Source organism: Urtica dioica, chromosome 11 (assembly GCF_054948205.1).
Source record: "Urtica dioica subsp. dioica isolate 48M chromosome 11, U.dioica_male_clone48M_v1_H2, whole genome shotgun sequence".
NCBI classification, from domain to species: Eukaryota; Viridiplantae; Streptophyta; class Magnoliopsida; order Rosales; family Urticaceae; genus Urtica; species Urtica dioica.
The window spans coordinates 16670886-16740257 of NC_142766.1; the positions used below are offsets into that span (position 1 = coordinate 16670886).

The 69372-nt window shown below is 35.1% G+C and overlaps 10 protein-coding genes across 15 annotated transcripts in view; 3 read left to right on the plus strand and 7 right to left on the minus strand.

Moving 5' to 3' along the window:
- The window catches only part of LOC149381744 (E3 ubiquitin-protein ligase APD2-like), a 2604-nt gene extending 2050 nt beyond the window's left edge, over positions 1 to 554 (minus strand). The window contains exon 1 of the mRNA XM_089600701.1: positions 197 to 554. Coding sequence (XP_089456827.1) covers positions 197 to 446 — 250 coding nt within the window. The 5' untranslated portion in view covers positions 447 to 554. The remainder of the gene's footprint in view (positions 1 to 196) is intronic.
- A 6943-nt stretch (positions 555 to 7497) lies between these two features.
- LOC149381745 (peptidyl-prolyl cis-trans isomerase CYP19-4) lies at positions 7498 to 9056 on the plus strand. Its single transcript, XM_089600700.1, has 7 exons — positions 7498 to 7660; positions 7736 to 7814; positions 7905 to 7952; positions 8096 to 8119; positions 8267 to 8449; positions 8562 to 8637; positions 8733 to 9056. Exons 1-7 carry the CDS (start codon positions 7595 to 7597, stop codon positions 8869 to 8871), a joined length of 615 nt encoding a protein of 204 aa, XP_089456826.1. The 5' UTR covers positions 7498 to 7594; the 3' UTR covers positions 8872 to 9056.
- Positions 9057 to 11625: 2569 nt separating this feature from the next.
- On the minus strand, positions 11626 to 16209 carry LOC149381746 (smr (Small MutS Related) domain-containing protein). Of its 2 annotated transcripts, XM_089600795.1 has the most exons (12): positions 16103 to 16209; positions 15365 to 15950; positions 15155 to 15180; positions 14721 to 14843; positions 14397 to 14482; positions 13955 to 14190; positions 13479 to 13555; positions 13314 to 13370; positions 12678 to 12745; positions 12496 to 12602; positions 12347 to 12417; positions 11626 to 12071 (listed from the first exon to the last, which is right to left on the minus strand). In XM_089600795.1, the coding sequence occupies exons 2-12, from the start codon at positions 15948 to 15950 to the stop codon at positions 11949 to 11951; spliced, it is 1560 nt and encodes a 519-aa protein (XP_089456921.1). In that variant the 5' UTR covers positions 16103 to 16209; the 3' UTR covers positions 11626 to 11948. The 2 variants fall into 2 exon arrangements, with proteins under 2 accessions (XP_089456921.1, XP_089456920.1); XM_089600794.1 differs by having other exon boundaries at positions 15365 to 16209.
- Positions 16210 to 31461: 15252 nt separating this feature from the next.
- MIK (pfkB-like carbohydrate kinase family protein) lies at positions 31462 to 33163 on the minus strand. Its single transcript, XM_089630416.1, has 2 exons — positions 32094 to 33163; positions 31462 to 31871 (listed from the first exon to the last, which is right to left on the minus strand). The coding sequence occupies exons 1-2, from the start codon at positions 32958 to 32960 to the stop codon at positions 31593 to 31595; spliced, it is 1146 nt and encodes a 381-aa protein (XP_089486542.1). The 5' UTR covers positions 32961 to 33163; the 3' UTR covers positions 31462 to 31592.
- Positions 33164 to 33572: 409 nt separating this feature from the next.
- Positions 33573 to 40202, minus strand: LOC149381748 (HSP20-like chaperones superfamily protein). Of its 3 annotated transcripts, none has more exons than XM_089630420.1 (6): positions 40074 to 40202; positions 36892 to 37013; positions 36647 to 36795; positions 36498 to 36546; positions 36268 to 36410; positions 33573 to 33953 (listed from the first exon to the last, which is right to left on the minus strand). In XM_089630420.1, exons 2-6 carry the CDS (start codon positions 36938 to 36940, stop codon positions 33867 to 33869), a joined length of 477 nt encoding a protein of 158 aa, XP_089486546.1. In that variant the 5' UTR covers positions 36941 to 37013; positions 40074 to 40202; the 3' UTR covers positions 33573 to 33866. The 3 variants fall into 3 exon arrangements, with proteins under 3 accessions (XP_089486546.1, XP_089486545.1, XP_089486543.1); XM_089630419.1 differs by having other exon boundaries at positions 36892 to 37035; positions 40074 to 40183; XM_089630417.1 differs by lacking the exon at positions 40074 to 40202 and having other exon boundaries at positions 36892 to 37071.
- Positions 40203 to 41848: 1646 nt separating this feature from the next.
- On the minus strand, positions 41849 to 44498 carry LOC149381749 (proteasome assembly chaperone). The gene is made up of 8 exons (XM_089600883.1): positions 44349 to 44498; positions 44219 to 44275; positions 43457 to 43616; positions 43248 to 43316; positions 43090 to 43165; positions 42948 to 43012; positions 42695 to 42813; positions 41849 to 42173 (listed from the first exon to the last, which is right to left on the minus strand). Exons 3-7 carry the CDS (start codon positions 43601 to 43603, stop codon positions 42736 to 42738), a joined length of 435 nt encoding a protein of 144 aa, XP_089457009.1. The 5' UTR covers positions 43604 to 43616; positions 44219 to 44275; positions 44349 to 44498; the 3' UTR covers positions 41849 to 42173; positions 42695 to 42735.
- Positions 44499 to 51914: 7416 nt separating this feature from the next.
- On the minus strand, positions 51915 to 52696 carry LOC149381750 (uncharacterized). Its single transcript, XM_089601421.1, has 3 exons — positions 52622 to 52696; positions 52095 to 52539; positions 51915 to 52012 (listed from the first exon to the last, which is right to left on the minus strand). Exons 1-3 carry the CDS (start codon positions 52694 to 52696, stop codon positions 51915 to 51917), a joined length of 618 nt encoding a protein of 205 aa, XP_089457547.1.
- A 4-nt stretch (positions 52697 to 52700) lies between these two features.
- LOC149381751 (uncharacterized) lies at positions 52701 to 54280 on the minus strand. The gene is made up of 2 exons (XM_089601422.1): positions 52773 to 54280; positions 52701 to 52731 (listed from the first exon to the last, which is right to left on the minus strand). The coding sequence occupies exons 1-2, from the start codon at positions 54278 to 54280 to the stop codon at positions 52701 to 52703; spliced, it is 1539 nt and encodes a 512-aa protein (XP_089457548.1).
- Positions 54281 to 55727: 1447 nt separating this feature from the next.
- On the plus strand, positions 55728 to 59583 carry LOC149381752 (vacuolar cation/proton exchanger 3-like). 3 transcript variants are annotated; one of them, XM_089600708.1, is made up of 11 exons: positions 55728 to 56120; positions 56357 to 56424; positions 56733 to 56761; positions 56898 to 57094; positions 57173 to 57385; positions 58174 to 58293; positions 58421 to 58537; positions 58646 to 58699; positions 58799 to 58915; positions 59012 to 59102; positions 59219 to 59583. In XM_089600708.1, exons 1-11 carry the CDS (start codon positions 55815 to 55817, stop codon positions 59278 to 59280), a joined length of 1374 nt encoding a protein of 457 aa, XP_089456834.1. In that variant the 5' UTR covers positions 55728 to 55814; the 3' UTR covers positions 59281 to 59583. The 3 variants fall into 3 exon arrangements, with proteins under 3 accessions (XP_089456834.1, XP_089456835.1, XP_089456836.1); XM_089600709.1 differs by having other exon boundaries at positions 59234 to 59583; XM_089600710.1 differs by having other exon boundaries at positions 59243 to 59583.
- Positions 59584 to 68097: 8514 nt separating this feature from the next.
- The window catches only part of LOC149381753 (NAD(P)-binding Rossmann-fold superfamily protein), a 2159-nt gene continuing 884 nt past the window's right edge, over positions 68098 to 69372 (plus strand). The window contains exon 1 of the mRNA XM_089601663.1: positions 68098 to 68557. Within this exon, the coding sequence (XP_089457789.1) occupies positions 68115 to 68557 (443 nt within the window). The 5' untranslated portion in view covers positions 68098 to 68114. The remainder of the gene's footprint in view (positions 68558 to 69372) is intronic.

Sequence of the window (69372 nt, forward strand, 5' to 3'; positions counted from 1 at the left end):
CCTACACGTAGAAATTTGGCAGAATTTTATTTTATTAACCAATTTTCCAAGGAATATAGAATCTTGCTATTCTAATCACGCCATTTTTTCCATTCTTCCAAGCAACACAAAGAAAAATATGAGCGATTCCATTTCCTTGTCCTAAACTGGGTCATGTGGTGAAAGATGATAATGTGAGGAGCAACAAACGACTGACCTAAGAAGCAAAACGTGAGAAGCAAAACAAGGCACGAAAAAACTTCGTCCCTTGAATGGGCCCGAAACACTGTCCCGCTGAATCGGTAGGACAAGATTGATCTCATTCTCCGGTGAGGTGATCGCCGGAGACTCTCTGGCCGGTCCGACGTTTCTCTCCCTTGGTGATAAGAAGTCGAGGCTTCTTCGGCCCCAGCCCGAGGCGTTTCTGTTTGGACCGGATTCGAATCTGGGTTTGTCTCTCCTTCCATGGAGTGGAAAAAAGATGTTTGATGTCTGATGTCTGATGTGAGGTATGAAGAACTTTGTTAACGTTAAACACCAAGAAAAATGGTGATAAAACCAAACTAGTGTTTTGATATCTCTCTACTCTCCAATGAGGACTGGTAGTTATGACTAAGCAATGGCTTTGGTGTCTGACACTGAACTGACAGTTAGTTAGAGACCCGACCCGACCAGACCACCCCCAATGGGTCCCACTACATGCCCCTATATATATATATATATATATATATATATATATTTTGGTGTGAGTGGCATTTCCAAATACTGGAATCTGAATTCAGTTCACACTTCACACATAATAAGATCAATCCAATCCAAATCAGTCTAATTTTTTTTTTCTTTGCTATAGAAAATGAAATCGTCCCAATTTTTAAAAATTTGCACTTTTGTCTTGGGCTAAAGCAAGGCAATGGCCGGTTTGGCATTCCTTCTAAAAAGGTGTTTTTAATGTTGTTTTTTTTGTTAATAGGATATATTTATTAAAAGGATTAAATAGCATAATTTAAATGTTTGGTAACGTTTTTGTTATTAGTTTACAAGGAAAATAGAAAGATACATTTTTGTCCCGACGCACGACCTCACGATTCCTCACCAAAAGTAATAAACACAAAAAAAAAACTCTTTAAAATTGTCCACTTGTCACAGGATGTATGGCTCGTCCAAATTCGGGCTGGTGTCAAATAGCAATGCTCTAACTTTCAGCAGTCAACGGACAAAATAACTACTGACTGACGAGTATCAATACTCATTTCAAAAACTAAATACAAAATAATAATCTATAAAATAAATCTTAAAAGTGTAATTATCTCTATAGGAAGCTCAAGCGAGTCCTCTAATTTGGTGGCAAGGGCATCAATATATACATTTCTTCTACTAGGTCTAGAAGATTTTAATTTGCACATCAGGCTATCTTGTTCTTGTGTTTCCTTTGAAATATTTTTCATAGAGATAATTAAAAAATTATGACCATTTAAACCTTTTTTTCTTTTCAAAATCCATTAATTGTTTCTAGTTTCAAAACGACCAAATTTGTCAATAAATATAATTGTTTATTGACATGTTTCTTAATGAACACAGTTAATAGTTAATAAATAATCAAAATTTTGAAATTAAAAACAATTCATGAATTTTGGTAGAAAAATTTAAATGATCGTACTTTTGAAATTATCCTTTTTAAGCAATCTCTTCGAAACACAAGTCAAATTGGAGAAATGGTAGTTAGGTGGACCCACATAGTACATACTCTAATGGGTTCACTTGTGTATTAGTGTTATCAACGCGCAACTTTTGTAACTTTTGTAAAATTGTGTATAGTATAATTTAATCTAAAACGTGACAAACTAAGAATATATATATTTGAGAAAATGGAAAGAAAATTAGATGATCAAATAAATTATGTAATCTTAACCAATAGTGCTAGTTGTAGTAAATTATGTAATTTTGGTCAATAATGTCTATGTATTAAATCATGTAATCTTGGTCAAAAGTATCACCTGCGATTGCATTGATATAATATATCATGTAATCTTGGTCAATAATGTCACTTCTAAAAAAAAAAAAATTAACTCGAAACTGGAGTAATTAGAATTTCATAATATAACTAGATGAAATTGCTCAAAAAAATTGGTTAAAAAAACTTTGCTCTAAAATTAATCATTCTACTCTTATTGCTAACGTTTAACAAAATTTAATACATCAAAAAAGTTTTAAAAATTAGAAAAAATATAAATTTGATCTTGTAACTAACTAGTCACATACAAATTTAAATTTGATAAATAACCAACGTTCTGTTAATTTTGTAAAATAGCCATTTACATAAATTAATGGTATACAAATATTCAAAATATAACATAAATTAACTTCGCTGTTGCGATTTTTACACGCTCAAGTGCAAGTGTCGCTCAAGTAATATAGTGAATTAAGTACGAGTGTCGATCCCACGAGGAAAAAGCTTAATTAACAAACAAATCAACTAGCATGAATTGAACTTAAAGAGGAGATGGAAAGATGTCACAAATTGTTGACGAGTTCTAAAACAATGAAATAACAAAACACTTAAAATAACGGTTATAAGATGAAAGAGAGGCTAAGGACCAAGGCTTCACGGGTTCTTTCAACGGTTTGAATACACGAGTTTTACGCACAATCAATAATCAACTTTCTAACTCTTTGCTAATCATACTCACAAACGATATTGCTAAATCTCTCTCAAGCATCTAACAACCTATGTCAAAATTAGGAAAATCTTCCATCGATCTCAATTCCTAACAAAAACATGCATTGATATTAAGAGCATTCACACGATTCTATGACAACCTAGCTATCTTTAGCCTAAGAGTACATCATAGTAATTCAAACCAAAACACTAACAACCTAATCTTTCTCAAGCATCAAGTTGAAGTATAAAATCATGAACATGGTAGCTAATCTCGATCAAGCATTAAAACGAATTTGAATTAAGCAAAGTAATCGAGAATGAAAATTGAACTTCAATATATTAAATCATATCCATAACTGAATCCTAAACCCGCTACGCCATAGTCCTTAATGAAATTAGTTCATGAGGTAGCGAGAAAACAAAAAGATAATAGAAGAAGACGAAGAAAACATAATTAACAACTTAATTGTAAATTAAAATACGGGAGTTCAAGAGTAAAGAAGAAGAAGAAAACTGTAATTGACGCAAATTGATGAAGAACGGCCCTCCTCCTTTTTTCTATCTCTCCCAAACACTAAATAAAAGTAATAAAACAAAGACATTTTTTTTAAAACAAGAGGTTAAGAGGTGTATTTATAGGCCTAGGTCGAAATCCTTGGGTTTCTCCTAATTTTCAGAACAGATGGGGTAATTAAAAGTGATCCAACAGCTCAGATCGACTCAAAATCTACGTTTCCTCTTTTTATCTTGGCGCACCTCACGGCGTGTGGTGAAAGGGTCGCGGCACGAGGTAGACATCTTCGGGACTTCGCGTTCCGCGCATCATGCTCGAGGATTTTTGGCGTCCAAATTTCTTTACCTCACGACGCGCAGTATGAAGGTCGCGGCACGAGGTATACATTTCCACAGCTTTGCGGAACGCGCATGACGCTCGGAGCTCAACTGGTGATGGATCTCCAGACCTCGCGGCGCTTGGTATAGACCTCACGGTGCGAGGTTGCTCTGTTCCTTGATTCCTTCTTCGTTTTTGACTCGTTTTCGATCCTGATTGGCTCGTTTTGTACAGATTTGTCCAGAGTATGATAAGAATCCAATCTTGACCTGAAAGCCCTCAAAACGCACAAAAAAACTCAAAACTACTCAAGAACAAGCTCGGATTTAGTCGGGATGATATGAGTTTTCTACGTACGACACGCACTTTTCATTCGCATCGTCAGATTTAGTGACTATATTTGAAACATTGGCTAAATAACAATATTAACATTTCAAGTGCTCCAATTCATTATATTTTCTATTATTTAGGAAGAGGCTAGGACCTGGGTCTAGTATAAGTTGAATCTACAAACTTAAACATGGTTAGGGGCATTTGTGATTGGGTTCAAAATTGAATATGATATGTGATGGTTAGGAATGGCAATGGGTAATGTATGAACGTATACACCTATATCGGTACCCGTACCCATTAAAAAAACAAAAAAAAATTAACAAAATAGCCGACTCAAACGTTGGATTTGCTAAATAGCCAAGGTTTTGTAAATATTAAGTAAATAGCCACTCGGTTCTCGGACGACTTCCCGAAATTTGTTTTGAATTATGAAATTATTTGAAATTTGAATTATTTATGATACCCGAAAATTTAAATTTGAATCTCCCGAATTTAAGTGTGAACATGATTTTGGTGTTAATTATTTCCTTATATGTAGCAACTGAATTGACGTGGATGTGCATTGTTATTTTGTTTACTTATATATTTGATTTTTATTGTTTACTTACTGTTTCGATTATTTATTTACTTTTTAGTTTTATCTTCCTTAATAGTCGTTATTTTTTCCAAGCGCTCATATATTATTCAAACGTCTAAAAATATCACCGATCCACAAGATGTCTGGGTTTTCTTTGAATGAATCAAGTGGTGTTTTTTTTTTTTTGAAAAATTAGGCTGTTTTCGCATAGGTTTACAAAAAATTACTATTGTATTTATGTATATTTACGGTCGCTGTTATGTTGCAATTAAGCTTTTTGAACGTTAATGGCTGGAAAACTATAATCCATTGTAAGGTGATATAAATACAGAATGTAATCAAAATGATTTACAAACTATTATTCTCGATGATCTTGATTTGAAAAACTTCCCCATGAATTTTGATGTTAATGTCAACAATGTTTTTATGCAAAAGGATGTTCTTGTGTCGGTTATGAGCATGATTGCACTTCGCGGTAACTTTGAATTCAGGGTTCAGAGATCTAGCAAAACTCGATATAACAAAAATGTATTTCCATAACAAAACTAGATATAACAAAACTCGATATACATGTAAACATATTTCCATATTTTTACACCACAAAAATGTATATCGTCTACTAGATATAACAATTCATGACTTGACATATTTTGCAGTAAATACATGGAAATACACGAATTATGAAATAATAATACACAACTCTTTATCTTAGAGGAAGATGACTAACACAAAATCTATGTTATTCAATAATCGATCCCAAAAACCCAGTTTTCTCTTTTAATTTTGTGTAAATCTTTGATGAAAAATAGTAAATACTCGTTAAAATACCAAGAACCTCTACACATGCATACCAGGTATATTTTATGTAGCTGAAATCGCTCGTCGAGGAAGATGAACAGATTTTCGTCGGGGAAGAGAGCAGAGGTTTCCTTTTTTTTTTTAGAGCTTCTTTTTTCTAACCAAGAGATAATGAAGGTGAGTGGTTATGAATGTATTTTAATTACCTCAATTCTCAAAAATCCCGATTTCCCTTGATTTTTTTTTAATATTAATCAGGAATGACGATTGGGCGGGAAAATTTTTGGGCAATTTAGTAAACTTGGACGGATAATTAAATACTGCTGACTATTTACTTAATATTTACAAAACCTTGCCTATTTAGCAATTTCTAAGGTTTGAGTTGGAAATTTTGCTAAATTACCCTTAAAAAATACTTGTTAACTCGTTTTCTCAAACATATCAAATAACGGGTAATACCCCCGGGTAGCGGGTGTGAAATTTCAATATCTGTTACCCGTTAAAACCGATTCACAAATAAAAAAGTAAAAGATAAATAAATTAATTAATCACTCAATAAGTGTAAATATAAATTATAAGCTACAATTTAGAGTCAAACTATAATTTAAAGCGGGAACACTAAAACAAATTAAAATTCATATTTACAAACACAAACAATTTAAAGGGTTTAAATGTATCTACTTTTGAAACATATTAAAAAAAAATTATAACGGGTCGGGTAAATGTTTCATATACCCATTTAAACGTTAACGGATATTAACCGTTAATCCGTTTCGAAGGTATTATTCGACTCATCTTAGTGACAATCATCAATATAAATTAGACAATTAATTTGAAAATTGATACTATATAACAATGGTGTTTTTCATACTACACATTTGTTAGAAAAAAATTTCGACATCTTCCATGTGCGCAAAATAAGATTCGTAATCACCTGCCCGCAGAGTATACGTCTTGTTCAATTTTAGATTATAGTTTTGATTTCTGTTTATTTGTTAGTAAGATAAATATTATTATGACTTCGTAGGCATAATAAAACAAACATTTAGTAAAACAATTTTTTTTTCTTCTAATGTTGCTGATAGCATAAGAAGATATAATTTTAATATAAAAAGTATGAAATGAAGGGCGTTATAGATTTGTAGCCAAAACTAAATTATAAAATTGGAATGTAGCCAACTTTTGCAAACATTTAGGAAAATAGCCAATAACAATTATATGTGACTTAAATAATCTTATATTAAGCATGTTATAATTAACAAAAAAAATTGTAAATAATTTAAAAAATTCAACAATTAATGGCAATTAATGTACCAATGGTGAATTCTGGCGGAATTCTACAGTAGTAGACATGATTTTTCATCAAACACAATGAGTCTATTTTTGAAGCTCTCGATTAGGAATCACTCAATTTCGAGTTTATATGAGGAAGGTATGAATTTTTGATGAGAAAAAAAAAGTATGAGAGAGAAAGAGTGATGAATCGCTGCAACAAAAAAAAAAAAAAAAACGGCTGGATGGACAAAATGAAAAATTTAAATGTCTTATTCAAGTGCCACCTCACTTGTTTGACTATTTTTTAATAAGTTTTCAAATGTTGGTTATTTCTCAAACGTGATGTTTGGAATTACCTAGTAAGTTACAAATTTCAATGAAAAATACATAAAATATTATAATTTATTGTTTATAATTACATCCTCCAGTTAAAACAGCATAATACACTAAGGTTCGTAAAAAAAAATCAAAATATATGCATATAAATTGCAGAAAATGTACTTTTATTTTTGGTAGCGTAAAATTATTTAATAAAAAAAATATAACGGACTAGACCACTTGAAACGTTAACATTGTTATTTAGCCAACGTTTTAAATATGTTTCAAATATAGCCACCGAATCTAACGTTGCAAAGATATATTTGTCAATTTATATTATATTTTGGATATTTGTATATAATTAATTTTTATTAATAATTACTTTTTAAAATTAAAAGGACATTGACTATTTATCAAAATTAATTACAAAACCCTAAAATAAAAAGCATTAAATTAAACTTATAACAAAATAATTATTTACGAATAAAAAATCAATTTTGCAAAACCATGTTTGCGGAAAAACGTTATTTTTGTTTTTGTGATTAATTAAAAAAAAACACTAACACTGAGAGAAGCTAGACAAGAAAAGGCTCACAATTAGCCCACTTGCAGAGGGCCCATAAGCAATGAGAATACCATAAACATTCCATGTGTCGCATCCTTATTGGCTTTAGAAACGTAGCACCTACACGTTTTTTTTTTTTTTTTTACATTTACATTTAAATAAAAATCGCATAATAAAGAGAACGAAAATCTCCCAATCTAAAGGTACGAAGTGAGTGTGATAACTGAGAAGAAGACTGCCAAAAACGACGAAGGAGAGATGGCTAGAACGACGTCGTTTATTCTGTGTGCCCTGTTCCTCTTCGGCACCGTAGCTCTGATCCAGGTAAACCTTCTTTGCTTTGTTTGCGATCTCACAGATTACCAATTTCATTCCCATTGAAATGGATTTCTGTTCCAGGCAAAGAAGTCGAACGAAGATCTGAAGGAAATTACGCACCAAGTCTACTTCGACATCGAGATCGATGGAAAGGAAGCTGGTAAAAACATTTAAATGATTGATTTTTGGATCAACAGATTAATGAAAGATTGATCTTGATTCTCTGCTTATTTTTTTTCTTTCTTTATAGGCCGCGTCACTATGGGGCTCTTCGGAAAGGCGGTTCCTAAGACCGTAGGTAAGATTTTTCATGTGTCATACGCGTTTACAGTGTATCTATATAAATGCTATACAAGTAAAACATTAGAGTGTTTTCGCATACAATTCAGCTCTTTCTGTGACAGATTTTGTCATCTGAATTTCCCGTTTACTCTTTTGCAGAAAATTTCCGAGCTCTTTGCACAGGTAATCAATTTATACGATTACGATCACATGAAATTTGATGGTTTATGCTCAATTTATATGATCTCTTAAATACTCATATTAAAGAGATTAGTTTTCATTTGTATAGTTGTGTTTTCTTGTTTGGCAACCATTATATATCTGTATCAGGCGAGAAGGGCGTTGGGAAGAGCGGAAAGCCTCTCCATTACAAAGGAAGCTCGTTCCACAGGATTATCCCGAGCTTCATGATTCAGGGAGGCGACTTCACGCAGGGCAACGGAATGGGCGGGGAATCGATTTACGGAGATAAGTTCGCCGACGAGAACTTCAAGTTGAAGCACACCGGCCCAGGTCTCCCATCGAAAAAAAAATCGCATTTGTTTCTTTTAACGATCATATTCGAACGAGATTGTGTTATTTACTATTTCTTTTTGTTTTTTTTTGTTTTTTTTCCCCTAAACAGGGCTTATGTCTATGGCTAACGCTGGACCGGACACCAACGGCTCGCAATTCTTCATCACCACTGTCACAACTAGCTGGTAATTATTAATCGAGTGGTTGGTTTGTTGTTTTTAACGTGGTGATTGAATTGAATGTGCGTTGGTTTTGGGATTGGAATTGGATGTATATACAGGTTGGACGGAAGGCACGTCGTGTTTGGGAAGGTGATATCTGGAATGGATGTGATTTACAAGGTCGAAGCTGAAGGAAGGCAGAGCGGGACACCCAAGAGCAAAGTTGTGATCGTCGACAGTGGCGAGCTTCCTCTCTAGATTATTCTCTATCAGAATATCCTGTTTTTTTCGGTGTTTTTTTTCCCTTTCGAATGTTGTCATCGAACTAGATTGCTTTAGATGTTATATCGTTTATATGGTTTTATAAGTTTCTGTTTAGTTATGCAGACTATTATTGAAGATGAGACGTTCAACTAATATCAATACAACCTTTCTTGCTCATATTTTGGAAGGTGTATTTTTCCTATAATCGACAACTAAAACATGAGTGGCTATGCATTACAAGTTCTCTATTTTATACAACGGTTTGGTATATAGTCGATGTAAAAACCTTAGGACGGAGCTAGATATATGATTTAGGGGGAGTTAATACAAGGGGCTAATACAAGATAAGAAAAAAAAATTATAAATTATAGATTTATTTAGCAAAATAGCCAAATCAAACCTTTAACATTGTTAAATAGCCAAGGTTTTGTAAATACTAAGTAAATAGCCAGATATCATTTAAGACACATCTGCATTTACTAAAATGCCAACGCTTCCCCGCCCATAAGCACACGGTTGACTTAAAAAAAAAAAAAAGAGGTATAATAACTGCAAACGAGAATCCAGGAATAATAACTGCAATTAATTATCCATTATCTCTCCACCAATATTCAATTTGCCATTATTAAGAAAAAAACTCCCACACGACACAGCACAACCCCGAATCCAATCGGAATTGAATTGACCTTTCTATCGCTATCATCACCCCCGACGATCACCGCACAGAGCTCAGCTTCTCTTCTCTCCGAATCCCAGATCGGTCGGCGATGGCGATGGAGATGGGCGATCCGGAGGGGATCGACGGAGTCCGGATGACGTGGAACGCGTGGCTGCGGACGTGATCCCACACGCGGCTTGCGTGTCTACGATCCGATCCCACCCCGAAATCCCGACCCTTCCGTACACCCCGAAATACCGACCCTTCCCACACACGAGTGGACCTCGCCGCCAAGATCTGGATCTGCCCAGGTATGCATGTGTTGTAATACAAAATCATGTGTCATTCAGTGATTATTATGTTTATTGTAAATCCTTTTGAATGTTTAAATGTTGTTGGAACGAGTTTGATGTATAAATCTTGATGTGTTATATCTATATCTTGATGCGCAGTAAAATGAAATCATGTATCAATGTGTTAGTTTTCCCGATATACCATTGTGAATGCGTTTAGAAAATTGGGTGTTTGGATGTTAGAAGAAAAAATTGGAGTCGACATATTTTGCAGTAAATCTGAGTAAATATTGGATAGTCTAAGTTATTTGGACCTTTTCTTTATTTACACATATTTACTGCTGAGTTTGGATGTTAGAAGAAAATAATAGTAGTCGACATATTTTGCAGTAAATATTGGATAGTCTAAGTTTTTTGGATCAAATATTTATTTACACATATTTACTGTTGAGTTTGGATGTTAGAAGAAAATAATAGTAGTCGACATTTTTTGCAGTAAATCTGAGTAAATATTACACATATTTACATCTCAAGAAGAACGGCGAACCAGTTGCAGTGAAGCTTGACATCAGTGAGAGACCAAAACGCGTTATAAAGAAACCAGCAATGCTAATGATGTGTATTTTGAGATTTATGTTTGCTAACTCTTTTGGTACTTTGGATTCTTCGTTAATCCAAAGAAACATATATATGAGTAAATTTTGTCATTACTAAGACCTATATTTTTTGATGTTATTGGTTAAACTGAAACATGACTTATGTAAATCTGGGTAAATAACATATCGACGCAAATGTAAATGAACACTCAACCAACATTATTTACATTAGTTTACTGATCCCTACAGAAATCAAGAATGCAATATAAATCTGGACGAAGAATATAAGAAATAATATATAAAAAGAAACAAAAAAATTACAACTGCCACGTCCATTTAGTTCATAAAATAAAGGGATCATTAATAGACTAAATCATGTTCACACTTATATCAGGAAATACAATTCCAAAAATTTCGGGAATAAATTTCATCCGAAAATTCAAATTAGTAATTCAAAATTCAAATGCTCATGGGCAATTTCGGAAATAAAAAAACCTCTTATTGGGCCACGTCATCCGAATGACTATTTACTTAGTATTTACAAAACCTTGGCTATTTAGCAATTTTAAAGGTTTGAGTTGGCTATTTTGCTAAATTACCCTAAATTATAATACAAAAATTAAAATATAAAAACAAATTGAAACTTGAGAGGGCTTAGCCCAATTTAAATTTGTTCATGCTGATACCCGTACCGAAACCGAAGTTCATATTTTATTGGTATATCGACTATCAATTGATATATTGAATATTGACTGATAAGTTAGAAAAAAATTAATACTGCTACTGATTTCTACCGATCCTAATTTACCGATATACTAAATATGTACGGGTGTATTGACATTTTTTCGTATATAATAATATATAAAAAACATGAAATTTATATATTATTTTCGTATATAATCACCGACAAATAAACATTATGTCATCAAACAAATAAAAAAAAAATTTAAAATTTTCAAAATGAGTATACCAATTGTATAAAGTCAAATTTTCTCTTAAAGATCCGTACATCATCGGGTTTTTTTTTTTAATTATCGGTATACTATCTGTATTTCATAAAATGGTTCGGTACATAGTTGATTTTTTTATTTCCGAGATGTTGAATTTCTAGATACACCAACAGTATACCAGCGATTTACCTCGGTATTTTAAACCACCATAGTAATAATTTCTGTATTTGTAGCACATTAGAAACGACATAGAAGCACGGAAAGAGCAAAGTAATGACATAAATAACCGCAATGTCTTAGCGACATGTACAAGAACACAGTAATATGATTTGAAGACTCCCCTAATCGTCAGGTGCCCCTAATTGTCAGGTGTCTTAAGGGAATTACATACAGCGATCACGTACCTAAGTGGGGCGTTGCAGTATGATGTTTACAACACTACCTAAGCTGTTACACTGACCACTCTATGAAATAGCATTTCACAACACTACATAACCGGGGTGTTGAGTATATGACGGTTTTACTTTAAATTTACAAGTAAATAGAGAAGCAACCATATCCTAGTTGAGATAAATTACTCGGCGTCACTCTCACAATCAAGAAAGCTAAACTCTCTCTGGCCGCAGAGCTTGACGAGCACGGTTCCGCGGTTCTCTTCAGTCCAACTAATTCCTTCGTTGTCAAGAAGTTTGACAACCTGCTCAGAGAAAAACAACCAGACATTAGCCTAACTGTTATTCAGGAAGGGCAGTGCTATCCGTAAATCAGCTTATTGGGTATTATTTTAATTTCAATATCCTTTTAAAACATTGGTTTAAAAAGGTATTCTTTGTCATAAAATATTTTTCTCCAAGGAAAAATCTGAAACAAAATTAAATATTTATTTTTACAATGTCCGAGGATCATTCCAGGCTAATGCACTGACCAGTTTCCCCAGAACAACAAAAGCAAAGATATTAAATTTATTCATACCGATTGTTTGACCATTGACCTGCCCATTCCGTGTGTCCCACATCCTGTGATAACCCTGAGGATCTGAACCGCTGGAGAAAAGCAGAACGAGGAACAGATTATGAGGACGAATAGTGTGATGAGAGGAGAGGAAAGGAGAGGATTCTTACTTTGCACATAAGAAACGAGAAGGAGATGCATTTTCAACATCCGCATTGCTTGTTTGACATGTTGCCCGTGCAAATCAATGGTTATGACATTATGTATATCCTTGTTTCTACATATCACCAGTCACTTGGTTCATTTCCTAGAAAGATGGGATTCAAAGACTTGTAAATTTTAATGAACAAACCTAGCGACAAATATATCTTTGCTGGCCCTTTCATCAGCCTCCCGAGCCAATTTAGTTTTCACTTGCCCCTGGAAAAATGGGAGATCAGAGGTCAGGCTCCATCAAATAAGTCTCCAGGAGATGAGATATAAATCAAGAATTGAAAGAAGAAGAAGAAAAAAAGATTAATCAAGAATTTCAAATTGTAACCCATTCAGAAGGCTTAAAAGAATCTTATCAAACCAGCGGTCTCACACCAATACATGCATGTAAAAAATTTAAATTTACGCTGTTGAGCAAATGCAACAAAGATCTTTATGGCAAACTGAGAAGGCTTCTACTACAAGTGTTTTACACTTTTATTTTCCCTATCCTTCTCTCTGTACAACTATCAGAACTTTATTCATCATGTTTCTTAAAAGTATTATGCATAGTTAACATGCAGAACAAACTTTAAGTATGCCCTACTTGTCACCCATGTACTGTTTTGCGCAAACTGCCCAGTTTTACATTGACAACCCTACCAGCCCTATACAAGGAAGAGGGTTAAAAATTTAAACTTCATTTTCAGCTATGTACCCAATCGTTTCAATGTATCTAAAAAATAAAGCAAAAGAAAGGAAGGAATCCATTATTCTTTCAAAAGAACATAGGCACCTGGTCAGAAAGATATGCTGCATAATGCCTGGCTCCCTTTGAATATGCTGATGACGCCTAGAAAGGTACAAAAGCTCATGTCAATGACTTACCAAAACCTCCTGTTTTGAAATACTGAACGAAACTGTCTTAAGTGATAATAGTTAAAAGTGAAAACCATCTTACTTTCTCAAAACAGGATTTAGCTGACTCCCATTGTGCATTTGCCGGTTTCCTGAACACTTCATATTCATTGCCTTCCACTACAAGTGACAGAAAAAAAAAAACGCTAACTATAAGTCAACTCAAAAGCAAAGATTCTGGAATAAAACAAGAGGTGAGCATAGCACACGTGCTTGTAAAATTTAACTGGCCAAAAAAAAAATACATAAAATGCTTACAAAAACCTAAAAGACCAAAAGTCAAACTGGCGGGACCCTTCTAATCCAGAATATATTATAGCATAAACATATAGCACTTACTTTTCTGTTTCTCTCGTCTTATACAAATTGGAGTAATGAATCCCATACAGTTAACAGAACTACAGAAACTTACAAGTCTAGAAAAAGAACTATAACAGAAAAAGAAGATGCCAACTACAAACAGAGAAATTTTTATTTTAAAAGAAAATTGAAAATGATTTTTTTTTATTTTTTATTTACCATAGGTAACTTGTTGTGCTTCTGGATGATTAGCCGGACAAACATCAAGCTCGGGTCCCAGTGATTGCAATTTCCTTGCAACATTTCTCCAATCCATTGTACTTGGTTTGTATTTAGAACTCTTGGAGATATTAAACAACGACTCCAACACCTTTTGAGAGAGATGTGAATCATCACTCATTTGTTCACTGGGAGAGTGAGCTTCAGTACTCGCAAGAACCTCAGCATATTTTTTCCTGAAGCAAGAGATTTAACAAAGGATGTTGGATACCGGCCTCCATTCTATTATCCAAATGCAAGAAAGTTCACGCCACAGTGGTTTTGTAAAAATTACTAAATTTCCCTTATAAAATCCAAATAATAATCAGGATCCCAAGGGCAATCAACCATTTAAATTCCATCGCCCAACAGTAAAATAAAAAATTAAAAAACAAGACGCTACCTGCAACCACAGCCCACAGACCATATACTATCATGTAGTTCACACTCAGATGAATGTGAAGAGCACTCAGAGACGCTATCTGTCAGCTGTAAACAAATTCTAACTATCACTAGACGTAGAAGGATTAAAAATCAGATGACAAAGTATGCAACAACCTGAGGATCTCAGTGTTACTAACTGAGAAATAACATGATCATGTTGGAGAGAGCTAAAAACAATTCAATGAAAAGCAAGCAGAGAGAGTCAATCATAGTAAAGGACATTTCACACTTGAACCAATATGGTGTGACTCGAATATCAAGTATGAAACATTATATAACTTACAGTCTCAGAACGTTCAATATGACATTGGATATCGTCTCTATATCTGAATTTAAGACTATTATTTTCAGCGTCCTCGGATTGCCCATTCAAAGACGCCGTTAAATCGAGCAACACATCCAAGGCCTGGAAAACAGTATACGTTTGATCAATAAAATATGTTCAATTCCCATAGGGAAATTTGGGAAAGTGTGTGTTGAAGGGAGGAACATTTGTTTTCTAAAGGGTAGATGGTAAAAATTTGGAGTGTGCATTTTGACAAAAATTCCCTTTGACACAGTTTTCAAATTTAGTTTATTTACTCTCTCTCAACAAATTTTCCAGTACAAAGTAATATAGGAGAGTGGACATCAGATCTAAATCAACAGTACAAATGTAGAAAACGCTAAGCGATCAAGAGAACAAGGTTTATAAGAACTATCAGTACTAATACTAACCTTATCGACATCATAGCCACATTGACCTGAAAATGGGTGAAAAAAAAAACAAAACAAATTTGATCATATAAAAACCACTGACTCGTGATTAGTTTCACATCTAGCGTAACATCTTGTCGAATAACTGATATCAGCTCAATGGTACTATTCGGAAAGAGTGAGAAAAGGAGAGACTAAACACAGTGAACCAATGAAACAGGTATTACTTACAGTATACGTCTCTAACGACGGCCAAGCTGAGCTCGGACTCGTCTCCAAGCATAGAGCAGAGAAACTGCTCAGCTCTTTCTCTGTCCTTTACGCCATTGTCAAAACCTTTGAGCTTCGACTTCCTCGGGCTCGGCACAGCGTAGTGCCTGCCAATGACAGTCGAGACCATGCCCGTGGCGGCAACCACGCGCTTTTGCTTGCTCCTCCGGAAGTCCGCCTCGCAATTAACCAGACTCTCGGCGAACCCGTCCGACGATCCCGATCCCGATCCTGAGCTTGAGCTCGAGCTAGAGGCGTCGCCGGAGATCGAACTCGTCGACGGCGCGTCGGAGCTCTCCAACATCTCCACAGCTAAGATCTCCGCCGCCCTGTGGACATCGCCGCCGGCCTCGTCGTAGGCCATCGCAGCCTCGTCGAGCGACGCGGAGCAGAAAGCCTCCGCGAGCGCGTGGATCGCACTCTTCTTCTTCATCTCCGTCTCTCCGGCGTCTTCGCTTCTCCGTTCGTCGATGGTCTTGCTGGCCGGAGCCTGAGATGGCGGTTGCGAGCTCCGCTTCTTCTTTGCGTTCTTCTTCGTGTGCTTCATCTTCGGAAAATAGGATTGTCAGCAAAATTAGGGTTTGGTGAATTGGGGGAAGACAGAGGGATTGGATTATTTTATTTACTTATTGGTGATTGATTGTGATTTTTTTTTTTTTCTTTCTAAGAGAAAAGATTCGTTTGTGTTTGGCGTTTTACCTTTTCCAGGCCAGGGAGTAGTGTTTTTAATCAACAAAATAAATTTGTGGCGATGTCTTTCTTCGCTGTGGTGGGTTAGTTGAAACTTGAAAACACGTAACTTGAGATTTTTAGGATATGTGTTTTCTTTCGCTTTTTATAGCCTATTGCGATGCCATAGGAATCAATGTGGGCCCATCTGAATTCTTTGTAGCCACTTGGATAATGTTTGTATTTCTTTCCTTTTTCTATATTCTTTTTTCATTAGAAATGCGAATGATCATCCAATGTCGACTATGAATCTGATTCACACGTTAATTTGGGTTCATAGGTAGATTTGGACTAGTGTAAAAAAAAAATTGAATAGGAAATTCTCATTAACATTCAAGATTGACAACGGCCATACAAAGATTCCGAGCATCAATCAAATACACATAGACTTGAAATGAAAATGAGAAACAGAAGACAGACAAAGCAAAGCAAATGAGACAAATATCTATTTTATTGGGTATGACAATACCTACTGAAAACTCCCTCGAGTCTCTTCAGTAAAGATTTTCTGCAAATTTCTAAACCGAAACAATGCAAAGCCATGTAATAACCATAGACTCGATTCCTAAAACAACTTTGACCTCTCGAGGAGCTCAAAACCTGGCCAAAGACCTTTTATCTAATTTTTTTTTCTCTGTCAGAATATCCAATCAAGATGACAAACCCATCTTGTAACTCAAAAACAACCACAACATGGACTTTATAACCTGAAAATAAACATTACAAAGGGCTCCAACCTATAAGGAACTAACCCACTAACTAACTATACCAAACCAGAAACTAAACTGCTAATCAACCTGAAATCACAACCAAGACTTGAAAAAGAAAAAAAAATGAAATCACAACCTTCCTTCCGCCACGCTTGACCTCGTCGAAGTAGCCTCTCCCATCCACCTTTTGGGCCTCATCACGACTGCTTCGAACACTTCCCGGCCAGGGAATAAAACAGGGCCGACCACCACTCACTTTATCTTCGACAAGATCCCCAACTCAGCTGAAAGCCAAAGCCCCTGAGAGCGGGAACGAAACTTATGATCCGAGAAGTAGGACGAGGACTGTCGTCCGAACGAGGCCAAATGAAGACGACGAAGTCAAATTTGAACACATACACCATCCAAAAATGACATCATAGAAAGACCGAGCTCTCAAAACCAAGACTTCCAAACTGATTTCATTTCAGATCTACGCTCAACGGAGCTCCGGAGAGAAGCGGTAGTCTTCGTGAACGAAGATGAGGCAAAAGTCAGGTTGGAGAATGAGATCCTTGCTCGGGCGTCGCGCTCAAACTATGAGACGAGATCGATGGAAAGAACTTCATTCTCGATCAACCTAGAAAAAGAAAACTAGAAAAGGAATAGCCACACCCTCCCCGTCATAACCTCATCTCCGAAGAGAGAAGCAGGCGTTGAAGGTGCAAGGGAGGAGCGGCGAACTTGAGAAAAACGAAAAAGGGGTTTGAAACTACTATCAAAGACGTGTCTTGTTGGAGATTGATCAGAACTATCTGAAGACTACTATCAAATCTAATTGAATCACATATCAAAAATCTTGATAAAATGCTATGAAAAATCCACTTGGACCCGACGATTTATCCATTGCACACTCGGCAATTACATTATAATTATCTTCCTTACATAACTCACCGATTAGGGCCATATTACTCCCATCGGAATCGAACGCCGCTCGACACCCTTCCATTTGCCTACACTCCCTAGATTGAATGAGTATGATGACTTAAAGAATCATTAATCTCAACAACAATCCCCATTTTTTTTCTACAAGCATCCAAATAGCATTAAACACCCATCATAGCTGTTTTTGGTAAGTGTTGCTTCTACCTACCATTGTTCATAGTTTTAGTATTGCTCAACCTACTCTACTGTTTTTTAGGTCATTCTCCTTCATTTCTGTGACAGCCACCTACCGTGGGGTGGTATCCACTTTTTCCCTTTTTGTGAAGATATAAGGATGTGAAAAGGTTTGGAGTTCATGTCTCCTACCTTCGCCCATTTGACCTCTAGGTTAGATTCTCAACTTAGTTTCTCCCTCCACCAAAGTTTTATTCATTTGAAGTTTACTTTATGTTCTTTTCATCTCGCAAAATCAAAGACCAACTTTGTCCTCCGCCTAATTCATGAGGTCTTTCTGTATTTTCTTGTAGCTACCTTTTACTACATTCAGCTATATACTTCTCAGCTTGAGCTTCCTGATGAATCAGAATCCAACTCAGTCTTCTAATAAAAACTCTCCCAAACACGAACAAACTCCTATGATCTGCTTTTTCCAACCAAGAATTGTCAAATCTAAAGGGTGTGAGACCCCAAATTGAAGGAACAATATTCAACGATATAGAGGTATGATCCGATACCCACCGAAGAGGCCCTTCGTGTTTATTGAAAGCAAACGAACTTCGTCAGTCGAATTGAGAATTCTCCCGACCTGTAACTTTTACCTCTTATCATATCGACTTGGACAGTTAACCCCGAAAAACCACGATGACAACCCTTCATGAGCTATTCAATGAAAACAGTCTCAAATCATATCAATAAACTACCAGACACTTCTGAAGCTGGTAAAATGTCCGAGAATTGACAGATCCAGAGATTGAATCGAGGGGGGCACAAAATTATATTTGTAAAAAATAGACATATATAATTAAGAGTTTTCTAAGTAACTAGGTCACATATAATATTAGGTTTGAGTTTAGCCTATGTTTGGAGTTTTTTAGGGAAATAGCCAACCGTATTAGGTGGCAAAATATTTTTTACTTTTTTGTCCTTCAATAATTAAAGCAATTTTTTAAAATCACGTTATTTTTTTTTCCTTTTTTTGTGCATGTTAAATTCCTATTTTGTAGAAGGTAATTACCAGATATTAGAATCCACGTTCTCTCTCTATCTTCCACGTTCTCTCTCTCTATCTCTCTCTCTCTCAACAAAATTAGATCTGGGTTTTTTTTAACCACGTTCTCTCTCTCAAAATCAGATCTGGGGTTTTTTTTAACCTTCAACATGCCTAGATGACGAGGAAGACGCCGAGGTCGCGGGCCAAGGGGGCAGTCCAGCCGAAGAAGTTGTCGCCGATGACCCAGATCGGTCGGAGGCGCCGGAGGAGGTCGGCGAAGGCTCGTCGGAGCCAGATCAACGCCCACAAAAGGCGGTTGACGAGAGCGTATGGGAGGGAAAGCTTGGAGACGGGGTCGCGACGAGCCTCACGGTGGTGGTTGGCGGGAGAGATGATCGTAGCTTTTGGTTAGAGGTGGCCCGACTCTCACTGTTAATTTTTTTTTTACAGTGAAGACTTTCGAATGTCAGTTTTTGGAAAAATATAGAGGTACAGATTATTTATTTACAGTTATTTCCATTTATTTCCATTCAAATTACTTAAATAAGGAGAATGAGATAATTTCCAGTAATTTACGTTTATTATCTGTGTTGACAGGTTCTTACTGTTGGGAATATTGCCCACTTGAAGATAATGATTACTAAATTCGATAATAAGATTACTTTATTAGCATTATATGATTAGTGGGTTGAGTTCTAAACAATTAGAATCAATAACAACTATCTTCCATAGCCTCCGTATCTAACTGAGTCACGTGTTGGGCACCTGAGTTCGGGCGGTGTGCTAAAACATGGTCGATGACTGATATACGCCTGGAAAGCTATATCTAAAGTCATATATGTGGAACACATAGGTGAAGGCTGATCACTACGTGGGAGCATTCTACACTTGTGGTAAGTGTACGACTTGGACAGGTCTTGGTTGTAGATGTGTCGTTTAAGGACCGTTACGACACACTAACCGAGGCCACTATGATGGTCACAGTGAGACTTGATCTAAATCCTGAAGTGATCATGGACACTGGGTTATGTTACTGAGCTCTTTGACTCATTCGCTAAAAGGTTATTCATGCTAATCACAGCTTATGTCTTGGGAGTTTTCTCAGAGCATGATTCGAGTGGGAAGTGATTTACAGATACGGAATCCAGCCTTCCTGAAAGAAGGTTAATGTTCACTCACCTAAGGGTTGATTCCAGAACCGATATATTGCTAGCACTTTCGAAGTAAGTAACGTTCGAAAGAATCTTTCGCTGGGGAAGCAACAATGCTTAGGGCTGATATGTATCAAGAAAAGTATAACAGAAAAATTGACTTCTCTTGACACAGGTTGAACCTGGAGGATCTTGATCACGAACTGACTATATCAGTGGACACTCGTCACGATGAGTAAATATAATTCTAGTATAAAGGTGAGTTCAGTCTTGGCTTACAAGGTGGAGTATTTGACCAAGATTAGACGAATCGATGGACAAAAGAGAAATGACTATTTCGTCTTTTTCATCGGATTTGTTAAGCTTCTATTACTAGGTTCATAGTCCCCGATTCGGCTCTGATAAAGGCGGATAAGAACTTTCGTATAATAATATTTATCATTATTAATCCCACTTGCTGTAATTGTGATTGACAACATTAATTCTGGAAAACGGGTATTCGCAGAATTAAATAAATATTTATGGTAGAATTGTTTATTTATTGTTTGATCAAGTAAATAAACAATTATTAATTATTTGTTTATTGTTGGACCAAGTAAATAAATGATTAATTGAGTTTTAAGCAATTGGGCCTTACACACATGGAAAATTCGAATTTGGCTATTTGGCACTAGGGTTTGCGCAAATCTCCTTGGCCGTGTGCCATCAAATTCGAAAATACATAATTGGTATTTACCAATTTTTTCTCTTTAGTTGTTTAAATAAAGGAGAGAGAAAAATATAAAATATTGTCCTATATTTTCTCCTTATTTAAAGGAAAGTATTTAGGAGAATATTTAGGAGAATAATATATTCTGCTCTATTATCTCACTAAATAAATTATTCTCTATTTAAATAAAAGAATAATATCTCATAGATATTGATCTGATGGATGAGAGAAAAAGTAGGATTCACTTGTTGAGATCCAAGGGCCTAGATTAAATCCTCTAGTGTGAACACAATAAAAGGAAATAAAATATTCTGGAAGATTCCATGAATATCTCATTTTACTACTATAAATAGGGGTTCATGAGAAGACAAAAATAAGCAATTATTTTAAGGAATTTTTTTAGAGAAATTTCATGCATCACTAGCCTCCCTTGGCCGTGCATCTGCCTCTCCCTCCCCTCGAAAATTCGTTTCCATTCTTAGTAAAATAAGAGAGAGATCTCGAAACACCTAGTTTCGTGATCTAGTGAGATAAAGACTGTGCCCACTCATCTTTCTTATTCGTCTCGGAGATTACGTTTCGGAAGACTAAGGTGTCATCCTCGAGTCCTTCATCAAGACGACGCAAGGAGTACGCGATTGGATTGGAGCGTTCTGTAGCTGAACCGAAAATCAATGTAAGTACTCGTTTACTCTTATATCGGTTGCTTGACTTATATGCTCTCGTGAATTAAATTAATTAAACATAACTAGATCTTGTTAATTATAACCATAATTTAATTAGCTTATGATCAGCATAATTAATTATTTTTCCACATTAATATGGTTATATGGTGGAATAATCTCAAACGAGTCGTATCGGAGCGATCGTTCGTGTCCGATGCGAGCTCGATCCACCAACAAGTGGTATCAGAGCTAGATGTTATGATTAATTAATCGATCCGTTCTTGTAACTAATTTAAATATGGTTTGAATGAAATTATATGTGGATGTGAATTTCATGCAATTCAATATATGATATGTGAATTGTGATTCGTGGTTTGATCGTAGAATATTTGATTCTCGCTTTTCTAGATTTTTTGTAAACCCGAAATTCAAAGGGTATAGGTTTTATGTAATTATTATTATTATTGTTGTAATCCGATGATGCGACGTTCTTGATCACGACGATCGGCGGGAGACGGACACACAACGAAGAAGCATGACGGACGAAGAAAGCCTCCACGACTACGCCACAAGAAAACTTGTCACAAAATTTTGTGACAAGTTTCGGCCGTCCTTTTTTCTGCCGGGCCGCGCCTTCGTGGCGGCGGCGGTCCGGTGCAGCCTCAAGTCTAATCTTGACCTAGGTCAAGATTAGAAGATTCGTCCGGGCCTCAGCCCGGAAACCCTAGTGGCCCACGGGCCCACTCATTAAAAAAAATTACCGAAAAAAAAAATTAAGTTTTTAAATGTTTTATTTAATTAATTGTATGGACTGAGCCCTAATGATTTTTTATTTAAAACATTACAAAATAAATGATTATGATATCGATTTATTTTAATGGGACATAGGAATGAGCCCTTACTTAATTAATTTTTTCGATAAAAATTAGAAAAATTAAATAATTTGATATTGATTTATTTTTCTAAGGGACATAAGAATGGGCCCAATTGAATCCATGGGCCAATGTGATTGATCTCTTGATTTACTTTATAGAATCAAATAGGAAACGATCAATTCGAATCAAACCATTCTTGCATGCTCTTGCTTGTTTATTTAATTACTATGCCATGCTTGTATGCTATAACTTAGATCATGTATCGTATGTTAATGGTTGTCATGAGCTTTCATTCATTAAAATTGTCTAATTGGATTAGGATAGTTAATTAATGAATGAGTTGAACGGATCGGAGAGCTTTATCACCAAGCCGATAAGAGACTAAGCTGAGAGGTACTTAAGAAGACCTAGTGTCTCACCTTCTCTACTGGGAGCTTTTCCGTGATGGAATACTTTAAGGATAATCAAGACTAGATGTCACGAATTCCTAATCACTAAGCTATATCGAAACATCTGTTTTTAAGGGTAGCTTAGAAACACTCGAGTTTTTAATATGACTTAGTTAACTCGAGTGGATCACCTAGATTAAAGTTAATGCTAGGAAAATTAAAATACTGAAAGTATATTGAGTCGTAGGTCCCCAACATTGACACAACACCGTGAGGATGAAAGATCCCCTCGTGATCGGCGGTTTTCTAAACATGGTGGTCAGTTCCATTCGGAAGGGCTTTTCTGATTCCAATACCAAGGTTGTGTCTCTGACGATAGGTGGGAGGGTTGATCTCTGCGTGTACTAGTTACGCTAGTGCGTATGAGCTAGATTTCTTTCACTGAAATGTTGGGTTGACTCATGCATGAACCAACCGGTGGTTGCTCATGTGGCCAAAGATTCCTATAAAATTGGTAGTTAGTGAGCATAGTTATGAAGGTACATGTACTATGATTGCTCACTAATCTGAGATGGTTCTCATGTTCACTAGGTGCACTCCGTTACGTCACCAGAGTGAAACGGACTGTGGCTATTAGTCGAATTACCTTGGAATATAAAAACTGGGTTCTTTTGATTAGTATTTTATCCCGTGCATGTTTGCATTATAGTTTTTATTTCCTAAATTATATTGATAGTTGTTTCTTTTCATATTGTTAATAAATGTACTTTTATGTTTTTAGTAATCATGTCGAACCCTATTATGGCCCTGTTGTCGAAAGACGTCCTAACCGGAGATAACTTCCCTAAGTGGAAGTCGAATCTCAGCATTGTGCTTGTGAGTGAAAGCATTCGCTTTATCCTCACTGAAGACAGACCTCCTCTTCCTGCTCATGGTGCCTCCAAGAACTTGAGGGAAGACTATGACAAGTGGACTACTGCCAATAACAAGGCGGTGGCCTACATGCTCGCAAGCATATCTGATGCGTTGCGAACTAAGATGGAAAGGAAGGAGACCGCTGTGGAGATCCTTGACTCGTTGCAACAAATGTTTGGGATGCAAAGCGAGCAAACCCGCATTGAGCTCACCCGTAAGTGCACTAGCACTAGGATGACTGCGGGAACTCCGGTGAGGGGTCATGTCATGAAGATGACTAACTACTTCACCGAAGCTGAACTCCATGGGGCACAGATGGATGAGGTTACTCAGGTGAGAATAATCCTGAATTTCCTTTCGAGTGACTTCATACAGTTTACGTCCAACTACATCATGAACAAGTTGACGTATGGACTGTCTCAGCTGTTGAATGAACTACAGACTTTCGAGTCTATCACTCGACATGGGAAGAACAAAGGGTCAGCTCTCTATGCTGACAAGAGTTCTTCGCCTAAAACCAAGAAGAAGTTGACTTCTGGTGCTGAGTCATCTAAGGCACGTCCGAATACTTCAAAGGGGAAAGGTCCCGCTAAGAAGGAAAGGAAGAACTTCAAGAGAAGTGGAAAAGGAAAAGAAAAGAAGCGAGAAAGCATTGGTAAATGTCACCATTGCAACACTGAAGGCCATTATTGGAAGAGGCATTGTCCTTTGTACTTGGCTGAGCTTGAGAAAAACAAGAAGAATGCTGGTATGGTACCTTAAAATTCATGATTAAAGATATCCTAAAAATGTTTTGAGGATAATTATTCATGAGCATACTTCTTTTCTTGTTGCAGAGCAGATCTGATGGAGCACACATGTGTAGACGACCTTGCTGAACAATGTCGGATTCAAGCCCGAATTGTAGAGAAGCTCATGCTCCGTTTGAAGATCTAATTTCCCGCTAGTTTTATTACTTTCATTTTTGGATTTATTTTTTGAACATGGGATGTGTCATTTAATAATCCGAGGTTTTCTGGATTGTAGCCTTTATGGCTATTCCAGAAAGGATGAATCTTTCTTTCTTTATGTTTTATTACATTATTTATGAACACATGGTTGTGTCTTTAAATATTTCCTTCTATTGAATGCCTTGATTGCTTTTATGATATTTGAATATGCATGAATGCTTATGTCCTTATAAAAAAAAAAGATATAGAATACGAAGGTCACGTTTTTTCCGTTCGTATGCTATATAGAAGCACAATAAATAAATATAAATATTTTCTAAGTTATTATCTCCGTTAGAATTTAATTAGCTTTTATTGCTCATTAAATTCCTATGTTGAATATGTTTCATTGTTTAAGAAATATTTAGAGCTTTGAAAGCGTCTAAATAATTATTACCATTATTCGACAATGACTTGTGCGGATAATAAGTAATAAAGGAGACACAACTAAAAGTTAGTGTTGATGATGAATTAAATTAGTGGGAGCCTCCTTAATTGGAACCTAGTCACTAATATTGATTGAGTGGGAGCATCCTTGAATGGAACATAGCCACTCTAGATTTATTGATTGAGTGGGAGCATCCTTAATTGGAACCTAGCCACTCTAAAATTCAATAATCGAGTATGAGCATCCTTAGTTGGAACCTAGCTACTCTTATTCACTGACTTAGTGGGAGCATCCATAAATGGAACCTAGTCACTAAATAACCAATATTATTGAGTGGGAGCATCCTTAATTGGATTCTAGTCTCTATTGTTCAAAAAAAAAAAAAGGAGTGGGAGCTTTCTTTAATGAAATCTAGCCACTTATTGTTCAATAAATAGCAACATCCTTCATAGGATTAAATCCATCATTGAAGATGGCATCCTTAACCGGAATGTATATGCTATTATTCAATAATTAAAGTGGAAGAGTAATCAATGATTACCTTGCCACATAAATCAATGAATTGAAAGGAAGGATAATTTTGAATTATCTTGTCGTTAAAATCAATAACCTAGTGGGAGCATCCTAGAATGGATCCTTGTCACTCTCATCAACAATAAATTTTCCTTAAATGGAAAGACATGATCTTGAGATATCACTCTCGATCAAACTAACTTGTCTGAAAGTTATTAGCCCATATTTAATAGATCTACCTGTTAAGCTATTAGGTTAAAGGAATAGAGAGATCTATAAAAGGATTAATGAAATGGTTTAAGCTTTAATAAGCTATAAGGTAAAGGATTGAGCCCTTAAGGAGAGACACTATCATCAATGATACTCTTCTTACTGATACCACGAACCACTTCATTAGGGATCTTCAAAATTGAAGATGAACTGTCATTTGAGGATGAAGTTCCAATAACATAAAGACATGGATCGAAGTAGTTATACTACTAAACCTTTTGAAATATGAAAGGTAGATCCTAAGTACTTAACAAACTAATCATGATTGTACATGGATGTTTGTTATAATCAATATTTTGAGAATGATTGATAAGTGTAGCTCCTAAACAAGTGTCATGAATAAAGTCATTACTATTATAGTTCTAGACCTCATTATGACACAAATAAATTGACTGAGCTAACTGTTTCTAAAATTAAATTTAGAAACGACATGCTCGTTCCATTATGTCTCAAACATACTTATTGATATAAGGTATGAGCTCAATGTTGAGGCTATCAACATTGTCTTTAAAAAGGACTAATAATTAGACCTTAGACAATGTCGTATTTCCGAGAATAACTACATGTGTTGTAAACACTGTAATTTCTGGAAATAGTGAGATACTTAGTTATTTGAATATAGTAAATCCTTAAAGTCCTGTGTATATATTGAATATGAACACGACAAACAAGGATGAACTATAAATAACCAAGTAATGGAAATAGGTGAATAAAGTTCTTATTTAAACACGTTCAATAAATCACACTATAGTAAGTGGTGATGAGATCAAACCATGCAATGGTGCAACCTGTTTTGGCACCAAAGGGATGTACATCTTGATAGAGAGACTTGTTATCTTTAGATATAAAGTCTGGTGTATAATCTAAAGGTATGCGAAGTGTTAATTTGTTCTAAAGTAAATTTATTTACTATGGACAATTTGACTTGACCTTAAATGGTAAGTCAAAGATCACTTGCGAAAATGCATGAACTAGAATAATGGGACATATGCCAGATCGACATAAATGATAGAGTATAGATAAAATGGGAATCCATATGATGGGAATCTCAATCCTGGATCAAAGTCTAAATCGTCTATAATGATGGCAAAGAATTAAATTGGCTGAAGGAAACTTATCTTCTCTGGTCAAAGTGGGAGATTGTTGGGAATATTGCTCACTTGAAGATAATGATTACTAAATTCGATAATAAGATTACTTTATTAGCATTATATGATTAGTGAGTTGAGTTCTAAACAATTAGAATCAATAACAATTATCTTCCATAGCCTCCGTATCTAACTGAGTCACGTGCTGGGCACCTGAGCTCGGGCGGTGTGCTAAAACATGGTCGATGACTGATATACGCCTGGAAAGCTATATCTAAAGTCATATATGTGGAACACATAGGTGAAGGCTGATCACTATGTGGGAGCATTCTACACTTGTGGTAAGTGTACGACTTGGACAGGTCTTGGTTGTAGATGTGTCGTTTAAGGACCATTACGACACACTAACCGAGGCCACTATGATGGTCACAGTGAGACTTGATCTAAATCCTGAAGTGATCATGGACACTGGGTTATGTTACTGAGCTCCTTAACTCATTCGCTAAAAGGCTATTCATGCTAATCACAACTTATGTCTTGAGAGTTTTCTCAGAGCATGATTCGAGTGGGAAGTGATTTACAGATACGGAATCCAGCCTTCCTGAAAGAAGGTTAATGTTCACTCACCTAAGGGTTGATTCCAGAACCGATAGATTGCTAGCACTTTCGAAGTAAGTAACGTTCGAAAGAATCTTTCGCTGGGGAAGCAACAATGCTTAGGGCTGATATGTATCAAGAAAAGTATAACGGAAAAATTGACTTCTCTTGACACGGGTTGAACCTGGAGGATCTTGATCACGAACTGACTATATCAGTGGACACTCGTCACGATGAGTAAATATAATTCTAGTATAAAGGAGAGTTCAGTCTTGACTTACAAGGTGGAGTATTTGACCAAGATTAGACGAATCGATGGACAAAAGAGAAATGACTATTTCGTCTTTTTCATCGGATTTGTTAAGCTTCTATTACTAGGTCCATAGTCCCCGATTCGGCTCTGATAAAGACGGATAAGAACTTTCGTATAATAATGTTTATCATTATTAATCTCACTTGCTGTAATTGTGATTGACAGCATTAATTCTGGAAAACGGGTATTCGCAGAATTAAATAAATATTTATGGTAGAATTGTTTATTTATTGTTTGATCAAGTAAATAAACAATTATTAATTATTTGTTTGTTGTTGGACCAAGTAAATAAATGATTAATTGGGTTTTAAGCAATTAGGCCTTACACACATGGAAAATTCGAATTTGGCTATTTGGCACTAGGGTTTGCGCAAATCTCCTTGGCCGTGTGCCATCAAATTCGAAAATACATAATTGGTATTTACTAATTTTTTCTCTTTAGTTGTTTAAATAAAGGAGAGAGAAAAATATAAGATATTGTCCTATATTTTCTCCTTATTTAAAGGAAAGTATTTAGGAGAATATTTAGGAGAATAATATATTCTGCTTTATTATCTCACTAAATAAATTATTCTCTATTTAAATAAAAGAATAATATCTCATAGATATTGATCTGATGGATGAGAGAAAAAGTAGGATTCAGTTGAGATCCAAGGGCCTAGATTAAATCCTCTAGTGTGAACACAATAAAAGGAAATAAAATATTCTGGAAGATTCCATGAATATCTCATTTTACTACTATAAATAGGGGTTCATGAGAAGGCAAAAATAAGCTATTATTTTAAGGAATTTTTTTAGAGAAATTTCGTGCATCACTAGTCTCCCTTGACCGTGCATCTGCCTCTCCCTCCCCTCGGAAATTCGTTTCCATTCTAGTAAAATAAGAGAGAGATCTCGAAACACCTAGTTTCGTGATCTAGTGAGATAAAGACTGTGCCCACTCATCTTTCTTATTCGTCTCGGAGATTACGTTTCGGAAGACTAAGGTGTCATCCTCGAGTCCTTCATCAAGACGACGCAAGGAGTACGCGATTGGATTGGAGCGTTCTGTAGCTGAACTGAAAATCAATGTAAGTACTCGTTTACTCTTATATCGGTTGCTTGACTTATATGCTCTCGTGAATTAAATTAATTAAACATAACTAGATCTTGTTAATTATAACCATAATTTAATTAGCTTATGATCAGCGTAATTAATTATTTTTCCTCATTAATATGGTTATATGGTGGAATAATCTCAAACGAGTCGCATCGGAGCGATCGTTCGTGTCCGATGCGAGCTCGATCCACCAACACTTACACAGTAACGTCAGTCTTGGTGAAGCCGTTCTAGATTAGCGCACTGCGTAATTAATGATATCTTTGATAAAATATTTTGTTGAGATTTGTTAGAGGTTAAAGGCTACGTATAACAATTTTGAAATTGTCTGTTATTTTATATCGTTATTGCCTATTATTTAATATAATTATATTCATTATTTCCATTTGATTAAGTAAAAGGGTAAATTAGTCTATTAATTATTGACACCTAAGCACGTTGGCTATTTCCCTAAAAGTTATGAAACATAGGCTAAAAATAAAATCTATAGTTTCAAACTGGTTATTTTGCTACACAGCCCTATAATTAATGACCAAACTAAGAAAGACAAAAGGATTTTAAAATGTACTACAAAAATAGATGTATACTAACATTTTTTAATATATACTCTATGAAGAAAAAAAAATACATGATTAATCAAATTAAATGTATTATAACATATTTTGGAACATTAAATAATAGGCATTCCAAATTGGCACGTGGATTTTATAAAAACACAAAGAATTAATTATTTTTTTTATATTATAAAAAGTCTATTTAGATTCAAAATATACACTGATAAGTTCTTAACATTACTTGAAAACTTCAAGCCACTAAGTACTAATATTAATTCCTTTTACTAGCTAAACTGTTGAATGCATAAATTGATTAGAAAAGTTGAATTTAATTATATTTTAAAATATATTGAGTTTAGAACTTTTAAAATTTGAAAATTTTAATATCAGAAGGATTGAAACTCATATTTTAATCAATTTATAAAATAATCATACTTAAAATTAAGACATACATAGAAAATCTCGTATTTTCTTATTTTCTTAATAAACAATATGAAGCTTTAAATAATTGAACCAATGAAGAAAGTAAATATAATTTAAATTTGGAGTCGATTATAAGTTATTAGTGATAGGAATATAATAAAAAAATTAATAAGAAAAAACAAATAAGGTACAGCCTCCTACCACCAAACCAATACAATCTACGCGGTCCAATTGCAAACAGTTTATATTTAATAACGTTAATACTTGAACAAAATTAATTTTTAAAGTTTGGATAGGATAAAATAGCCAAACTTTCTAAAATTGAGGCAAAATGACCAAAATTTGACAAAACCTTCAAAATACCCATTATATACACACAAATATGCGCATACGCTACAAAAAGAAACCCTAAAAAAACTCTCAATCATCGTCTCGATCGATCGCCGTCGTCGTCTCAATCGATCGTCATCGTTGTCGTCTTCCTCTCTATTGGAACCTCCGGTGAGTTTTGAAGTCTAGGAATAATCGCTATTGAGTCGTCGTCCTCCTCGGCAGCCAAATCGCCGAGTCCTTTGATGTCAAAAGCCCATCACTTCCTCCTCCTTCAAACTCATGTCTATGGCAGCTCCAACGCGGAATTTTGACGCCGCGGAGTCGAAATCGGTTGTTTCTGGTGTGGCTAGGGTTTGGCCGAGGTTCAAGCCTGGTCGTCCTCGTCCTCGCTGTCCTCGTCGCTCTGGGGATTGTTGAGATCGATCGGACGACGCAGAGTTTGAGGCTTCTCTGGAGCGGCGGCGAAGCAGAGGCGCCAAACGGAAGAAGGACGTCATTGTCTTCTTCTTCTTCTTCTTCTTCTTCTTCTTCTAGTTTATCGAAGAGTGTATTAAATATTTTGAAATTCGATTAAATTTTTTAACATCTTCTTCTTTCCTTTCTTCTTCTGGTTTATCGAATAATGGATTAGAAATCGCAATGGATTAAAATTTTGAAAACTTAGATTAATTATGTTGAAAACAATTACAGATATATTAGTATTTTTACATTATAAGTTGCTAAAATTAATTAACCTATGAAATCTTTACTACTAGTACATATAAAAAAAAATCAATTATAAATGATTTAAAAATCAATTTTTTTTTTACGATTTTTTTCAGTGGGGTCACTGCGGCATGTGACCCCACTGTAAATCCGTGGCCTGATTCCAAATGCTTCCAACGAAACTATTATGTACTCACCAGAAACTATTATGAACTCACCAGAAACTCTTTGGCATGCCTGATAGTTCGAATATCGATGTTTATTATTACAGGTTATAAGCTCCAAGTTTGGGACGAGCCAGGCAAGAAGCTGGAGACGTCTAGCCTATAGACGAGGTGGCGCAGGGTTGTATGTATATTAAATATATTTATTTATTTATTTTAAAAGAAACTCGGTTGTATGTATATTTATTATAACAGGTTATTATTTGCATCAACAATCCACACAACCTAGCTCCTATTAACATATATGTGTCTTTGAGAATCAATAGTCAATCACAAAGCAGAAACTCAGCTTGAAGTTAAGTTATATACTAACTGGACTATTTTGTTTTTGAATTTGAACTTAGGAAGGCTCAAATATTATTTGATACAAACAACAACACAGGCAGTGACCAAAGAAAATTACATGGTCACAGGTTTTACTCAGCTCTATGGATTGAGTCTTCCGAAACTGAGCTCGTTAACAATTTAGGTTGTGCGCTGAACTGATCTATGTTGCCCTCGGGAGAAATGGGAAGATCCCATTTGCATTCCGCGATGGCACAAACGGGATTCGACTTAGCCGCCGCAAGTGACGCATAAAACTGTTCGAATCCGGCGAGCTTCATGAACTTCGACTTCTCGTCCTTTTCTCTATCGTGGAAGCTATGACTATCGTTACACTGTACCTTCCTCCTCTGTATCACATCCTTGACTCTCTGGGATTTGGACAGACCATAAAATACAAGTCACACAATCAGCAGATAGTAGCAAGAGTACCTCCTAGTTTTTCTTTTTCCTTCCCATAAATGAATACAGGCACAAAAGACACCACACAACTCTTCTGCTAGTTCCCGATAGAGAAAATCAATTCGAGCGATGTGACATAGCAAAAACAATTACAATTCCTCCGATCCATGTAATGGCAATTAAAAACGCACCTGACACAGCCTAGGGTCGAAGTTGGGCACGCCAATCTGGCCAACAGCCAGAGACCCGAACAAGTTGCCGAGCAGAGCCGCTTCGTGAACAGGCAATCCATGAACGATCCCGGCCGCGAAGCCGCCGAGAAAACAATCCCCTGCGCCGGTGGGGTCCACCTGGGCCGTCGGAAACGGGCCGGCATGAGCCTCCCCGTCGGTCCAGTACACGCTGCAACCCAGATGGCCGTTCGTCACCACCACGCAGCACAGCTTCCTGACCTCCTCCAAATCCAGCGCCGCCGCGGCCTCCTCGCCGGAAGCCTTCAAGAACGCGATCCTCGGCAGGAGGTGGAAGAACCCGCTCTCCTTCAGCCTCACCAGCCTCACTTCTCCGCCGCCGTCGTCGAAGGCGCGGATCAGAGCCTGAATGTCCACGAACACGGCGGCGCAGGACTCGATCATCCTCTCCAGCGTCTCCGGGAGAATCTCGCCGCCGACTCCCACGGCCATGCCGAACTCGAACTCGAACCCCGCGCCGGCGCCGCGGCCGGGGAGATCCGCCGCGAGGATCGGATCGCAGGCCGCGATCCGGCTCAGAACCCTGTCGGCCTCGGCGTCGGGGTGGAATCGGGCATGGAAGAGCGTGGTGGGAGCGGCGGCGGCGACGAGCGGAGGTTGGGACGCGGCGGCGGAGTAGGCGAAGTCTTGGCCGACCTTGGAGACGAGGGTGAAGGGGAGGGTTAGGGCGTCGAGGACGGCGGAGACGAAGGAGGCCGCGCCGCCTAGGGTTTCGGCTAAGACTTCGCCGTCGCGGAAGAGGACGTCGTGGCAGTAGTTTCCGGCGACGAGGCCGCGGCGGTGGTGGTCCCTCTTGCCTCTGACCATGGCGACGGAGAGGGGTTTCAGAGCATCGAAGAGAGTGAAAGAGAAGAGACAAACACGGATTGGGATTCCTTTCTTTGAAAATGCTGTCTATGTGTCAAAGTTCAGAAGACGCGCGCCAACTTTACAGACCAGAAAGAAACACGAACGCACACCCATTTTATTTAGAATTTTTAATTTTTTTTTTATTGGCCTGCGAGAGAGGGAGGAATAAAAAAGGGTACTTATTTGATTAAATAAATAAAAGAGGTGGGTCTTTATGGTTTAGCATTGTAGGTCATGTTGAAACTTGAAAGCATTATCAGAGAGGGATTATGGTTAAATATCACAATCCAGGTTTGGATTTTCAGCTATTCAAATTTCAAAGTGAAACAGCCATTGAAGTTAAAACAAACTTTTTAATAAATGCGTTGAGTTGAATTTCTCAACAGCTTTGAAGTACATAACCATTCCATTCCATCCAGATATCAGTAAACGACTTTTGATGAACAACTCGTGTTTGATATATTTATTATCTACCAACCGTTATATGCGCTAAAGACGATTCCATTTCACTTTCGTGCTTTTTAAGGATAACTTTCACAAGTCCCGGTAGCGCTTTAAAATGGAATGTGATTCTAAATCCTTCTAAACTCATTTTCATAACTTATCATTCTCATTGTGTACAGAAATGAGATTCCAACGCACAATCAATTGCTTGGTATGAAATACCTTTCACACCTAGATTGCTCATGTTACATAATCAAACAATCTACCACAGAGTTACAACGGAACAAATTATTACAAGCGATCAGCACGAACCCACGGAGTTAAATACGATAGGAGGGACAAAAGAAGAAGTTGAGTTCAAAGCTTTCTCACAAACTTATTAAATAGTATCATTATATACTGTTAGGCGGTTCAAACTTGTCAATCGGAGCGGATTCCACCCATGAAGGTCCTTGGATCGGGACAGTTACCCGAAAATTGGGCTTGCGAGAAGTCAAAACCGGGGTTCTGCAAGTTAAAAAAAATTACAACAATTTAGAAAACCAGTTCTCGGGGCCATAAAATGTAGCAGGTTTCAATACGAACGATAACATCACAACACGTAAAGCCAAACCTCTCCTGAGACCATAGGCTACTCAACAAAAAACGGTAAAAGTGTTCTAGCCACTTAACAAAGCTTGGGAGCAAAAAGTGCAAAAAAAAAAAAAAAAAATCAACTTTGCAACTTGATTTCTTTTTATTTATTTACAAACATTGATCTGACCAATCGTTTTAAGCGATTCATGACAAAGATTCAAATAGGAGAGCGATTTATGGTGAAGCAAAAAAGTCCTCACTCACATAACAACATTCCTCCTTTAGTTATTAACACAAATAACAAAAACTCTGTCATGGTCATCCATGTACATTCAATGTATTCCAAGGAGTACCGACAAAGAGTTACATATTTTTTGCTAATATGCTTATGGTTATCATCGAATCAAGAGATAAATCAGATATCAAAGATATATCACGCCATCATTGAATGACAAAGAAGTCCATATGTATAGCATTAGTTCATGACCATGGTTTTTTTTTTCTTCCTATAAAGGTCTATATGAGATCTTAACAACACGGGTTAGGAATAGTAAATGTGTCAAGGGCAGGGGTTCAGAGTAGAAGAATGTTAAAATGTTTCTGACCAATATCGATTAGCTTTGTATGCAGAGATGGCTATATTTTTTGGTAGAGTTAGTAAGACTATAAGAGGATGGAATGAAGGGAACATGTGATGATTACACGTGACCTTCATCAGATTTTTTTTTTTAAGACTGAAATTGCAGAGCTTGGCTTTAGTGGGAGAGTCCGGGCCACTCGAAATCTCCGATGTATCGTTCATGTAGTTCGAATCTCCCGTTAACAGTTTTCTTCAATCGAGAGCTTAGCTCAGTTTTTTTTTTTTTTTTAATCCTTATTTCAATTCCTATAGACTACAGACTTGCTTATCTTCCACTTTACTGTTTTCTTACTGTTTGGCTACTCGTGCGTACCATTATCCTTAACCTTGTTCATATCTAGCGATTGACTGTGTTACAAAACTTTCATTGTTCGAACCAAGGATTGAAATGCCGACGGCCGATTTCGTGCCGATGACCTCAAAAAACGGAAATTGCGATGGTCGATGCGAATTACGACGGAAAAAATGTGGAAATTTGCTTAAAAAAATGCCGATGGAAATTGCGGTGCCGACGGAAATTTCGATAAAACACGGAAATGCCGACGAAAATAATGTTGCATAATTCTTAATATAACAAATAAATTAGTTTCAAACACACATATAATAAGTTTAAACTCCAAATTCAAGTTTCCAACACACGTAATAATTTCACACATCATAAAAAAAACATAACAAAAAGTCCAAAACAGTTAAAAAACAAAGATAAGTTCAAAACACATATTAAGTTCAACATAGATAAAAAGACTCAATAGGAGTGGCGGTGGGGTTGATAGTAATCCCCGGTTCGTGCTTTGAAATCACAGTAGTCAGCTCATTAAAATAAATTCGGATTCTATCAAAATAACAATAAATTCTAACTTTGAAATTTAAATCTCAAACATGAAATAAATTCGGATTCTATAAAAAACAACAATAAATTCTAACTTTGAAATCTAATATCAAATAAATTTGGATTCTATTGAAAAAAAATTGAGAAAAACATATGTGAACCACACGACATAAATATACATCTTTCGTTCAGCAAGATTTTTCCAAAAAAATAAAACGATTCGATTTCATCAAACTCAAACTGTCAGCACAAAACAGTGGGAACAACACGGGAATTTGGGAGACATTGCCAAGAAATGACGGAAATATTGTTGATTTTGCACAAAATGCGTGAAAATAATGTGGGCACGATCGAAATTCCGGGGAATGTCGACGAAATAAAGTGGCGAAACGACATAATGTCATTTTTGTGCCGGAGTCCCAAAAATAACGAAATTTCCACGCAATTTCCCCGAAATACCCCGAAATTTTAAACATTGGTTCAAACTTTGAACTTCAAAGTCACACAATGGGATCTTGATAAGTAATTTTTTAACACAATGAAAAATTAGATCTTATTCCAAAAATATGTTGCACCAACCAAGGAAAACTGTTTTGTTTTGACTCAGACCGCCATATTTGCATCCATATCCATTATATCAACTGAATTACTAGCTTCCATATTATTTTGCAGCGCTACGGACTAAAGCCCCTTGAAATTTTAACACCCCCACAAGAAGCGAAAACACCAGAAATAGCAATACACAGCACGGAAAAAGACGATAAAGAATCACTGACCTCTTCTTGAAATCTCTCGAGCATGAGGCGTTTCTGCTCGAGATCGCTGGAGTAAGGATCGAGCTGAGCTTGGCCCAATATCGGAGAACCCCACGTCTCTCCTTTCTCCCTCTTCTGCAGTGTGATGTGCATAATATCATCCTCTACACGTGACACACCCAACCAAAACTCAACAATCAGTGTGTCAAATACCTAAAAAAAACATGAAATTATAAGTCCTTCGACAATACCAATGGTCCAAAAAGAAGAGTCCGTCTTCGCTGGGAGGGTAAGGTCATGCTGTGCAATACCAAATATAATTAGAGGAAAAATATATACATATATAAAATTTATAAAACTAGCCAACAGAAATTCAAAGGGAAAAAAAAGCTTGGCTGACATTGAGAAACGGAGGGTTTCCTTTGATTCCGAGCTCGATGTGTTTGGACTGAATTTTGCAGTAGAATTGTTTGGGGTGAACGTCTGGTGGGATGCTTATGTACATGTTGACTTCCTCTAGGGTTTGGTCCCACTCGAAAATCTTCTGACCTGAAACCGATCATCCCAAATGAAAAATGAAAAATGAAAACCAGCTTGGGAATCAGAATTTGATTGCCAATTAGAATCAAGAGACTGAGAACCTACCATTGTGCAGGAAGATGTGTCGTTTTTCTGGAGCCAATTTCTCTGCCATTTTGTTCGATCAGACCGCCGCTTTTTTTTTTTTTTTTTTTTTTCGTTTAATTCGTTCGTTGGTATGAGAGGAACTGGAAAATGAGAAAAATATCTCTGGTTTTTTTTTTTTTAAACAAGAAAATATCTTTGTTAATAATTTCAATTTGCTTAATATATCACTGTCAATTAAAATTATGACTAAATTATTCAAATATTAAGAAAATATTATTTATATATCTCGTATGTATTTTATCTTAATTTAAAATATTATCTTAATTATTAGATAATTAAGTTAGAATTTTAATGTAAGAATTCTTGAAGAATTTGTTATAACTAATACATCCCCTCATTTGGAGAGGAAGATGCTAAGGATATTCTTAGCATCCCGAGTGGCGGTGAGGGGGTCCCCGATAGACGATGGTGGCATTACACAGAGGATGGAAAGTACACGGTCAAGAGTGGGTATCGGGTGGCGATGACCTCTATCTCTGACGCCAGCTCCTCAGATCAGTCCTGGTTGGAGGTATGGTGGAAAAAGCTCTGGAAACTGAAGGTCCCCCCTAAAGTGAAGCTCTTTGTCTGGAGAGTTTGTAAGGGACGGATCCCGACCCTCACCACGCTGGTCAAGAGGAGTATCATCACTGACGACTGCTGCCCTATCTGCTCGGGAAAGGCTGAGACTGATTATCATGCTCTCTGGGGCTGTAAGTGGAGCAGGAATGTCTGGAAGGAGGCTGGCTTTGGTGGGCTCCTTCCGACCCACGGAGAGGATGAGGCCTTTGATATCATTCTCAGAGCGGCGGAGGTTCTTGAGGTTAGTGATTTTGAATTTTATAGCACTATCATTTGGGAATTGTGGAATCACAGGAACAATGTCGTCTCTGGGAAGAAAGCGTGGAATCAGTCTGACCTTGTTCAGTGGACGGTGAGCTTTCTTGAAGAGTATAGAGGCGCGATCAAGGATAGCGCGCGGGAAAAGAACGAGAGATCGACTAAGCCTAGGTGGACTCCTCCGGCGCAAGGTACAATCTCGGTCACTATGGATGCTGCACTAGCTCGGGACCAGGGCGGGTTCGGTGTGGGCTGCATTGCTCGGGACCACACTGGCAGGGTGATTGCCTCGCAAACGCTTTCCCAAGCAAGGGGATTCTCCCCCCAGCTTTCGGAGGCGTTTACGATTCTCCAAGGCATACATCTGGCTAGTAGCATCGGCGGGACGAGAGTGGAGCTTCATTCGGATTGCACAGAGGTGGTGAAGGCGGTGGCGAGGGGAAGATTCCCACGACTGAGCTCGGCACGATCCTACATCATATCAAGAGAGAGGTAAGTAATCTGGTTGATTTTCAAATTCTGTTTATTCCTCGTCTCTGTAACATTGCGGCTCACAACTTAGCCCGTTTTGCTGTTGCTCATAATTCTAACTCGAGATGGATGAGGCTTGTCCCTCCATGCTCGGAGGAGGCTATTAGGGCCGATGATAGAAAGATTCAATCCCGTGCGTCAGGTTAGGACCTTTTTGGGTGTTTTGATTCTTTTCGTGTCTGCGTGGTTTTTGTTTTTGGCTTTTTCCATATCTTGTAATCACGGTTTTCCTCCGTCATACGTGATGGCTTTTTATGCTATTTTTGTGGTTCCACCCACGTTTCAAAAAAAAAAAAAAAAAATCATCCCCTCATTTTTAATATTTTAGCCAAATTTTAATTTTATTAAAAAAAATTATTGTTAGGTCAGATTTTCGCAAGGTAAAAATGACACTTCGAGCGCAAAAAATGACACATTAAGCCAGTACATAAGGTCCAAGCCCACAAGCAAACTCACGCGCCAAGCTCCGAGTCAACACTCATAAAATGTATTTCAAAAGAGACTCTCAGAGAATGTTTTCAATCTGGACTTCTTGAAAAATCTTCAAGACGAAGCCACAAAAATGACCACCCGGTCGGCCAAAGAAAATGACCACCCAGTCGGCCAAAGAATATGGCCACCCGGATGGCCAAAGAAAATGACCACCCGACCATCTTCACTTGATCAAAACCACCCGATCGTCTTCACTCGGTTAAGATCACCTGGTCGTCTTCACTCGGTCATCTTCACTCGGCCAAGACCACCTGGTCATCTTCACTCGGCCAAGACCACCCGGCCATCTCCACCAAACCAAGTACTTCTCACCAAACCCCTTGGCTCCTATAAATACCTCACTCATTCACAACATAAAGGAAGTTTCTCTCAACTTGTAAAACTCTACAAAAATCACATTACCGCTTTCTCTCCCTAGAAAACATAGAGACAAGTACAAATCGTTTACCAAAAACACAACACAACACGACTATTGTTGAGCGTCGGAGAACTCATCGAGAGAAAACCCTTCGCGTCCATCTAAATTCGCGTTTTCTTGTGGTTAGATGAAAGTACAAGGATTCGAAGACCCGACGAAGAACGTGGAAGATCCGAAGACCCGGAGACTCGAAGATCCGATGACCCGGACACTAGAAGATCCGAAGAATACGATGAACACGAACACGAGAGAAACACGAAGAACATTGAAGATTCAAAGGGTTGAAGACTCAAAGAAGCAAAGACTCAAGAACTCAACGAAGAACACGAAATATCCCAAGATCCGGAAACTCAAGGACTTGGAAAACCGAAGATCCAAATAACACAAACACGACGAGAAGAAGAACTTCACCAAACTCAACCTACGTGCGGTCATAGGATCTGACCTAGATCGAACCACGTACGTTCTTAGTGCTAATCCAAAAACGCGATTAACAATTGTTATGACATGATTCCTAGGATTAAAGTTAAGCTAATTTCTTTATTCGAGTGAGAGCTTGTAAATGTAAGAGTAATCTATAGGATAATTGGTTTATTTCTCATATCCACATAACCAAAACAAGTAAACCGAAAAAAAAAACCGCAAAATACTTTTCATATCAAAGAGAAACTTCATAGCAAAAAGAAAAATCGCAATAGTAGAGAATGAAATTATCAGACGGTCCAAATGCAAAATTAGCAACAATCTTCATTCGGTTATTCATCAATTAACAGCCCCCAAGTTCGCCTTAAAAAAAATCTTATTGGTGGTTGGAAAAGGAACAAACAAAGATTAGTCAAAAGAAACAAAGAATCACAAACAATGAGAGAAACTAACCCACCATTAGTAAGATTGTTGGTAGTACTTTGGTTGGCAGACTCGGAGAACTTGTCGCTAAACAATCTCTTCTACGCCGTCGAGCTTCAGGTACGTGGAAAATCAATCACTGTTTTGTCATTTTCAAAAGAGTTGTGTATTTTATTTCTTTTGTCTAATGGCTCAAGTGTTGTCGCATTTTTATTGGTTGGGTTAACGTAATGGGCATATTGGTCTTTTTCTTTTTTTGGTGCAAAATTGTTAATTGAATTGTTTGAGAAAATATGTGCGACAATTTCGGCTCAAGTAACTCCTAATCCGATTCAAAGCTTCGACGCCTGGAATATATCCTCTGATCAGCTCGATAGAGGAGCTTAGAAAAACTGCCCTAAAAGTAAACAGCGAGATAGAAAGAGGTATAGCTGATACCAAATATTAAAATACCGATATCGGTACCAAAAATATTACGACGGATATATTGATAGATATCAAAAAATAATTTTAATACCGACTACCGATGATACCAATAATATATCGACTACTCGACAAAAATTCTATAACAAATATAATTTTAAAAAAATAAAAAATATACAGGAATATATAAAACTTGATTTTTATTTTACATATAAATATATACATATAAATAGGTATAGTCATATAAATATATGTATGTATTATAAAATATAAATAAAGATATATTGATAATACTAAGTATAATCAATAAGTAAAAGATATAAAGAATAAGAAATAATAAGTATATAAAATAAAGGAAAAAATAAAATAAAAAAGCAAATAATGAACTGTTTATTTTTTCTATTAAAAAAAATTCAAATTCGGATGATATTTTGTCGATATATGTCGATATTTTGGATTTTTTAACTACTAAAAGATATCGATATTTTTTCGATATATCATCGATATTTTAACGATATTTATAAAACGATAATGATTATAGCTGATATTTATCGAGACTCTTCAAAAAATGATATATTATTTTGAACCTTGGCTAATACCAATGATTGAAATACCATTACCGATGTCGCACCGGAGCTCAGATTTTACCGGTATCCCAAGAGATACCAATGGTTTACTAATGTATCTAGTGGGGGTAAGAGTAAATTGTATCAATGAAATTTCCGTTACCGACATGATAAACCGACAAATATCGGATTTACCGGGGATATCCAGTGAACAAACAAATACAAACATATATATATATATATATATATATATATATATATATATATTACTAATAATATTAGGATAAACTAAAAAATATTAAACACTTAATTACATTTTTCATTCATTAATATTTGTTAGTGTTAAATGTTGGACTATGGAAATGATACTTCCAGCTGTGATCGGAACGACCATGAGAGGTGGTTGTGGAGAGTACTCGTTATAAGCGGAAGATCTTTCATACTATGGGCACGAGTACTCCATAAGAGGGTTTGATTGACCATAAAATTAAAAAAAAAAATGGCCCAATTTTTTCAAAATTAAAAAAAATTGACATTTTCAGGATTTCGGTAACATAACCAATTTCTGCTAGTAACCGACGGTTTTCTCGATATCTATCGGTTTTGTTCATACCGTTACCGGAAAGTGCCAAAAACCGGTATACCGACCGGTTTTCTCCCGGTTTCCCCAGTATTACCCTGGCTGGCTAATACTAACATTGTCAAAGTAAAGTACTCATACATACAAAATCAAGGCAGTAAAAGAAACCAGACATTGGAAATGATTTTGTAAGAAAGATGCTCCAAAGTTCAGAGAGCTAAACGATAGACTGAGCAAGCATTTTAAGACCGAGATGGGCACTCAGGAAGGTCGTGGTATAAACATCAGGTATAATTAGAGATTCAATTACAAAACAACCATTCTTTTAACTAAACATAGACAATGGTAATTTTTTCAATCATTCATTGTGCAGATCTATGGCCGTGTACAATTACTATGGATCAAAATCCCTAAGCATTGAAAAAAAAAAAAAAAAAAAAGACTAAAAATTACCATGGGAAATAGTTCAACATGAGATTAGGAGAGTTTCCATGGCTGTTAAACAAGTATCACAAGTCCTCAACGGTCAAATATCATGAACATCCGTCCAAGTCAAGCAACCGGCCTGTTCGGTTTACCACATGTAGCATCAGTTATTTCCTTTACTTTCTAGGGCTGAAGTTTCATTAACAGTTGTAAAGGAAAGTTTTAAAATGAGTTGTCGCAATTAAGAAGAAATTTTAACCAAACGCTAAAGAAATATAACAAAAGTTCAATCTTCATGATGAATTTCATTGACAAAAGTTGGGAGTAACCTAGTTTGGTACCATCTCTAATTTGTAAAAAAATATGTGACATAATAAAGAAAAAGAGGAAAAAAAAAAAGCAGAAAAAAAAAAGCTTGTAGTTGGAAAGAAATGGAAACTTTGTTTTACAAGTTCTGTATCATAAAAAAAGATATATGCTAACACAACAAAATCTGAAAATTGATATAAGTATATATATCATTCGGTAACCATGACCATGGAAATTAGGCATAGAACTTGTCAATCTCTTGTTGGTGAACTAGTCAATCCATGTACATATACACCCATAGGTAAGCCTATAAAACTAGGAAAAAACAATCCAGAAAAATCTTGTCATTACCATTGGTTTGAGAACTTCATAACAACCCACTGAGAGACGAGCTACGATGAGGGCTCTGGTTTTGGCCTTGTGTAGCCAAGCTGAATTAGCTTTTGTATCAACAGTTTCTCGGCCTCTGCCTGAAACATAGTACACGAGAGATAAAACCTTAAACTAAAATATGAATTACATAAACAAGCACGCTATACAAAACAAAAAGTGTAATATATCTATATATATAGAGGAGAGAGAGAGAGAGAGAGCGAAACTAGACCTCGACCAAAGGCGAGTTCTTGGGAATATTGGAAGCGAGAACTACATGGAGACCGGTCTTCAAAACTATGATGATCAAACATTATTATTGGTCAAGTGATTGTCAGCATAAACGAAGATAGTAATAATAGATTTAAGACTACCTATTCGCCGAGCAATGCCCGATCCAGTATTATCAGACCCACCGCCGAGCACACAGCTTAGACTAACTCCATTGCTCTGCATATAAATTACAACAACAAAAATTAAAAATAAAAAGGGTTTTCGTAGAATCAAGTTTTTCGAAAGTGAAATAGCTCACGAGTCGGCTAGGAGAAGCGGCGTACAAATGCCCGAATTTAGCGGAGTTGCAACCAATCCATGCATATATCTAAGTGCCCCAAAGAAAGAAGAAATAATACTGATAATAATAATAATAATAATAACAAAAATATTAACCTTATTTTACTTGCAATACAATGTATGTGACATCATTTTTTTTTTCTTCAAAACCATCGATGATAATCCGACCTGCCTAGGAAGACGGATGATTTGGAAGTGAACGGTGATTTCATTGACAATTTCGCTGAAGGAATCGATACGGACACTCTCGTCGTTGATTTTAGCCGAGCCGAGGGCTTTGTTGAGATCTTCTACATTCACACCGCCGGAAGCCATTGCAAAAGGACACCTAAATTCAAAAGATTGAAAGAAAGTTGACTTATTAAATGCCATTTACTTGAAGTGGCAGAATAGTTTCGCAGTGAAAGGACCTCAATAATATTACCAACTTTATAAGTCTAAAACACACATCACAATCACTTCCATTACCCGTTGGATCAAGTACTAACTAAACCTTTCAATCTAATGAAGTAAGGAAGGTTTAGCTTTTCTTCTCTTCTAATAAAGTAAGAGGTTGATTACTTGATTACGTATCTGTCTTTGAGAGTCTCAGAATCATAAAATTCAGGTCATTATAGTAAATCTTAGACTATGCTCAAGAATATGATCGATGTACATGACTTCTTACTAATATCACCTCTGGCTCTGAAGTGCAATTTATGACTTCTATCATACACACCTCTCTCAAGAACTAGCTGTGGACGATTGAAAATATATATTCTCAAACAATAAATGAAAATAACAGAACCCACAATCCCAGCCCGAAGTTCGCGCAATAAACAGGCTTGACACAGGACACATATATATTAGCTAGTACAAGAACAAGACTGAGAGCCAAACATCTGAATGTAAAGAAGACCTAAAAGAACAAGATCGATTGCTGAAACTTACCTCCGAAAGCGCCGTCGTACGGTTGTTTTCCGATGGGGTAAAAGTGGCGACTAAGGACTGATAGTGACAGAGAGAAATGGAGTCAGCGAAAGAGAGAAACGGAGTGAGAGAGAGAGAGAGAGAGAGTTACCTGTGGTAGATGGACGGCCTGTAGGACGGGCAGCGTGTAATCCGAGCAGTGGGCAACCGAATTTTTTTTGGGTCTCTTTGTTTTGTGAAGAAGTATTCGACGAGAAGAAGAAGAAGAAGAAGAAAAAGAAAGGTTGGGCTAAGGGGGAAAAAAAAAGTAATATAGGGAGACTTATGCAAATACCTTATGTTAAGATACTAATTTTCTATATATCCCAATTTTCAAACAATTAATTGAAGAATTAGGCCACCAAAATTTAGATAATTGTTAAATAGCAAACTTTTTTAAAATTTTAAGTAAATAATCATTATGCTGATGTGACATTATTTGGACATTATTAACATTCTATTTATGTCGATGGTTATTTACAATTATTAACGAATATTTACATGTGCTGATGTCTTTTCGACTTTGTTAATAAAATTTCGTGATTATTTATTTAAAATTTATAAAAAAAATTGACTATATTGCGAAATATGAGTTTTCACATTATTATATGGATAGAGAGCCTATTTTAAAATCTTTCACAATTTACTCTTTATTTTTAATATTTTGGCGATTTTACATTTATTTTAATGAAACTTTAAACTTAAAAAGAAAAGAAGAAGCTAAATGAAATGACGAATAGTAAAAAACTAATAAAATAAAATGGTAAACAGTACAACGTAGAAAGTACTATAAAAAAAAGTGTTTATAGAATTATAAAGTAAATGAAATATTTGATGGATTCTGGTTTTTTTTTTTTAATTATAGGTATATTTCCACTAAAAAAAAGTTGTGCCTTTTTAAACAAGGTTTAAAAATCTAGGCCTCCTTGAAATTTATTTTTTAGTGAAGATGAACAATAACGATATTTAAGCTGCATCTCACTGAAACCCACTTCTCTATTCCTCGTGGTAACTGTTTTTTTTTTAGTCTTAGCTTAATTATAGTTGGCAAACTACTTAAAAAAATCATTTAATTTAGGTGACATTATCTCATATATGTGAGATCTTGTGTAAGAATATGAGCTCGAGCCTCTAAATGAATGGTCATCTCTATTATTTGAAGTTCAAAAAAGATTCTTTGATAATTTATGTTTAAATATTTTATATAATCAATTATATATTATAAATTATGAATGTGAATGTACGAGTGAAAAATAGTAAAAAAAAAAAAAAAAAAAAGAACTCCAGCCGATGAATTCTCTATTGAACATTCTGTGACATGCGACATGTATCGAACTACTTCCATACCTATCAAATATCCCACGTCGTTGACAGAGCCTACTCGAAAAATTTGGGGGCGTTGGACAAGAGGCAAAAACTGAGCTTTTTAGAATATTTATTTTGTATTCATATGATTAAATACATAATAAAATAATATATTTGAGAAAATTCAATACATTATTTGATTAATAAATGATAATTAATATATTTTAAAGGGTGAATATTTTTAATGAGTTTAATTCACCTTGAGTAAAATTAAAATAAAGATCAATTAGATAAATAACCACATTTACAATTTGATATTGCTAAAAAGCCAACGTTTCGTAAATCTTAGGTAAATAGCCACTTTTATATATTTACATACGTAAATCTTAGATAAATAACTACTTTCATTTATTAAGCCACGTCATCTTTATGATTATTTACCTATGATTTATGAAGTGTTGGCTATATAGCAATTCCAAACGCTTTAGTTGACTATTTACCTAATTTTGTTTTAAAATAATGGTCAACTTGATTTAAATACTCATTTAAATGAGTTGAATGTTTTCTAATTTTCTGCTAAAAATACATAAAATCTCTTAATCCATTAATTTAAATTATAATGTCTCATTAATGATATGCCAAACATAGTAAAAAAAAGTAGTTCAAAATGACATTTGTCGGAAGCTATGGTAAAACTTAATGACCAAAATTTCTAATCCTTGAGCTAACTATATTGCAATATTAAATAGCAGTAACTACATCCTAAACCAAAACATTCACTTTGCTTCAATATATAATCAATAGTATTCTTATAATTAAACTAATTACTTAATTATATGATATCGACATGTCGAGGTGATTGTTTTAAACAACAACGAAACTAAGATAGGTCCCTTGATCCTTATGGGAGATTTGTTATGCGCTACAACTCATGATCAAGCCGGATCTAGTTCATCATCCCATAGTCAGTCATCCGAGTCAAAGATCCACTAAATACATATGCTTGTACAGTCCCAGCAACTACGACCCAGGAGTTGCAAGTTACGGTCAGTCCTTGAGACCGAGTCCACAGCCTCAGTCGGTCACGACACAATAGCCTCAGACTATGCCATCAGTTGTGAGGGCTCAGGCTACGCCAACATCTGTATATACATAATTGACTACGCCATCTTCCGTAGAGCACCAACAAGATCGTCCAAGCGACAACGCAAGAGGAAGGAGCGGCGAAAGAGGACGAATAACGGATATGTTTGCCGAGAGATCAAGCCAAAAATAGTAGTCTTCGTATTTAGCGACTAGAATTTTTTTTGTATTTAGCAACTCTTTTTATTGTATTTTTTATGAAATTTTTTTATATAAAATAATTTATATCATATTATGTCATTTTCAAATTTATTTTAGTTTAACATATATATATATATATATATATATATATATATATATATCAATATAGAAGTTAATTAAAAAAAATAAATGAATAAAATAGATACGTCTTGTCGTATCTAAAAATAACCTGTCAAAATTCGAGAAAGAACTTTTGGATGCGACAAGTCGCAACCAAAGGGTTCCCGCGCTTTGGCCGGAACACAAGTCGCATCCAATTCCCATCATATATGTTTTGGTGAAATTGGTATGGATGTGACAAGTCGCATCCAGTAGCTTTATCTATGGGATATCGGATGCAACTTGTATCTCATTCAATGTCGCATCTAATTATGTAAGCATAATTTAAACAATCTTAAATAGTCAAGATCTTAGAATTAGATGATTTTCACAAAACATTAGAGATCTAGAAAACCTACATCGATCCATGACGAGAGCAACGACAGTAGCGGAATCACCGGAGTTGTCTTATCTCTCTTGACCCATTTAGTCTTGATAGTTTTCTTGTGATGACAGATGAAAACTAGGTTATGAGTTGAGAGATGACCAATTCATATGGTTAACTTTATATAGACTCACCATCAGGGTACAATAAGAAATTACCTTTTATTTATTAACCATTTATCTAATTTATTAATAAACTAATATATGGTGTAATCACCTGGTCCATCAAATCTTACGTAATACACTTACATAAGTCTAACAAATTAATCATTGGATACAACTTTTCGGGCTTTGGATGTAATAAAAGTCACATCCAAAGCCCTTACATTGTAGTGGGTATTAAGCATATCTAAAAGGGTTATATATGTATATAGCCACACTGTTATAAGGGTTTTAGTTTTAGCCAACCTTTTGTTAATTTCCTGTTAATAACCACATAAATATATTTACAGCATGTTAAAAGACGTGAATGACCTCAAATAACTCTAGCCAAATTCCCGCTCATTATTTTCATCCCATTAATTCAAATAGAAAACAAGATATTCAGCCATAACTACTCACACAAATTGAGCGAGCATTTAAAACTCCATTAATGCAGATATCTATACTCTCTCTTTAACTCTACACAACCGATAAAAACAAAATCAACGCTCTGCAACATCGGCCGACGCTCCACCCTCTGCAACATCGACTTCGACACTCGCCCACCCTCTGCAACATTGGCCGACGCTCGTCGATGGTGATGGAAAACGGGTTGTGTCTATTGGATTGGATTGGTGGAGCTTGTTAGGGATTCCAATGGCAGATTTGCTTGATTTGATTTGTTCTTTTCAATTTGCAAATTTTCTCTTTTCTTCTTCTTCTTCTTCTTCTTCTTCTTTTTCTTCATCGGAGTTGCTGGTGGTTTTGAGTGTATGAGATTTGTTTCAGTGATTGTGAATTTGTTGAGATTTTTGGTTCTTGTGAATTCTTATTCAGTATTGTAAATACAACATTGATTTACAGTTAATATCAATTGTTTTTATTGTAAATGCATTGTAAATACAAAGCATATTTACAGTTAATACCAATTGTTTCATCGAGGATGCTTCGCTGTTTTGAATCAAATAATGGGCGTGTTTGGCACAGCTTTTTTAAGCCTGTTTTTGCTGTTAGCAAAAACCAAACTGCAATCTTACTGTTTGGTAAAACAGTTTTTAGAAAAAATTTCAAAAACGATTTTAAAAATTGTACATGAGTCACAAAAGCTAAGAATCTTAGCTTTTAGAAAAAGCGTTTTTGTAATCGATATAAAATTACTTTAATATCCTCACATGATTATCCATAGCACTGTTAAATATTTATTTTATGTCTATTTTAGTCTTTTTACTATAATATATTTATTTTATCAAACGCTAAATTAGTTTTTGTTACCAGCAACAACTGTTTTATAAACAGTTTACCAAACACCTTGTCAGTTTTTGAAAAAAACTGTTTTTTTCAAAAACTGAATCTAAAAGCACTTTTTTTAAAAACAAAGCTATGCCAAACGATGCCAATATTAAGTAAATAAAAGAATATATTTACTGATTTTATTCCATAATTAATAGCCTCGAAAATAGAAACAAACTTAGCTAAAGTCAACGCATATCTCACGTCCATAAAATCCTGAAATACACGTTAAAAACTCTTTCCAAATCGCAAAGATTCAAATTAAAAAAAAATCTTTAATTAGTCAACTTAATTAATAAGGCTAAACGTGTAAAAAAAATTCAATTAATAAGCTGCCACATAAGCACGATGGCTATTTACGGGAAATTAACGAAAGGTTGGCTAAAACCAAATTGCTAGTGTTTAAGATAGCTACGTAACCAATTATTTGTATCTAAAACCTGAGTTACTAACCACTTTTTGGACGAGAGATTTTTGGATGTTAAGAATGTAAATGTGCATATAATTAAAACGGTCATGTGTGATAAATAGGCTATTTTATAAGGGTGCATTATGTATATAGTCAGATCTACAGTTTCACATTGTTATATAGTCAACGTTTCGTAAATCTTAGATAAATAGTCAGGTGCATGTATTTAAATGTGTAAATTAACGTAAATATCCTACTTTTTTATTTCAATAAAAGGGCAAACTAAAAATATCACGTCATCTTTATAGCTATTTATAATTATCTAATATTTACAAAATGTTGATTATATAACAATTTCAGACGTTTTAGTTGACTAATTACTTATTTTTATTTTATTTTTTGAAATGTTAATTTACACGTTAGTTAATAATATTTTTCTATACTTTTTTTTTGTCTTCTAAAAGATTAATAATAAAAAAAAGTTTCGACGGAAATAAACACTTACGAAATCATCGCGAACAAATTTATAACAAACTGCAAACATAATAGATGATTATTATATAGTTAAAACTAGGAGTATGTTTATGATGCACTCCGAAACACAAGATATTATCGATTACAAAAAAATAGAAAATATATAGTAGCAGCATTCCATTAAAACCACAGATGATATTTTCCTTTTCTTAAAAAAGAGCATATAATTAATAAACCGCTACAATAATAATTGATACGCGATATGCGTCATTAAATCATCGAAAAATAGATTGATATATGATGCAGAGTAGATATCAGATTTTAATAGAAAATTTTAATATTTTATTTCCTGAATTTTTTTTTATTAGTAGTAGGTTATATTTATGTAATAGGTATATATATATGAGACAATTAAGTCAATAGGTCAATAGTCTATCTCTTTTTAAAATATAATCAAAGTTTCATTTTATTAACAAATATCTCACCAAACCCGTACTTTGGGTTTTTCCTGTGCAACTTAGGTGGAAGGTCATTAACTAACTAAAGACTAAAATTAAATGACTTAAGTTAATTTAATTTACTCTTTAATTAATTAATTTACTACGAGTTTGATGAGTTATTTTTTTTAAATAAAGAGTAAATGGCGACAAAAGTCCCTAAAGTTTCCGGAAACAGCTAAGTTGGTCCCTATTCTTTTTTTTTTACGGCGAAAGTCCTTCATGTTGAGTTTTAGTCATGCCGTTGATCCCCAACCCCATTTTAGCGTCAATTATTGACGATGTTATAGCGAAAACGTTAGTATTAACTGACTGTGGGTTTTAAGTCGCAATTTAAACAAATAAAATGAAAGAAAATTAAATAAAATGAAACAAAACAGAATAAAAAGAAATCAAAACAAACCAAAAGACTATCGATAAACATTTCCCCAAATTCAAAATTGAAAACCCTAGAATAAATTCCATCTGCAATTCAGTGTAATCAGTTCAGCACGAACTCAAATGGGTGATGAAGGTTCAGCGTCGTCGGTATATAGCCACTCACAGCGCACGTCGAGGCGAGGAATCACTGGGAGTCAAAGCTCGGTATCTCATGGTCGGATAGTTAATGGGCGTTGCTCGTGTGGTGTCGTGGTGGTGCAAAGGACGTCGTGGACGGATTCAAACCCAGGTAGAAGATTCCTTGGTTGTTACAAGAAAAAGGTAAGTTATCGGATTCAAACCCTAGTTTTTTGTTTGGTAGTTTAATTTCGGTATTAAACTAGGTCTGAGTGATGTAGGCAGATGGTGGATGCACAAGTTTTAGGTGGGTTGACCCAGACATTTGTGAGAGGTCAAAACAAGTCATTCCTGGGCTACTGAGAACAATTAACCGCTTGGAGTTGGAGAATCGCCACTACAAAGAACAAGCAGACGCATCAAGTGTTTGTAGCAAAGATTGTTGTAGCAGAGTTCAAGTTGTGGTAAAAGAACCTGTGAATAAGATGTTGTACATAAATATTGGAGTGTTTGTTGTGATGTTTGTAGTGATAGTATACAGTTGTCGATGAGTGGTAGTGTAATTTGTAACTGACTTGAGTTGTAATGAATTGGTATCTGGTTTGAATGTTATGAATGGCAAGCTAAAATTGTAAGGAATTGGTATTTGGTTTGAATGGGAACTCTGGTTTGAATGGCAAGTCTGAATGTTATGAATTGTTATCTGTATTGGTACTGAATTGGTTTGAATGGGAACTCTGGTTTGAATTGGCACTGCAATTTAACTCTAATTGACACTGAATTGGCACTGTAAATTGACACTGAATTGGCACTCAAATTGCACTGTAAATTGACACTGAATTGGCACTCAAATTACAATCAAATTGACACTGCAATTACACTCAAGTTGACACTGAATTGGCACTGCAATTTAACTCTAATTGACACTGAATTGGCACTGCAAATTGACACTGAATTGGCACTCATATTTCACTGTAAATTGACACTGAATTGGCACTCAAATTTCACTGTAAATTGACACTGAATTGGCACTGCAAATTACAGTCAAATTGACACTGCAATTACACTCAAGTTGACACTGAATTGGCACTGCTAATTTCACTGAATTGGCACTGCAATTACATCATAATAAACAGATTCCAAAACAACATACTAAAATCTAACAAACCAGGTACATAATCTGTTTTCAGCAGTATTCCAACAAAACAGGTATGCACACCAAAACAACATATAAAATCTAAACTTGTGACTGAGCAGTTTGCTTCTGTCTTCTCGCCCTTCTGTTGATTGTCTCTGGTGCAGGGTTTTTAGTCTTAGGTCTTCCCATCTTCTTTGCTGGCTTGACCTGTGAAACAAGCAAATCAGTTGTCCAGATTTAAATCTAAAATGTTACAAGTCAATTCAAATTGTACCTGACTTGATCCTGGATTAGAACAGGTTCTCTTGGAATGGCCTTCTACACCACAATTGCTGCAGTGATTCTTTTGCCCCCTCCTAGACTGTTTTGTTGCAGTTGTATACTCTGGAAATGGCCCAAACCCAGGAGCTGCCTCATCACCTGTTCTGTTCCTTTTCTTCTTAGGTCTTCCAGGCAATGTCATTTCTGGTGGTGGCAGAATTATGTTGAGACCAGGTTCTGGCCACTTATCTGGACTTGCCATTGGCTCAATTATCACACTGTAACACGCATTGTGAGCCTCACGCTTGTACCAACTGTCTACATACTCATAGTCTTTGAGTCCAGATGCCCATATACATGTCAAGGCATGTGGACATGGTATGCCAGACAGTTGAAACACCCTACAAGTGCAAACCTTAAGCCTCAAGTCAACAACAAAAGACTGTGAGCCTTGAAAGTTAACCTGGCAATTGAAAACAATGTAGTCTTAATCACACAGATTACAATGTATTGTTCATGTATTGAAAACAATGTATCAAAAGTACCTGGAATTTGGAATTTCCAGCAAGTGTGGACTGACAGTATCTTGATACAGTCTTGTGCTTCTCAATTATCTCCATGATCCTAGGACCAACTGGTGTTTTCCATTTCTGAGCTGCATCTCTTTTTTTTGCAAACCGGCACATTAGCCAAAACCTAATCTTCTCTAACAAAGTGACTATAGGTTTGTCTCTGGCCATGAGTATTGCATTGTTGAAGCTCTCACACAGATTGTTCAACAGCATGTCACTTTTGACAAATGTTTTGAATTGAGACCTACTCCACTCCTTAGGGTTTTTCTGACTAAGCCACTCAAAGGCCTTCTCATTCTCATCTTTTAGCTCAGCCATTTTGAGCTTGAATTCTTCTTCTGTTGAAGCTCTAGCACAGTTCCACATCAGTTGCTTGAGTAATAACCCCTTGTGTTCCTTCTTAAAGTTGGCATGTAAATGCCTAACACATAATTTAACTTCTGCACCAGGAAACACCTCTGCAATAGCCCTCTCCAAACCCTTCTGCCTATCACTAATCACAGTAAATCCTGTTGAGTTTTGTATGCCAAGATCCTCACTGAGAAGCAGCATGAACCACATCCACGTGTCTGTATTTTCCTTCTCTACCACGGCATAAGCAACTGGGAAGCATGAGTTGTTAGCATCAATACCCACGGCAGCAAGTAACATGCCCTTGCAATATCCTTTGAGAAAGCATCCATCAAATCCCAATAAGGGTCTGCAACCTCTATTAAACCCCTCCTTGCAAGCATTCAAACAAATGTACACTCTTTGAAACAGTCTTTTGTCATCAACTAAGTCTGTTTTCAGTATAGCTGTTGAACCTGGATTAGTTGCAAGAATTTGCTTGCAATAATCTTCCAAAATGGCATACTGGTCTCTAACTGAACCTTCTAGAGCATCTCTGGCATTCTTCCTGGCTCTAGTAAACACTGGATACGAGACATTGGTGTAATGAGCTGCAGCAGCTAGCTCTTTGAAGTTCTGATAGTCCATGTTAGGGTTGAGCCTAAAGTGCTCAAGGAACTCAACAGACAACCACTTACTCGTGACTAATTTATTATCAAACACTAGTCCACAGTCATGATTGTCTAAAAGAGTGTTGATTCTCATAGTCCTATTATCAGAATTCTGAACTTTAGCATATAACGTCCAATTACAGCCTTGTCCAGTGCACCTAGCTCGTACTCTGGTTTGATCATTATGCACATACTTGAATGACCTATGTTGTTTAATGAAAACCTCTCTTAACGTGCATCTCAGAGACTCAACAGATGGGAAAAGCATACCCAATTTGAACTTGAACTCTGCTAAGTTTGCTCGCGGGTTGAACGACCTCCTCGACGGCTGCTCATCGTCTTCGTCGTTGAGGCTCTCAAGCTCGCTCTCTGACCTAATGCCTTCAGAGTCTTCGCCTGGACCACCCTCACCTTCTTCACATGCCTGATTCACCGACGACCACCATTGCTGAGGGTGCTTTGGATGTCGATCTTCGTCATTCTCTTCCTGGCCAACATATGCCTCCTCTGCGAAGTCAAACTCATCACCATTTCCTTCTTCAATTTCGGGTTCTTCGATTTGGGTTTCTTCGATTTGGGGTTCGATTTGGGGTTCTTCGATTTGGGATTCTTCGATTTGAGGTTCTTCCATTTTCAAATGGCGGTTTTATTTTCAAAACTCGTTCTTTTGGTTTGTTTTGATTTCTTTTTATTCTGTTTTGTTTCATTTTATTTAATTTTCTTTCATTTTATTTGTTTAAATTGCGACTTAAAACCCACAGTCAGTTAATACTAACGTTTTCGCTATAACATCGTCAATAATTGACGCTAAAATGGGGTTGGGGATCAACGGCATGACTAAAACTCAACATGAAGGACTTTCGCCGTAAAAAAAAAAGAATAGGGACCAACTTAGCTGTTTCCGGAAACTTTAGGGACTTTTGCCGCCATTTACTCTTAAATAAAACAAAACTTTGATTAAAATCTTAACAGAATATAAGAAATTGGATAATTACAACAATTTTTTCTATATATAGTACTAATATATATTGCTTATAATACTCTGTACGTATATATATATATATAGTAATATATATATATATAGTTAGTTATTAGTTATATTTATATGTAAGTATGCTCTCTGTAGATATAAGATATTATAGTATCTTTTCTCTCTCTATATATAATTAATTAGGTTAATTTAGTATGCATGGGATATTTAATATTTTATTATTATTAGTTTATGGTATTAAATTAGTTTTAGTTATTAAGGTTTTCTTATACTAGGCTTTTAGACCTCTTTGTAAAAGAAGATTTTGATTATTGGGAATTTTTTTTTCCAAAGAGAGAATTCTCTCCCATTTTTTTGTTTTCGGTGTTCTTTACTAATTAATGAGTACATGTCACCCTTAATTTGATATTCATAATCTAACGAATCAACATATTTTGAAAGAATCGTTTGCCAATAATTCGTGCGCGAATCAATTACGATCGTGCTATGGTTTTTTTTTATTTTTTTATTTTATATTTATCTTTTCCACGGCCTCTCCCCGCTACATAAAAAATAAAAGAAAATGATGGAAGATCTGATATATTAATAATTAAGACTGAGCCACCATAGGTTATAAAGTATCATAACGAAATAAGAAATAATAACAAGAATAACAAACACTATCTCATTTATGACAATAATAACATTTAAAAAAAAAAAAAAAAAAAAAAAAAAACTACATTTGATTTGTACGAGAAGAGCTTTCATCCAGTTACACATATCAACAATATTCCGCAAATACGTTTTAGCCAGATTACCAGGCTAAGAAAGCAACACCTATAGTACTCTAATGCCGTTTCAGTGGCAGTGAAAACCAAGACGTGTAGACTCCAAATCCCATGCAAGAATGGGAACAAGCCCTCGGAAAATTCCTCGAAGCTGCCTGTAATATACTCTACACAAACGTACTTTTCTTTACACAATTACACAAAAATGGGTAAAAATAATGTTTTTATTTTTTTCTATTTTACCATATAGGTATAATATACACGTATATAGTCCATTAATTTTCCTATATAAGTCATTCATACATACATCTCTCACCCCCCAAAAAGAGAGTACTTTCTTGGGTTCATGTCTTTCTCTCTCGCCTAATTTTTTTTTTCTTCCTTCATTTCCTTTCAAAGACGATCTCATGGACGGTTCAAACGACGAGCGTGAGGCCTTAAACGCCATGGAAAATGGCATAATTAGTGATAATATTAATAGTCGTAATAATGGGAAGAGTGGTTTAGGGTTGTCGAAATCGAGAACTCCTCAAACCATGTCGTCGTCGTTGCTGAGGAAGAAATCGGACCCGATTCTGATATCAAAGGTTCGTTTCCAAATTCTGAGAGATTGCCTCACGAATCTCCAAGAGGTTCTTCTCGGCACTAAGCTCGCCATTCTCTTCCCCGCGATTCCTCTCGCCATTGTCGCAGACTATCATCATTTTGGCCGAGTAAGTTTTTATACATAAATGCATTTGAAATGAATGTATATGTATCTTTGCCGTTGTTTTTGTTTTGATTCTTGGTAATCAGTGTAGATTTTTTTTTTTTTTTTTCAATTCTTTAAGAAGACTTTTGTTACAATTAATGATATTTTATTATTATTATTTTTTTTTAGGTCTATTCTTATTATTGGTTATACTGTTCCTATGTTGACGCATTTGATATCTGTTATTGTGCCACGTAGCCATGGATTTTCGCTTTGAGTTTGCTTGGACTGACCCCACTGGCGGAACGAGTCAGCTTCCTAACTGAGTAAGTTTTTTATTCGATAAAAAAAAAAACTGAGTAAGTTTTTTAATTTCATATTTACTTTCATTGATATACTTGTTATTAATTTTTAATTGCATTTTATAAATCAATGAAAAAACAGTTTTTTTTTTTTTTTTTTTTTTTTTTTTTTTTTTTAAGGAAATCAATGAAAAAATTGTTACACGTGTTTGATTTTACGAGAATTATTTATTTTTATTTTTTTTTGCTAATTTTTTTTCTTGTTGAGAGAGTCTACGTGGACATTTACTAATAATGTGTTTTTTTTCCTCTCAATTATTCAATAATGTCAGACAAATTGCCTACTTCACTGGTCCAACAGGTACACACACATATATATTATATATACACTTTCAATATCTCATAATATTCATTAAACACGTGTGTAAATATATATATATATATATATATATATATATATATATATATAATCTAAACTACAAATATATATTTGGCAGTTGGAGGGCTATTGAACGCAACATGTGGTAACGCAACAGAGCTGATAATAGCATTATTTGCTATCCAACAAAAGAAAATAGACATCGTGAAATACTCACTCTTGGGCTCAATCCTCTCCAACTTGCTTCTGGTTCTCGGAACCTCTCTTTTCTGTGGAGGCTTGGCCAATCTCAAGAGGGAACAAAGATATGATAGAGTACGTCATTAATTACATACACAAAAAACAAACACATATATGACCAGATATATAACATATACATACATATTATATCAGAAACAAGCAGATGTGAATGCTACGATGCTTCTTCTTGGGCTGTTGTGCCACGTGTTGCCGTTGATGTTCAAATACGCCTCGGCTCCGGGGATTTCCGTCGCTGAATACACACTTCAGATGTCCAGAGCCAGCAGTATTTTCATGCTCATTGCTTACTTTGCCTATATCTTTTTCCAGCTCAAAACTCACCGCCAATTGTTTGATTCTCAACAGGTATTTATACCATAGCTTATGTATACGTGTGTGTCTATGATAACTAAAATGTAACGGTATATTACATATAGTCATATATACATTTTTATATTTTATATGCTGAACTTTTCGTAAATACTAAGTAATTGATCACATTCATATATTTATATCCGTAAATTGACGTAAATATCACACTCTTTTGTTTCATGAAATGATAAATAAGGAATGTCACGTCATGTTTGTGATCATTTACCTAGTATTTACGAAAAATTGGTTATAGTAATATGAAAATGTAAATTTAAGTAGTTACCTAATTATTTGATAAAATAATGCTATAGACAATATGGCTAGAAAAATATAGTGATATAGTCACTTTTGTTGTCCTTTATGTTGTCTTATGGGAATTATATATATATATATATATATATATATATATATATATATATATATATATTAATATTGTCAATATCCATTTTTTCACATGTTTATAGTCTCTCTCTCTTCCCTTTTTGTCCATTCTGTTTATTCTTCTTGTACCTTAGCCCATATATAAAGTACGTTGTATAATTATATTCAGATGTAATTTTTTATGTTGACTAGATTAACATTTTCCCACGTATTGATGAGTCTTCAAATGTGGACCTTCCTTTTGCGTAAACGAAAAAAAAAAGAGTACATACATTGTTGTCCTTTTCAAATAATTTGATCCTGATTCAACAACTAATTAAGTTCGTGCATATATACGTTGGAGAAATTTCCTTTAATCATGTTTAGCTCTGTTGATTAATTGTTTTTGGTGTAACAAACAGGAAGGAGAAGAGGAAGAGGAGGAAAAGGCAGTGATAGGATTTTGGAGTGCGTTTAGTTGGTTGGTTGGGATGACAATTATCATAGCTTTGCTCTCTGAGTACGTTGTGGGCACAATTGAGGTATGTTTAGGCAAACCCTAATTCCTTTTGTCAAATTTATTTTACATTATGATACATTTTCTCATCATTTTTGTTGTTGTTTTATAATGTTTTTTTTTTTATTATTAAAATGTGATTCCTGAATTAGGCTGCATCAAGTTCATGGGGGATTTCTGTTAGTTTTATTAGCATAATTTTGCTACCGATTGTCGGTAATGCCGCGGAACACGCCGGATCAATCATTTTTGCCTTGAAAAATAAATTGGTATGTCACAAAAGATTACGTATATATTTTTTTTTTCGATTTGCTTTTTTTAACTAACGTGCAATCTCACTAACAATTGAGTTTTGATCTTATTTTTGTGATGTGTAGGACATATCCTTAGGAGTTGCTTTGGGCTCAGCAACTCAAATTTCAATGTTTGTGGTAAGAATTATATTTTTGGATCGGACCAAAAAAAATCCATGAACCAAAGATATACATATTTTCTCTATCAACTGCTTCATTAATCAAATTATATATCAGGTTCCATTAAGTGTAATAGTCGCCTGGATAATGAAGATCCCAATGGACCTAGATTTCAGCCTCATCGAAACTGGCTCGCTTGCTTTCACAATAATCATCACCGCTTTCACTCTACAGGTTCAACTTCTAAAATTTTACAACTTCAAATTTGTATAATGACCTATCACCAAAAATTCTAGATATTTAATTTGTATTCCATTAAATTTTTTACAGGATGGAACTTCTCATTACCTAAAGGGATTGATTCTTTTCTTGTGCTACGTCGTAATCGGTGCTTGCTTTTTTGTCCAGAAAACACCACTTAGTAAGCACATGCCTATGTAAATATATACATGTATATATAGAAAATAAATGGTTATAATGAGATATACACTCTAATTAAGACTTCAAGAGTGTTTTCAAGTTTCTTATCAAGCTCAGAATTTCTCATGCAAGGCAATGTAGCTTTCAATCTTGGAACGGAAGGAGCCTCAGCCAGTTGATCGATGAATCAACGTAGGCCATTCTAGATTTCCGTTTTGGCCTTATCGGAAAATCCCACGACGAGAAAGATAGCTCAAACGAATGGGTCCATAAAGAATGAAAGTTAAGGTAGTTGAGATTGAGAGTATTTGCAAGAAAAGTTAGCTATGAGTTGAAACTCCGAGATTAAAGTGTTTGTCACGGCATAGACTTTTTCTCATTGTAATTTTTAAATAAATGCTTTATTGTAATTCATTCAGAACATTTCGGTTTTTTTTATATATGTATGCATGGCTTCACTTAATCATGCCCATGCATTAATTGTCAAATGTTTTGCAAAGATATAGATGCGACTTAGTCGCGTCTGTTTCAGTGCCCGTCATATGGCGGGAGTTTATTTTCGTGTCCTTGATATTGAGAAATAGACGTGATTAGTCCGTGCGTCTATATACTTTTAGGGGCGGAACTTTCAGATGCGAAAAGAACCACACCATTAAAAAGAAAAAAATATTCAAGAGATCTTACGAAATTTAAAACATCACTGTTACTGTCACAATTTGTTTTAAGAAAAAATATATACCCCACATTAATCTTAACAAGATACCCGGCTCAAAACAAGATGCGAGTCAAAATAGTTTCACTAAAAAATTCATCATCTTAAGATGGAAAGGGTAAAAAGCTAGGTATCAATTTTAACAATAATTAAGCACCAACCCATGTTTGGCAAATCATGTGTAAGATTTATTTTCGATCTCTTAAATCTCTTGCACCTAATAAACATATCTAAACACATGATGCATATAGTATTGGCTGATTTAGGGGGATTCAAATCTTCATTATTATAACAAGTTTCATTAGGAAGCAAATAGATCGAATATATCATGAAATTGCCAATTTGTACAGCTTAACAAGTGGTTTGCAGAGTCATCATAAGACGTGCCATAAGGCATTTAGTTGGCTTGAGCCCAAAGTCTCGGATGCCTAGCAGTAGGGTATTTGTTTGTCTTCAATATGCTAAGAGCATAGTTGTTACTTTGTCTTCATTATGCTAAAATGTTTGGTGGATAACCTAGCTAACCTATAAAATTATAATATTGTACATTTAGCAAGGTAGTGATCTGAGCTTCCTATATGTTAGCTTCTAGAGTACTTTCTAATGCATTATGGCATCGTTTGACAATCAAGTGCTATTTACAATATATAGCTTTGGACTTTTACGTAATTTGTCACTAGTTTTGATCAGCCGTTGGGAAGTTCGTTATTTTTTCATCTAGTACATGGTTATGTTAAGTATTATATTGTTACATTTTCATGTTCTAAATATATGTTTGATATAATTTAATAGATAAAAAAAATTATATTATAGCAACAAATATAAAAATAATTAACGATGACTTTAATATTTTTATTTTTATTTTTGCTTTAAATATAGTATTTTTTATATGTAAATACAAATTTATAATATATTGTTAATATTTCTAATTTTCTCCACTATATTATAAACTTTATATGATGTAAACTATTTTTTTATTTGTAATCTATATCAATCATGAATAAACTTTGTTATGGGGAACCGGAGGAGAAAATAGCGAGAGCTTGATAAACCCATGACAAGTGTTTTTTTAAGGTAATATATATCTTGATGGTCTTCTTCGCCCCAATAGGAAAGAATAATTTTTCATATATGAGATTTAGATGTAACGTTTGGAAATAAAAGTTCACATCGATCGAAAAAAATCATAATTAAAATTTGTATATTGAAACATAAAATAATAAGAGAAAAAGAAAAAGAAAAGGAAAAACTCTCCAATAGAGATAGGGTCGATCATTGATGATTTGCACGACAAAATGGAACTCGAAATGTTGAAGGTCCAAACAATGATCACGAAGAATCTATAGAGAATCGATATTTATACTTATAGGTTTTAGGAGAAATGGTTACAGATAAAAATGAAATCTCAAAATTAATAGATATTATACACATACATAATACAAAAAATTGGCTACGCAAGCCACCTAAACTATAGGAATTGTAAATTAGCCAACTTTTGGTAAATAAGTTGTAAATAGCCAACTTGCATACGTGACAGCCTATTAACTACCTAAAATATATGTTTGGTTGTGTTAAATAAGGCTTTTATTAATCTGTTAATAAGTTTACTTGGCTATTTACAAGAAATTAATCAAAGGTGGGTTATATCTCAATCCACTATATCCGTGTGGTTATATAACTTAATAACCCTACATAATATATATGTATACACACACGAGAGCAGTGTGTGGTACTTCAAGGACGTAGTTCGAGTTTGTAATAAATATTTATACACATACATAATATATATATATATATATATATATATATACACGAGAGCAGTGTTTGGTACTTATATATATAAGATATATGTATATTAGGGTTTTGTATAATTGTTACGTGACTTGCTTTTCATCTTCAAAATTCGGCAAAATGACTCTCAACATGCTTCGCAACTTGTTGAGACATTTTGATCGGTGTGGTCAAATTTCACAAAATATCACCTAATCCGATATGTTAAAAAAGTTATTTTCTACTAAAGATTGTCCTCGCACACAAGATATGTATCATATATCGTCTACGCATTTTGGTTAAGAAAGTCACATGTATCCACCTGATCAACTATTATAAAGAGAATCTCTGCCCCGTAGTGCTTCTTTTTTATGCTTTTTTCTACGTTTTTGAGCGTGTATGGTTGCGTGTTGAAAATTGATGGGAGTGTGTGTCTCTATGTGTCTTGTTCTTCCATTTATTTGTGGGTGATAGAGACCATGTTTGTAATTCATAATTATTGCTTTACAACCTTTGTAATTGAGAATAACAAACACATAGGCGAGTGTTTGAGTGTAAATGAGTGGATCTCGGATTCAAGCTTCAGGGGGAGTTTTAGTTGAAATTTATGGCGATTTAAGGAAAAAGGCTCTGATTACGTGATCATTGAGATACGACTGACGTGTATTATTGACTACTTATTGGTTTGTTATATTTTTTATTTGACCATAATCTAGTCTAGATGACATTACACCAAATTAGATTAGCAATTCATTGTGTCTTTATTTTACGCATTATTTATTTGTTCATCTAACTAGTCTATCATTGCATCCTGTGAATATCATGTATATGACATCTTGTTTATGTGTAAACAAAACTTTATATATAATACATTTATTATTTTGTAAATGATTTTATAGTTTTTATATACTTTATATTTTATATAAGAATTTTAAATTTTGATATGAATTTGGTTGGCTATTTTAACGTGAAAGGTTAATATACTACTTCATTAATGTAAAAGAAAATCAATTAAATATTTAAATGGGTCATGTGACTAACTAGCCATTTGAAACTTCGAACTTGGTAAAATAACCAACTTTTCACAAATTGATCGGCAAAATAGCTCAAATTTGAAAAAGCTCAATAATACGCTTAGACCCAAACAGATCACTCAAACCATTCAACCAGACAAAAAACGCTAAAAGTTCTGATCGCCAAAACCTAATTCGACGCAGTGTTACTATCGATCAGCGTTCTCGTCTTCGTCGATAGCCATCGCCGTCCTCATTGTTGTCCCAATCTTCGTCGTTCGTAGCTCTAATCTTCGTCAATGGCTCTTTTCATCTCCGACGAATCTGGTCCTAAACAATCATTGATCTCAAGAGTTAGCACTCACCGACGACTTGGTTTCTATCTTCGTCACGATCTCTGTGGATCTCGTCGCCGTCACCGTAGAACTCAGCCTAAAAGAAGTTCGACCTCGTCGATGCCGTCGATGGCGATGTTGAAGTTCGGAAGGAAATCGAGGTCGGAGAAAGGAATTCTTAGTGCTAGGGCTTGGCGGTGATTGAGCTTGGTGGTCTCTATATTGCCGTTTGTCGATCGTCATCACAGCCACCATCATTGTCTTTCTTCTTCTTCTTCTTCTTCTTCTTCTTCTTCCATTTTCGGTTTTTAGATTTTTTGTTATCAAACAGTGGATTAATTTTTTTGAAAGCAAGATTAAATATTTTGACACGCATTTTCTTCTTCTTCTTCTTCTTTTGTTTTCGATTTTGAGAGTTTTTGTTATAGAACAACGGTTTAAAATTTCTGAAAGCAGGATTAAATATTTTGATATCTTCTTTTTCTACTTCTGGTTTATCGAAGAATGAATTATATATATTGAAAGCAGGATTAAATTTTTTGACGTCTTCTTCTTCTTTTTCTTCTTTTGATTTATCGAATAGTGGGTTAGTACAGAAAGTGTTGTGGATTAATTTTTTTGTAATTTTAGATTAATTATTTTGAAAATAATAAAGGGTATATTAGTAATTTTACATTATAAGTGGCTAAAATTCACCTATTTATGAAATTTTGGATAGTTTGCTAAACGTTAAGTTTGAAATGGCTAGTTCATAGAAAAATCTTATTTAAATTGCTATTAAGCAGAGTCTATATTTTTTAAATACAGCGCATAATTGACTAGTTTTACTTTTAAGTGGAATTGCTTGCCGAAAACCTAGAATTGCTATTAAGCAGACCATAGTCTATATTTATAATAAATATTTTATAATCATTCACACAATAATATTATATGTATGTAAATTCAGAAAAGTTAATTGGCCGCTTATATATAGATAAAATATTTGATATCTTAAACTCTAAGGACTCACATTTCAAATGTAAGAAATGACAGGAGATAGCTCACTAGTAAACATTTAGCCCAAAAGCAGGGACGCAACTCTTCTGGGACCAGGGCCAAATGTGAGTTTTAGTTTTAGTTTTAGTTTTTTTTTTTTTTTTTTTTTTTTTTTTTTATATATATATATATATATATATATATATATTTACCTATGAAGTTTTCAAATAAGTTATTTTTAATAATGCTTTTCAAATTAGTCCCCGCTACAAAAGATTTCCGTCGTTCATGTCCAAAACCAAGACAAAGAGATGAGTTCGAGTTACACAAAAAGAAAATCTCAAAAATAAATAAATCCTAAGAAATATATTCTTTCAAATACTAGATTCAAGATAGAAACCGTGAATTCCGGCATGTGAAAAAAAATGGGAAAGCATTCTACGAGTTACGTTAATAACTGCACTTTTTTATGGAAGTTTGATATCGGAGCACATATTCATGAAGGGAAAATCCAAAAACGTATCTGAGGAAAGAGGCCCTATGAATAGAATCACAGATCAATATGCCTCAACTATTGCGGAAGAAATTGCTTTACTATAATTGGGTCAAACATTGTTGTCTCCGAGAGGCCAGCAATATAACGGCCATCGTGACTAAATTCTCGGTGGCATTTTCTTTGTATTTCGAGGCTTTCAATAAGTTGGCAAATCACGCATGACTCAGACTGACGTATATAACAATAAAATAATACAAATTAGACCATATTTCTATTTGTGTATCTCACACACATTTATATTATAAAATAAAAGGCCATAAACCGAGTGTCTTTGGGAGACAAATAAATATTTAAACACATCAAATTATTTTACGGCATTAAAAAGTAATAATTAATATGAAATTCTTATGTAGTCTTGTAGGGTGACATGTTAACCCTATTATTAGGACCAATTCCATCAAATGACCATCACTAATAAAGGGGAAAAAAGCCCCTCCCAAAGACTCGTATTTATTGGTTCCAATCAGGGACGAAGCCTGGATTTCACTTTAGGGGGCTAATTTGTAAAAAAAATTCAGGGGGGGCTAATTTATAAATTTTGAGGGTAAAAAATTGTAAAAATAAAATGAAAAGTGGGTAAAAAATGCAAAAAAAAATATTTGAGGGGGGCTATAGCCCCCCCCTCCCCCCCGAGTCCAACCTGGCTTCGTGCCTGGTTCCAATTAATTGGATCCTGAGAAAGAACAACAAAATGAAGAAAAATAAAAATAAAAATAATACTTTGTGTGTTTATGGAGTAGAAGAGGACGAGCTGGGAAAGTTTTCTTTGTATTGTTTTGAAAGGAGAATACAATTCTGGTGGTATTGAAATGGTTGCAATCAGCAGCCTTTTTATAGTAAAATCAAACAAAAAATGTAACAACAATACATTAATACCTAAGAGAAAACGTAAGAATTCAGATAAAACCCCCACTATTACCAATAACTCCAAATAACTTCTCCACAATCAATGGATGGTAATCAATGGTTTTGTAACTGCTCCATCAAATCAGGCTTAGACTCACAGTACTCCGAAGGCTTGGTCCTGGGAGGACCATATATAAAGATAATACGAGACATGGAGGTCGACCGTATCATCAAAGGCTTGCATATTTGACATGATCTTCGAAGAATAAATAATAGTAAAAAAAGTTGACATTTGATAAGGGTTAGTGTTGCTATATTTTCGTATGCAAATGCACGTAGTTGCTTAAGTAGTAGAATCGTAAAAGCAAGTTGATCTCCACGAGAACTAATCTTAACCGAGAATAAAACTAACTAGCAATGCGAATTGAACCAAAATTGTGATGAGGGTAATTATGAACTAATCTAAACTATTGAAATAAACAAAAGCAAATAAATGAGAGATTTACGATGATGAGAAGGCAAAGACAACGGTTTCACAAGTCTCTCATATGGTCGGGATTCCTGAAATTAAGCTCGATTTGAACACTTTTACTTTGCTAATCACGCTTACGCTAATCGTATAACTAAATTTCTCTCGAGCATCTAACAATGTAAACTTATGCTGGACTTTTTATCTCTCGATCAAATCTTAAAAATACGACTAGCATTAATATCAAGAATGCATACACAATTCCACAACAACCTGGGCTATCTCTAGTCCCTAAGAATGCATCACAGTGATTCAATTCTTTTGCACAATCAATTCAATTTTTCTCAAGCATCAAATCAATTCTAATATCAACCATAAAGGTAGCTTATCATATCCAAACAAAAAACGAAATTAAATCAAACAAAGAAATATTGGAGCAAACAAATACGCAATTGAATAAAAACGAATCCATAACAGTAATCGATTCAAGCTACACCCTAGCCCTTTAGGAGAATTAGTTCATGGTGACGAGAAGAACGAACGAAGAAATATAATAAGCAAAAACCATGGTAAACAAACTCAAAGCATTATTCATAAATCAACGGGAGATCCAAAGACAATGAGACGAATAAAACCGTGATTGACAGTGATGAGAACGGTGGTGAAGCGAGTCTTCTCCGAGATCTTCTTCTCTCCAAAACTTTTCCAAACAAAGGAAAAACTAAACTCTGACCCAAAAATGAGGCAACGATGTGTTTTATGAGTCTTCAATTCATGTACATAGATTTCTTAGGTCTTTTCAGAGTCATATGGATGGATCCAAAGTCTCAAAGCGATCTAACATCGCGAATTAAATTTTGCTGATATATGGTGAAAACGTCCTTACCAACTAGTACCAAGGGAGCCTAATTCCACTTAAACCTTAAAAAGTATCCGAACTTAAATCGTTATCACCTAAATATAATAGACTTTGAGAGTCTTGAACTTTTTATTTGGTAGTTCATTTTTCTTAAACTCGCGAGTGAAAATTTTTCGTACTGAGTTCATATCTCAATTTGAATTTCCTCGGTGGTCACTTTTTTTCTGCCGTACTACATAATAGTAAACAAAATAAGAGGAGAAAGTTTATTCATCACATCTAGGTGGAGGGAGCAAAATTATTTTAGCCATCTTCTTTTCCTAAGAATTAGGCTAATTAACTGTCATTGATGTCACGATTTTTTTCCCTCTCAATAAAGCCTACAGATACCACTTATAATTATTTATCTTGACAAATTAGTATTCTCGTTGCAAAAAAAAAAAAAAAAAAAGGATTCGCTTTGCGGTAAGTTAGGAAAAAAAAACATATATAATTGGCGCACATGACCAGGCAAAGCAATTTATTTTGTCACCACATGAAATCTTTACATTAGTAACCACGTATGTAAACTAAAGAAAGAGAAAATAACATATATATATCATGTGTTTTGGCGAAATATCGAATTTAACATTTAGTTTTAAAAAATATTAAATTTGTATCATTTGTTTAATTAAAATAAAAAAAATTATTCTTTAAAATAGATAACAACGCTACAAATATATCTTTTATTGATTTTTAATTAATGTTGACTCTTATATAAGAAACTGAATCAAACCCAATCCAGTACTCTAACTCTCAAATTTTCAATTTTAAAATAAAAAATAGTCGTAAATCGAAAAAAAAACTAATAAAATTATACATCCTAATAGATGTGTTCCTTCCGTGTTCGAATGACAACTGTGAATCTTGGATTTCACGCTCGAATAAGGGATTTTAATGACTATCGATTGTCGATTTTACCCATTTTCTCTATCTGTGTTCTCCACAATTCAGAGGATATTGTTTGCTTTTTCGTTGTAAAATAAATTAGATATAGAGTGCGAATGAATATTGGTAAAATGATATTTACATATTAATATTAGAGTCAAACATCAATGAAAAATCAGTAAAAGGAAGATTCGTGATACTATTATCTATTTTAAGAAATAATATCATAATTTTAATTAAACAGAAGATACAAACTCGACATTTTTTAAAATCAAAAGTTAAACTCGACATTTCATTAAAAACAAATAATATATATATATATATATATATATATATATATATATATTTATATCTGTTATTTTCTCTTTCTTTAATTAAACGATATAGATATGTGGTGATTGTAGTATACGTACGTACAACACTTCGTTTCGTTTACTTTAAACAATTAAAAAAAAAAAATTATTAGTAATTTAACGCACGACGACCATGCTATATTATAAATACAAAGCCAACCCACAGACGTGAAGCAGTGAGAGAGAGAGAGAGAGAACATGGGTTCCAATGAAGGCCACGATGTCGCCGCCATCTTCGGCGTGACCGGGCTGGTCGGAAAAGAGCTGGCGAGAATGATGACGTCATCGTCGGAACCCGAGGCCTGGCGGTGGAAGAAGGTCTACGGGATCGCCCGGAGACCCGACCCGGGCGTGGGCGGGTCTTCTCCCAAATTCCATTTCATACAGTGCGACCTTCAAAACCGCAAGGAAGTCACAGAGAAGCTGAGTCAGCGGCTGGAGCACGTGACGCACGTGTTCTGGGTGACGTGGGCGAACGAGGCGTGCCCGGACCAAAACAAGGCCATGCTGTCCAACGCCCTCGACGCAGTGGTGCCGAGAGCCACCGCGCTGAAGCACTTCTCTCTTCAGACGGGTCTCAAGCACTACGTTTCGCTCATTGCCCCTTTCTCCGACGGGACTTACGACGAAGACTGTCCCAGGCAAGGCTCAATTTTTTTATTTTTTTTTTCATTTTGGGTACATAATTTAAAAGGGTGATATAGCTAAATATCAAATTTAAAGTTATGAATTTGCAAAAAAGTTAAGGTTTATCTTAATTGAGTGAAATAGCCAAAATGTGAAGAAGGTTGGTTTCAAAAAAAAATTTAACCCAAGATTAATTTTTTTTAAAGTGATAAATGACTTATAATAATGGTCAAAAAATTTAATCCTGATTGTCAAAAAAAATTTGAAAACGTAAATTTGACTATTTTATTGAAAAGTTGAAACCTTAACTATTTTATTAATCAACAAGTTTCAATACAATTTTTTCAATTTAAAATTGTTAATTTGTTATTAGTTAAATGCCCCAGAGCAAACATGAATTACTTTCATATTTTATTTCTGGATCCCACTTAGTAGGATCCGGATCTCCTATATATATTTATAGGATAGGGGAGTGGGATTTTGAAATTTTGTATCTTATACAAAGGTATTTGATTTTTTGATTTTTTTGCTACTTAGGCTATTTTATTAAAAGAATTAGGTAACTAACTAACTAATTAAAACGTTTGAGATTATAATATGGTTAACATTTTGTAAATCTTAAATAAATATTCATAAAGATGCGTGACATTCTTGATTTGTTTTTTTTATTAAAATAAAAAGGTGAAGTATTTATGTCAATGTACGCGTGTAAATACATAAACGTGATTATTTATCTAAGATTTACGAAACGTTGGTTATATAGCAATGTGAAACTATATTATTTACGAATGGACCCCTATTTTATTTATATTTCTCGATATATACCCGT

What these genes read in the sequence shown, in the direction of transcription:
- LOC149381745 (XM_089600700.1), top strand. Translation starts at nt 7,595, where the DNA reads ATGGCTAGAACGACGTCGTTTATTCTGTGTGCCCTGTTCCTCTTCGGC. An exon ending in GATCGATGGAAAGGAAGCTG is followed by an intron (nt 7,815 to 7,904) that starts GTAAAAACATTT and finishes CTTTCTTTATAG; the next exon opens with GCCGCGTCACTATGGGGCTC. An exon ending in GGCGGTTCCTAAGACCGTAG is followed by an intron (nt 7,953 to 8,095) that starts GTAAGATTTTTC and finishes ACTCTTTTGCAG; the next exon opens with AAAATTTCCGAGCTCTTTGC.
- LOC149381748 (XM_089630420.1), bottom strand. Translation starts at nt 36,940, where the DNA reads ATGGCAGAGAAATTGGCTCCAGAAAAACGACACATCTTCCTGCACAAT. An exon ending in ACACATCTTCCTGCACAATG is followed by an intron (nt 36,796 to 36,891) that starts GTAGGTTCTCAG and finishes GATCGGTTTCAG; the next exon opens with GTCAGAAGATTTTCGAGTGG. An exon ending in TCGAGAGATTTCAAGAAGAG is followed by an intron (nt 33,954 to 36,267) that starts GTCAGTGATTCT and finishes TTTAACTTGCAG; the next exon opens with AACCCCGGTTTTGACTTCTC.
- LOC149381752 (XM_089600708.1), top strand. Translation starts at nt 55,815, where the DNA reads ATGGACGGTTCAAACGACGAGCGTGAGGCCTTAAACGCCATGGAAAAT. An exon ending in AATTGTTTGATTCTCAACAG is followed by an intron (nt 57,386 to 58,173) that starts GTATTTATACCA and finishes TGTAACAAACAG; the next exon opens with GAAGGAGAAGAGGAAGAGGA. An exon ending in ACGTTGTGGGCACAATTGAG is followed by an intron (nt 58,294 to 58,420) that starts GTATGTTTAGGC and finishes TTCCTGAATTAG; the next exon opens with GCTGCATCAAGTTCATGGGG.
- LOC149381749 (XM_089600883.1), bottom strand. Translation starts at nt 43,603, where the DNA reads ATGGCTTCCGGCGGTGTGAATGTAGAAGATCTCAACAAAGCCCTCGGC. An exon ending in CCGCTTCTCCTAGCCGACTC is followed by an intron (nt 43,166 to 43,247) that starts GTGAGCTATTTC and finishes ATTTATATGCAG; the next exon opens with AGCAATGGAGTTAGTCTAAG. An exon ending in GGGCATTGCTCGGCGAATAG is followed by an intron (nt 43,013 to 43,089) that starts GTAGTCTTAAAT and finishes TGATCATCATAG; the next exon opens with TTTTGAAGACCGGTCTCCAT.
- LOC149381750 (XM_089601421.1), bottom strand. Translation starts at nt 52,696, where the DNA reads ATGGAGATAATTGAGAAGCACAAGACTGTATCAAGATACTGTCAGTCC. An exon ending in CTGGAAATTCCAAATTCCAG is followed by an intron (nt 52,540 to 52,621) that starts GTACTTTTGATA and finishes TTCAATTGCCAG; the next exon opens with GTTAACTTTCAAGGCTCACA. An exon ending in CTGTTCTAATCCAGGATCAA is followed by an intron (nt 52,013 to 52,094) that starts GTCAGGTACAAT and finishes AGGTCAAGCCAG; the next exon opens with CAAAGAAGATGGGAAGACCT.
- LOC149381751 (XM_089601422.1), bottom strand. Translation starts at nt 54,280, where the DNA reads ATGGAAGAACCTCAAATCGAAGAATCCCAAATCGAAGAACCCCAAATC. An exon ending in ACTTTGTTAGAGAAGATTAG is followed by an intron (nt 52,732 to 52,772) that starts GTTTTGGCTAAT and finishes AAAGAGATGCAG; the next exon opens with CTCAGAAATGGAAAACACCA.
- LOC149381746 (XM_089600795.1), bottom strand. Translation starts at nt 15,950, where the DNA reads ATGAAGCACACGAAGAAGAACGCAAAGAAGAAGCGGAGCTCGCAACCG. An exon ending in GTGGCTATGATGTCGATAAG is followed by an intron (nt 14,844 to 15,154) that starts GTTAGTATTAGT and finishes ACTGTTTTCCAG; the next exon opens with GCCTTGGATGTGTTGCTCGA. An exon ending in TCTCGTTTCTTATGTGCAAA is followed by an intron (nt 12,418 to 12,495) that starts GTAAGAATCCTC and finishes GCTTTTCTCCAG; the next exon opens with CGGTTCAGATCCTCAGGGTT.
- MIK (XM_089630416.1), bottom strand. Translation starts at nt 32,960, where the DNA reads ATGGTCAGAGGCAAGAGGGACCACCACCGCCGCGGCCTCGTCGCCGGA. An exon ending in TCGACCCTAGGCTGTGTCAG is followed by an intron (nt 31,872 to 32,093) that starts GTGCGTTTTTAA and finishes TCCAAATCCCAG; the next exon opens with AGAGTCAAGGATGTGATACA.